At 43.4% G+C, this 72,089-nt stretch overlaps 2 protein-coding genes, 1 long non-coding RNA gene and 1 pseudogene across 3 annotated transcripts; all 4 read left to right on the top strand.

Moving 5' to 3' along the window:
- The first annotated feature begins 747 nt into the window (after window positions 1-747).
- LOC140065870 (chymotrypsin inhibitor pseudogene) lies at window positions 748-3,130 on the top strand (annotated as a pseudogene).
- Window positions 3,131-7,901: 4,771 nt separating this feature from the next.
- Window positions 7,902-11,836, top strand: LOC140065869 (posterior protein-like). Its single transcript, XM_072113429.1, has 2 exons — window positions 7,902-9,282; window positions 11,817-11,836. Exons 1-2 carry the CDS (start codon window positions 7,902-7,904, stop codon window positions 11,834-11,836), a joined length of 1,401 nt encoding a protein of 466 aa, XP_071969530.1.
- Window positions 11,837-36,320: 24,484 nt separating this feature from the next.
- On the top strand, window positions 36,321-37,604 carry LOC140065564 (uncharacterized). The gene is made up of 3 exons (XR_011847953.1): window positions 36,321-36,390; window positions 36,909-36,947; window positions 37,145-37,604. It is a non-coding gene; the product is annotated as an uncharacterized lncRNA (long non-coding RNA).
- A 1,118-nt stretch (window positions 37,605-38,722) lies between these two features.
- LOC140065563 (SCO-spondin-like) lies at window positions 38,723-68,469 on the top strand. Its single transcript, XM_072113155.1, has 5 exons — window positions 38,723-38,842; window positions 64,198-64,252; window positions 64,449-64,484; window positions 66,810-67,164; window positions 68,356-68,469. Exons 1-5 carry the CDS (start codon window positions 38,738-38,740, stop codon window positions 68,357-68,359), a joined length of 555 nt encoding a protein of 184 aa, XP_071969256.1. The 5' UTR covers window positions 38,723-38,737; the 3' UTR covers window positions 68,360-68,469.
- The last annotated feature ends 3,620 nt before the right edge of the window (window positions 68,470-72,089 follow it).

Raw genomic sequence — 72,089 nt, 5'->3', positions numbered from 1 at the left:
ATTATGATGTTCTGCAGCAGTTGAGGTGCTCATTATGATGTTCTGCAGTTGAGGTGCTCATTATGATGTTCTGCAGCAGTTGAGGTGCTCATTATGATGTTCTGCAGCTGCGGTGTGTATTATGATGTTCTGCAGCAGTTGAGTTGTTCAGTATGATGTTCTGCAGCAGTTGATATCCTGCATGTGTCGCTTCCCAGCTCAGGTCCGCCAGAGTTCACCTTCTTCTTCCTGTAAGTCCATGTCTTGCGACACAATTTGAAAGTTAAATCTTGCGCTCAGTCTGAATCAGTGGGATCATCTGATGGCACGACCCCCGATTTATGTCGCATGGAAGCCAGCACAGCTACGCCACAATACAATCGCAAGCGAGACAATCCCAGTGCAGACTCCTATTAAATACCTGTCCAAGGTGCGAAATCAGACAAAAGTGCGATTTGCGACCCTTAGTAAATGATCCCAATGTCCCAAAAATATGGGATCTGAATTTATTTTCTATCTATAACTTAAGAGTACATGCTAGTCTCATTTGATTTATTGAATTCTACCTATTGCAGGGCCTGAAGGGAGGAGCAGGACTCCAGGTTATAGGAATACAATGGGAATGAGTCCGGCTCCTCCCTCCAGGTCCTGTACAATGTATTATTCAGTGATTTAGCTTTGACTGGAGTGTTCCTTTAAATTGGAAATCCACTTCATGACGGCTTGATTTGTTATTGATTCGTTGTCTGTATATGGATTTTGCAGGTATAACCCAAACATGACCGTCTGGAGAATTCTCTTCTTCCTACAGTTTGGGATTCTTGGTGAGTAGGACACATTTAATCATAAAGCCAGGGATTTATGATTTTTTGTATGTAAATTAACTTTATCTTGTGTTTTTTGGCAGTTTGTTTGTCTGCCGTCGTGTACCATGTACCTCCCTTTACAGGTATGTCACGCTGAGCAAAACTACTGTGGACTGTAAGTGTGGATTTTTTCAAAAGTGTCAGAAAGTAGAGAAGGGCACAGTTACAGTAGACTAGATTGTGCAAGAGTTGTCACTTTTGTAAACTAAAAGTATAAAAAAATGTAGAAATAAATATACATGTTCCCCACAGTCTAGGACCAATATTACCACAATACTTAAAGGGAACCTGTCACCAGGAGACCCATTTTTAGCACTCCCCCAGTCCCCACAGAGCATAGTACATACACTGCCAAAGTGTTTTTGTATAAAAAATTGGTTTTACAGAAAAAAAGATATGTTATATTTTACCTTTCATTAGCATCTGCTGTGTGACTAGGCACTTGCCCCCTGGGGGTGGCTGGAAAGGAGCAGTTCCCCCCCCCCACCCTTGGGAAACAGCTCCTCCATGTGACCTTTTCAAATATATGAAAACACCCATCACTTGGCTTAGCGACGCCCCCTGCTCCTCTACAGCCAATCCCGAGTGAGGGGAGTTATTCATATAGTTGAAAAGGTCACATGTTTCCCAAGGGTGGGGGGAAACTGCTCCTTTCCAGCCACTCCCAGAGGATGACTGCCTAGATGCTAATGAAAGGTTCAATATAACATATCTTTTTTTCTGTAAAACCTATGCTCTGTGGGGACTGGGGGAATGCTAAAAATGGGTCTTCTGATGATAGGTTCCCTTTAATAATTAGGGGTGTACATGGATAGGCTGGAGACCAGGGTCTGCTCCAGGTTTCAGGAGGCCCCTGGGCGGCAGAGCCTCAGTAGGCCCCTTTGCAGTAAACCCACGTGGGGGCATTAAAAATTGTTAAAACTAAAACAGTCTCCTGTTCCCTAAAATATTCCCTAGTTTATCATACCAAGTAACCCCATCATGTTTATTTTATATAGCCCCCCCCCCACACACTACTATGGTATCATTAGATACAGTCCTCCCTCACCCCCATCGATTCCTGATGTACAGCCTTATGTGGGCCCTCAGCAGTCCTGAGCCCTGGAAATCACCCGGGTATACCCAGTCCCGGCACCAGCCCTGCTGGAGACCAATAAGAACCAAGCTAACTGACCCACCAAATTACCCCTCAAATCTAGTACCTTTAGTGCCTTTTACTAGTAATTTTTTGTAATTTTCTGCCGTTCTGGTATCACAGGGGATCTGCAAAAGTAACAAACCACCAAAAGTAACAAATCTATTACTCATCTGCAGTCCTCTATGATGTGGCAAGTGACCTCTTCCCTGCTGGTCTACTGTACTGTACTAATCACATCACGAGATATTCTTGCTTGTCTATAGCTTAATAGGTTGAAGATATGATTATGTACATGTTGATGATAGCTGGCAGTCATGGATTCATAAAATGCTCCTCCTCTTTTTTTTGGGTGTGCTAAGGGTGTCCTATGTTTTATTTGTGATTCCTAGCTGTAGTCTGAGTCTTCCTGCTCACAAAATGGTATGTAAGGAATAATGAGGGAGATGTTTCTGTTATATATTCTGGTGTATTTAAAGAGTTTTTCTAAGGCCCAATGGGACAGAGGCAGGGGCAACAAAAGATAATTTATACTTCCCACGTTCATACTGTGTTGTGGTGTCGGCCTTTTTGATGATATTCCAAAAGAAGCTTCTGACCATGATACTTCCAGACCAAGTGGGAATGTTGGCAAACAGATGGCCGCCATAATGTTAGACATGGAAGTTATATCAGGGTAATTATTCGGGTACCCCTGTCCCAAAACTTCAAGGGGCATTACGATATCATCAGAAAACTCCTGTAATGAGTCAATATGACCTTCTGTGGGTTTCCATGAAGCTACTGATGCCTTGATACTGTCAGAAGATGATGACTGGGTCAATATCAGTATCTGGGACTTGGAATAAGAAGATTAAGATGGGAGAAATTTTAGTTAGATGGATCTAGTAACTTTAAACCCTTTTTTATTTTAGCGCAAAAATGCCTAGAGAACCAAGAATGGGATGAATGTGGGACCGCCTGCCCGGCCAACTGTGAGACTATAGGAATGAAAGACATGATATGTACAATGCAGTGTGTGGAGGGATGCTTCTGCTGGGGTCGCTACATCTTCCTTTCTGGGACATCCGGTCCTTGTATCCTCCCTGAGCAATGTCCAAAGAAGAAAGACCCTAAACCTAATAAGAAGCCCATAGGTGTGAAGCACTGAAGATACATCCTATACGTCTACAGGATGATGTAGAAAAATAAAAGGTGTTCTAATAAATGAATGAAATCGTCTCTTTGTATAAAGCATATCACTGCTCATGCAGGGCCTTCTGGTTCACGAATAGAACTTTGAGTACTACAGTGAAGACTGACACATGGTCAGATTAATAAAAGGGAGGTGTGAGGGAGATGTAACTAGATGCTGCGCTGTGACTAGATGCTGCGCTGTGACTAGATGCTGCTCTGTGTAACAGCATAGAGGTGGCAAATGTTTCTTTGGACACCAGAGCCCAGATACTTACTGAATACTGTACATCCCACAGTCCAATGTAATTACACATAAACAATTCATTACTCATTTTATACACCTGGTTGACCCTTAGTGGTAGTGGTACAGACATGTAGCAAATAAACCCTTTAAAACTCTCATTGAGCATCAACCAGTGCCCTTCATTTTGCCGACATCCAATAAAAAACACCCAGCGGTAACATCTACGATCAGTGCTACCACCAATGGCGGATTTTAATCCTTTGATGCTATCTCGCGTTTCTTCCAGTCTCCATATCATATATGGAGGCCGTAAGAAGTGCGAGATAGCGCGAAGCGGCCGTTGCCTTCTTGTGGGCACCCTGCCTTCACTCCCTCCCTTGCATGTCCTGTAAGTAAGCAATTGTTGTTTATGCCACAATAAAGAAAGAAAAAGTGAGTGCCGTTCATTTCCTGTACCTATATATTGGGGTTCATTTACTTACCCGGTCCTGTCACGATCCCGCAGTGCGCTGTCCGACGTGGATTCGGGTTCTGACGGGATTCACTAAGATCGTGCGCCCGATATCCAGCAGGTGTCGCTGCTGCGCCGAGGTCCGCCGGAGTTCACCTTCTTCTTCCCGGTGCATGTGAGTGCTGATCTTGCGACAGATTTCTTTTTTTAAATTCCGCAGTTTTTCCGAATCCGTCGGGTTGTCCGACGGCCAAGCCCCCCGATTTTCGACGCGTGAAAGCCGTCACGATTGCTACGAAATCTGATCGCGTGTGCCAAAATCCCGGCGGAATTTTGCGCAAAGCGGAAAAAGTCGGGAAACCCGACGAAAGTGCGGCTGCGCAGCCCTTAGTAAATGAGCCCCATTATTCCAGATTCTAAATTGAACCCTAAAAAGTAAGTAAATGTTTATTTGCCCCTGGGTTGGTCCATGACTGTGGTTGCACCAGTTTTCATCTTTCTTTGTTGCCTTATGTATCTTTTAACTTTACACAACAATTTATATCTCCTAAAGAAACAAGGTGTAGAAGAAGCTGCATGAGCTGACATGTCAACTGCGTCAATGCACCAGGAAGCTAATTTACATAACGATTACATGACATATTCTCTGAGATGACGTATCGCTAGGAAACAGGAAATGTAAATCTACAAATCTAAAATTACCGGTTATATTTACAGGGCTTCACCATCTAACCCACAACATGTCATAAATAGGTTAGATAGGAAGAACCCTTCCACTTATATTTTGGACTCTATGTGCCCCTTAAAAAATAATATATAAATATATGTTTAGCTATTAACTATAATCATACTGATCAACACATTTTTTCTATGAGTTCTCAATCAGATGCATAATATATGGAGGTTACACTGTAGACACTGGGAATAACAGGAGCTTTTTCTTCTTTACTGTTTTTGGATCTGTCGTATGAGGTGAATTGGACAATTTACATTGATGTTTGTGCATAATTTTTTTACAAATATTTATTCAAATATTATCCTAGTAAAACACTAGGAAGGAATGGATTAACATAGAAGGGCAGATTTCTAATCCTGGGAGTATACCTTAAACAGAGATAGTTGACCCGGGAGGTGATCCAATTTAAATCTTGACATTCTTGAATGGACAGTACCAGTGTTGTGCCTCAAATGGAGGAAGACCATGCAACTTCTATAAGGTCTGAAGATATGGGTCGCAGGGGCACCCGTCTACCAACTCACCTTTCCTGGGTCCAGTGGCAGTCTCCTGGAAAAATGCGACTCACCTTAAATACAGTCCCCAACCCTTTGACCAACCCAGACGGCGTGTTGCAGGAGTTACGGCGCAGAACCAGAAGTCACCGCGTACCTTCCGGAAGTTGCAGACACAAAAAGTCTTCTTGTCACCCTAGGAGTCTATTCAATAATCCACTTGATTACCTCTTAATGTGTGGTATATATATTTTTCGAAGTTCCTCCATTTTAGTAATGCAGTAACGATCGCTACTATGGGCATTTAACCCTAACTCTTGGTGACGTCATTGGTTTACTGCGCATGCGCGACTTGAAGCTGTCAGTTCCGAAAGGCACGTGGTGACTTACGGTTATGCACTGTAACTCCTGCAACACGGAGAGTGTTGCCCGTCCCCTGATTTCTGTTGAATGAAAGCCGGTGTGATTGCGCCAAAATCCGATTGCGAGCGACACAATTGCCTTCTAAATACTTGTCCCAGCGCCGCAATCCCCGATGGAAATACGATCCACGTTGAGTACTGAAACAATGCTGAAAAGTCTCTCTTTTGTCTGGAGGATGGGCAGTGGGGTGGAGCTGGTCATTCTGGCTCCTCCCATCTGACATTAGAAATCTCAGATTGATTACTCATTACTGGTGGAAGCTAGAGAGAAACCTTTTACCATACCAGAATCATTAAAGGAAAGAGATGGGGAAGAAGAGGATGAGGGAAGATTTGGATTTGGGGAAAGTGGTGAAAAATCTACCATAAAGACACTTGAACAAGTTTGGTGAGAACACAAATTACATTTGTAAACATTTGTAGAATTGAAAACACATTTTGGACATTTTGGACATCAAGAAAAAGATGTGTTATACATAAAGAGATATAGAGGGTGTAGTTTAACAGTCAAGGGCAAAAATTTTGGTAAAAATTAGGCAATGCTACAAAATGTAAAAATCTTGCTTAATAGCAAGAAATGGTTTCACAGAATGAAGATGGGCACCAAAAATAATGGGGGATAGTTTTTTTCACATTCTTGAACAAACTAATCCAACTAATAGGAGATGCAAAAACTGCACTAGATGTATCATTCAGCATTATTCCCATAAATACATTGGGGCAGATTTACTTACCCGGTCCATTCGCGATCCAGCGGCGCGTTCTTTGTGCTGGATTCGGGCCCGGACGGGATTTATTAAGGTAGTTCCTCTGCCGTCCACCAGGTGGCGCTGCGCTGAAAAGCATCGGAACGCGCTGGAGATCACCGGCTGGGGCTGAGTGAAGGTAAGTGCAAGCTACGCCACAGTTTTTTTTTTTAAATGCGTCGGTTTTTCCGAATCCATCGGGTTTTCGTTCGGCCACGGCCCCCGATTTCCGTCGTGTGCATGACGGCGCCGATTCGCCACAATCCGATCGCGTGCGCCAAAATCCCGGGGCAATTCAGGGGAAATCGGCGCAAATCGGAAATATTCGGGAAAAACACGTCGGGAAACCGCGAATCGGGCCCTTAGTAAATGACCCCCATTCTGTGTAGTGTATAGTCTCGTCTAACCTTTAACTGTCTCACTGGTAAAATAATACAATGCCAGCCTGGGGTCCCCGGGAGGTAACCTGAAACATCTTAATTGTCCTGTACGCCCTGCAGATAATCTCGGGATCATTGTTATAAGGGTTTTGATGTCCTCCTCCCTCCTCATCATCTATAGGTGAGAAACGGAGACTTGATAGAATGGGACCACAGGTTAGTCAGTCTTATATATGTCTCCAGTGTCGTAATGGGGATTGGGCCCAGAAGATAAAATTATTTTGGGGCACCAACCTTTATCAACCCAACCTGCCTCCTAATAAGGTGGTCTATGGCTGCATCTCTTGGGTTCAGTACTTGGTTGAGCTGGTGGCCGTCAGAGGATCCTCAGGTAATCTGGTGGGCCAGTTTAATACTATAAGTATTCATCTATTACACATCGGTCTGTGAGTGCTTTATTGTCTTTATTTGTGGACTTTGGGGTAGATTTACTTACCCGGTCCAGTCGCGATCCAGCGGCGGTTTCTCCAACGCTGATTCGGGTCCGGACGGGATTCACTAAGGTCTGTGTACCGATATCCACCAGGTGTCGCTGCTGCGCTGAGGTCCGCTGGAGTTCACCGGAGTTCACCTTCTATTTCTCGGTACAGGTAAGTGCGTGTCAAGCGGCACTTTTTTTTTTAAATACCGTGTTTTTTCCGAATCCGTCGGGTTTTCCGACGGCCACGCCCCCGATTTCTGCTGCATGTAACCCAGCGCCGTAACCCAGCACCCAAATCTGGTCGTGTGCACCAAAATCCTGGCGGAATCTAATAGGGTCCCTAATAGGGTCAACCATATTGTTGAATACACCAGTAAAGTTTCTTTGTAGCCCTCGGGAGCCAGGGTCAATATTTTTGGCAGATCGGAGAGGCCAAGCAATCATCACTGTATGCGCACGCCCTCCATGATAAAAACTACCATATCAGTGGATGGGAGGGCGACCCAAGGACATCCACATGGTCATCTTCATCTGCTGGAAGAAGTCACACTACAGGCAGGTTACTCTCATCCCTCAGCTCCCAGGGACTGCAGAGAAATTGTACTGGAGTATATTACAGCTGACACCCTCCCCTGACACCCTAAATATTTTCGATCTCTTGTGTTAACCATTTACATTCCAATGACTGTGGCGTGTAAGGGGAATGTACATGCTCCCACCATGGACTGGACCGTACCACTAATTGGGAGGATCCAGTCCTCCTACTGCAGGGTCTAATCGGTGCCCTGAAGATGGCTGATGTTCCTCAATCATCAGTCCTGCCTCCAACGAAAAAGTATTCCTCTGCTCGCTACCATTCATGTGCAGATGGTTCACTAGAGGAGCAATATAAGGAGCTGATGATGCAATGTAAGGCCCATAATGAGAAGTTAGATAGGAAACTGCTCAGTAAGAGAGGGAAGAAAGAAAGGTTGGGCAATGAAATTATGATGCTGATTAAGATGAAAGAATTGGCTGAGGTAAAGGAAGTAAATTGGTCCATACAAAGGCTCCAATGTAAGGAAAGTATAGACAGAATCAGTGACTCTGTGATTGACATTTCTGCTAAAACAACTAGTGAGATGGATAATCTACAAGCAAAGGTGGATGAGCTGACTTTAAGAAATGAAGATTTGGATAAGCAGCTCGATGAGTGTAGATTGAGTTCTGTTTCTACTGAAACTCATATACATTCCTTAGAAAGGGAGATTCATCAGAGGGACGTGTTAATTACATCACTAAAGGGTCAATTGTCTGAAACAATGGCCCAACTGTGTGAACAAGAAGAGCAGATCCGGTCCCTCCAAGTACAAAACCAGACCTGCCATAAAGCAGCAGATGTCTGCATTGTCACACCCGGGGGTTGGAGTGATGAACACAATCTAATACCTGCAGATAAGTCTCCAACACTCACCATCCAGGATAGACTACATCTGTGTCAGGTCATTGGAGAATGGGATATAAATGAATCACCAATAATTGTATCCAATAAATTTGAAGCTGTGGTGAAGCAATACAACTTGTGTAATAAGGATGCCTGGTCTCTGCTCCAAGCATGGCTTCCTGGGCCTCTGGCCGCACAATTGTCATCTACACACATGGGAGATGATGATAGTGGTGCAGACTTAAGGAGGAAGGAATTACAGCGTATCATGGGAGGGAGAGACATAAGGGGTGAGAATACCCTGAGAAAACATAGGTTCAGGCAAGGTGATGACCCCCTTATCTTCTGTAGCAAGTATCTGACCTTATTTAGGAGTGTTTACAGCTGTCCTGTTATGTCTCAGGATGACTCTGATTTCCTCTATTCAATGGCAAATCAGTGTAATGTGGATTACACCACAAAGGTTGCCCTTAGAAATGCCACATCCCTAGAGAACTTTATTAATATACTCAGGGACTGGTGTCAGGAGTCTAACAATAGGGATGAACCATCAGGATATCTGTCTACAGAGTACAGAGCTAGGTGGACGAGATATGTCCGGTATTGCTATGGATGTGGGAGGCCAGGACATATTAAACGTTTCTGTAATGTAAATAATGCAAACCATGAGACACATTATAATTCATTGTATACAGAAATTGATGCCATTGAGCATGAGACCAACCAGAACAAAGTGATCACAGAGACATGTGAGGAGGCCATGACACCTCCTGGAAGTAGCCACACAGAGACATGTGAGGAGGCCATGACACCTCCTGGAAGTAGCCATACAGAGACATGTGAGGAGGCCATGACACCTCCTGGAAGTGGCCACACGGAGACATGTGAGGAGGCCATGACACCTCCTGGAAGTAGCCATACAGAGACATGTGAGGAGGCCATGACACCTCCTGGAGGTAGCCACACGGAGACATGTGAGGAGGCCATGACACCTCCTGGAAGTAGCCATACAGAGACATGTGAGGAGGCCATGACACCTCCTGGAAGTAGCCATACAGAGACATGTGAGGAGGCCATGACACCTCCTGGGACTAGCCATACAGAGACATGTGAGGAGGCCATGACACCTCCTGGGACTAGCCATACAGAGACATGTGAGGAGGCCATGACACCTCCTGGAAGTAGCCACACGGAGACATGTGAGGAGGCCATGACACCTCCTGGAAGTAGCCACACAGAGACATGTGAGGAGGCCATGACACCTCCTGGAAGTAGCCATACAGAGACATGTGAGGAGGCCATGACACCTCCTGGAAGTAGCCATACAGAGACATGTGAGGAGGCCATGACACCTCCTGGGACTAGCCATACAGAGACATGTGAGGAGGCCATGACACCTCCTGGAAGTAGCCATACAGAGACATGTGAGGAGGCCATGACACCTCCTGGAAGTAGCCACACAGAGACATGTGAGGAGGCCATGACACCTCCTGGAAGTAGCCATACAGAGACATGTGAGGAGGCCATGACACCTCCTGGAAGTAGCCACACGGAGACATGTGAGGAGGCCATGACACCTCCTGGAAGTAGCCATACAGAGACATGTGAGGAGGCCATGACACCTCCTGGAAGTAGCCATACAGAGACATGTGAGGAGGCCATGACACCTCCTGGAAGTAGCCACACGGAGACATGTGAGGAGGCCATGACACCTCCTCGAAGTAGCCATACAGAGACATGTGAGGAGGCCATGACACCTCCTGGAAGTAGCCACACGGAGACATGTGAGGAGGCCATGACACCTCCTGGAAGTAGCCACACAGAGACATGTGAGGAGGCCATGACACCTCCTGGGACTAGCCATACAGAGACATGTGAGGAGGCCATGACACCTCCTGGGACTAGCCATACAGAGACATGTGAGGAGGCCATGACACCTCCTGGAAGTAGCCACACGGAGACATGTGAGGAGACCATGACACCTCCTGGAAGTAGCCACACAGAGACATGTGAGGAGGCCATGACACCTCCTGGAAGTAGCCATACAGAGACATGTGAGGAGGCCATGACACCTCCTGGAAGTAGCCATACAGAGACATGTGAGGAGGCCATGACACCTCCTGGGACTAGCCATACAGAGACATGTGAGGAGGCCATGACACCTCCTGGAAGTAGCCATACAGAGACATGTGAGGAGGCCATGACACCTCCTGGAAGTAGCCACACAGAGACATGTGAGGAGGCCATGACACCTCCTGGAAGTAGCCATACAGAGACATGTGAGGAGGCCATGACACCTCCTGGAAGTAGCCACACGGAGACATGTGAGGAGGCCATGACACCTCCTGGAAGTAGCCATACAGAGACATGTGAGGAGGCCATGACACCTCCTGGAAGTAGCCATACAGAGACATGTGAGGAGGCCATGACACCTCCTGGAAGTAGCCACACGGAGACATGTGAGGAGGCCATGACACCTCCTCGAAGTAGCCATACAGAGACATGTGAGGAGGCCATGACACCTCCTGGAAGTAGCCACACGGAGACATGTGAGGAGGCCATGACACCTCCTGGAAGTAGCCACACGGAGACATGTGAGGAGGCCATGACACCTCCTGGAAGTAGCCACACGGAGACATGTGAGGAGGCCATGACACCTCCTGGAAGTAGCCACACGGAGACATGTGAGGAGGCCATGACACCTCCTGGAAGTAGCCACACGGAGACATGTGAGGAGGCCATGACACCTCCTGGAAGTAGCCACACGGAGACATGTGAGGAGGCCATGACACCTCCTGGAAGTAGCCATACAGAGACATGTGAGGAGAACACATCACATGCAAATAAGATTCCTAATATACACAGGGATAAGAAAGAACAGCCTCCCCCTCATGGCAGGGAGCACAAGGAGGGTGCTAATGTCCCAGGGTACAATCCATGGGCAGGGCTGCCATTCTGGCTATTCTGGAGCTGGTCACAGATCGCCCTCCCCCTGCTAATAAACACGGCACAGTATAACAGCAGCAGCATGGCTTATTAATGTGTGGCTATAGCAATATACATTGTGAATGAATAGATTTGGAATTGTGATAATGGTATGAATTTCTTGGTTTCTAACTATGTTTTCTTTCTCTTGTAGACTGGATTTCTTTTGTCACATGACTCCAGGACAAAGAAATTAACACTTTGTTTTGTTTCTACAGGCTCCATGCTTTGATCTCGTGTTTTACATATCTGTTTTGAGTATTGTTTGTGTGATAACTGTCATTGTGTTTTGTTTTAGGCAACAAGGTGGTTGGCTGAAGAAACAAGTTATTAATATTGACATTTTTGTTTACAGGTCATTAAAAAGTAGGATATGAAAGATATTGTTTGTATAAAGTTTTATGTCTTTACAAATAAAACCACGTGGTGTAATGAGCTCAAAATTTATGAGGGTTAATTGTTTGCAAACAATTAAAGAAATGAAGTAACATCCCATTGTGATGTGTAGGTCCTGTGTGTAATATAATTGTTGTTTTTTTTTTGTGCTATGTCTGTTCTTTATCTTGTCCCATAGATGACCTTACTTAATCATTGACAGAAGAAGGATTGGAAACTGCCTGGTGTCCCACCCTATGATGTGTAGAAGCTGAATTAGCTCTCATTGTTTTATGTTGTCTGTTTTGTGTTCTGTTAAATGTAGTATGTGAACTGTGTCAATACACATTTTTTGTTCCTGATGCTCAGGAATGTTGGATTTGTTGGATTTTTTTTTCCCCCATTTTTTTTTAAATGGAGCATTTTTTTTCTTGATTCAAGTATTATTTTTTTTTTTTTATACAGTGTTTGGTACCATTTTGTGGTACCAAAGGGGCATGGTTTTAGAGAGTAATGCAGTACCAAAGGGGCAGACTATAGTGAATTCACATAAATATTTAATTTTTTTTTTATTTAAGGTTTTTTCTCTGATACATTTGTCTCACTGGCAACTTAATTTTAAGTTTCTCAAACAAACTGCACGCTCCTTTATACCAGTAAAGCATCTAAATGAAGAACATAGGGTATTAAAAGCAGCATTCAGTTTGAATTTTTTTTTAATTTTAATGTTCTCAATCTATGTGTGTGTCTTCAAGGTTGCGTAAAACATATAGTAATTAATGGCTCAGTATACGGTTACTATATTGTATAATGCACAAGTAAGACTACCAATATAAGAGGTTAGATGGACACCTACTCTAAAGGTTGATTAGTGGAATGACTTATAATTATTTTTTTTTTGCTATGTGTTTTATGCACTTGATATACTTTTGGTTAATTTATAAGTCAGGACAATGGGAGACATATATAAGGTGTGATGTGAACATTTCTGTGGAGTATAAATATAAAACCTGGTAAACTTACAGAATTAGATTTGGTAATGGGAAAAAGCTAAATGAAAGTTTATGTTTAAACTAAATATATTTGAAGTCAAGTAAATCTGGAAACCCTTAGATAAACCACCCTGCAAACTTCTACTTGAAATCAATCCTTTGATTTACTATTGGTAATGTTTTATAGTTCTGTTTGGGTTTCCTTTTATGTAATTTCATATCTATAGCTTATGTTGATATCTACGATGTTATTGCCAGCTTGCATTCTGTATGACGTGGGATTTATATTTGCATATTGTAAATATGACAGACAGTTACTAGCATATATGAAGATCTATATTTGTTGGATAAATGGTATAGATGAAAAATGTTATTCAAGAAATGGATATGAGAATGAATGTGAGTGAATGGTGTGATGACCATTGGTGCCCTATTCCTTACCCATACAACCTTCAACTACTTTGTCTTGAGGAAAAGCCAGAAGAAGAAAGATCATTTCCACACCCAAAGAAGATAATGGAGGAGAAATGGATTTTATTTCTGTTCTAAATATGGTCTAATGGTGTGTGGGCCTTTCAGGCCCAAAGGGGCATAATGTTGGAAATATGACATGATGTGGCTTGGGACAGTGTAAGGGTCTTTGTGGACAGAGGAAGAACTAAGCCATAAATGCCTAAATTGCCCCTAATAAAGATTGCAGAGACAGCTGCATGTGATAACAATGGACTGTGCTATTACACCTGGAGGCCATTGCCCCCCTGGAGATTCTACCAGATCCTGTGGGAAACAAAGACTCAAGTTACTTGTCCTGCAAGGTTGTGGGATAAGAATGTATTGATTCTACATCATCATTAGATTGGCCAAGACAGTGGTGGAGGTGGGATGATGGGCAATGTGTGTGAGCTATGTGTGTGTGTATATAAGATGGTATACAGATCTTTAGTTAGAGCACTTCCACCATCTCTCTGTCCCTTAGTTAGTTTACCCTCTATGTATATTCCCCTGTATTGTATCCTTAATAAATCCCCTATAAAGATCCATTGAATATTGTTGTTAATTTAATATTAACTGGCACCCCAAAACCAAGCAGATTTGACAGTATGTATAAACCTAGACCCTGATAATCTAAGCACATTGTTAGCACACAGCATCTCATAGCAAAGATGAATTGTAAATAGAGATGAGCGAACACTAAAATGCTCGGGTACTCGTTATTCGAGACGAACTTTTCCCGATGCTCGAGTGCTCGTCTCGAATAACGAACCCCATTGAAGTCAATGGGAGACTCGAGCATTTTTCAAGGGGACCAAGGCTCTGCACAGGGAAGCTTGGCCAAACACCTGGGAACCTCAGAAAAGGATGGAAACACCACGGAAATGGACAGGAAACAGCAGGGGCAGCATGCATGGATGCCTCTGAGGCTGCTTAAACGCACCATTATGCCAAAATTATGGGCAACAGCATGGCCATGACAGAGTGACAGAATGAAGCTAGATAGTATCTAAAACATGCAATAATTGACCCTGACACTATAGGGGACGGCATGCAGAGGCAGCGGCAGCAGGCTAGAGAGTGTCATGGCGACATACCCTAAATGGACTCAGGCTTCAAACCAATGGGTGGCAGAGAGGAACCAAAGGAGGTGAGCAAGAAGTGCTCAAATAATATCGGTACATGATAAAAGTTTGCCAGTATATTTTGTGGATTACACAGCAGGGTGGCGACAAAGTTAACATGGAAGCCATGAAAACAACCCAAAATTCTGCCTGACACAGCTCGTTTGATAAGGGGACCATGTATGGAGGCAGTGAACTAGTAGTAGATTAAAGGTGCTGCAGTTAAAACTATGTTAGTTGGATCTTGGCATGGAGCTGGCGCTCCGCTGCCAGACGAGCTTTCGCCAATCCAAGCCCCTGTCTCTAGGCTACTCCCCAAACAGCACTTTTGTATAAGATCAAGTGTAGTAGCGTTCTTATAAGTTTAGGATATGCCGGGTGAGGGGAATGTAAACAGATGCGCAAGAAGCGCATGATGCGCATGGAGCTGGCGCTCCGCTGCCAGGCGAGCTTTCGCAAATCCAAGCCCCTGTCTCTAGGCTACTCCCCAAACAGCACTTTTGTATAAGATCAAGTGTAGTAGCGTTCTTATAAGTTTAGGATATGGCGGGTGAGGGGAATGTAAACAGATGCGCAAGAAGCGCTGAAATAATATCCCTAAATGGTAAAAGTTTGCAAGTATATTTTGTGGATTACACAGCAGGGTGGCGACAAAGTTAACAACTTTGATGTGGAATGCCCTGTAATAGCTCTTGGGCGGTGTGCCTTTTATCGCCTAGGCTCAGCAGTTTAAGCACCGCCTGCTGTCGCTTAGCGACGGCACTGCTGCTGTGCCTAGAGCTACCGACTGATGGCGCCATGCCCACGGATGGTAATTCGGAGGAGGAGGAGGTGGAGGAGGGGTGGGAGGAGGTATAGTAGGCCTTTGAGACCTGGACCGAGGTAGGCCCCGCAATTCTCTGCGTCGGCAGTATATGACCAGCCCCAGGGTCAGACTCGGTCCCAGCCTGCACCAAGTTAAGTGTAGTAGCGTTCTTATAAGTTTGGGATATGGCGGGTTAGGGGAATGTAAACAGATGCGCAAGAAGCGCATGATGCGCATGGAGCTGGCGTTCCGCTGCCAGGCGAGCTTTCGCCAATCCAAGCCCCTGTCTCTAGGCTACTCCCCAAACAGCACTTCTAAGAACCTTTTGTATAAGATCAAGTGTAGTAGCGTTCTTATAAGTTTAGGATATGCCGGGTGAGGGGAATGTAAACAGATGCGCAAGAAGCGCTGAAATAATATCCCTAAATGGTAAAAGTTTGCCAGTATATTTTGTGGATAACACAGCAGGGTGGCGACAAAGTTAACAACTTTGATGTGGAATCCATGAAAACAACCCAAATTTCTGCCTGACACACCTCGTTTGATAAAGGGACGATGTATGGAGGCAGCTATATGGACGACTTTTGGAGGTAGCAATGGAGACAACGTGTGGAGGCTGCTATGGAGACAATTTAATTTGGATAGTGCCTGTATGTGGCAGTCCCAAACATTTTTCAAACCAGAGGAGCAGGTAGGTGGCCCTCCAGTAAAATGGAATAGATTGAGTGCCTGTATGTGGCAGTCCCAAAAATTCTTCAAACCAGAGGAGCAGGTAGGTGGCCCTCCAGTAAAATGGAATAGATTGAGTGCCTGTATGTGGCAGTCCCAAAAATTCTTCAAACCAGAGGAGCAGGTAGGTGGCCCTCCAGTAAAATGGAATAGATTGAGTGCCTGTATGTGGCAGTCCCAAAAATTCTTCAAACCAGAGGAGCAGGTAGGTGGCCCTCCAGTAAAATGGAATAGATTGAGTGCCTGTATGTGGCAGTCCCAAAAATTCTTCAAACCAGAGGAGCAGGTAGGTGGCCCTCCAGTAAAATGGAATAGATTGAGTGCCTGTATGTGGCAGTCCCAAAAATTCTTCAAACCAGAGGAGCAGGTAGGTGGCCCTCCAGTAAAATGGAATAGATTGAGTGCCTGTATGTGGCAGTCCCAAAAATTGTTCAAACCAGAGGACCGGGTAGGTGGCCCTCCAGAAAAATGGAATACATTGAGTGCCTGTATGTGGCACTCACAAAAATTGTTTCAAACAGAGGACCGGGTAGGTGGCCCTCCAGAAAAATTAAATGCATGAAGTATAGCAAGAGCCAGTGGGCCCTGTCAAAAAATAGCCATTTTCCTCTGCTTTACTGTACAAAGAGGAGGAGAAGGAGGAAAATGAGGAGGAGGAGGAGGAGTGGATCAATTATTCAGGTTGAGCTTCCTTCACCTGGTGGAGATTGGAAATTCTGAGAAATCCAGCCTTTATTCATTTTAATAAGCGTCAGCCTGTCAGCGCTGTCAGTCGACAGGCGTGTACGCTTATCGGTGATGATGCCACCAGCTGCACTGAAAACCCGCTCGGACAAGACGCTAGCGGCAGGGCAGGCAAGAACCTCCAAGGCGTACAGCGCCAGTTCGTGCCACATGTCCAGCTTTGAAACCCAGTAGTTGTAGGGAGCTGTGTGATCATTTAGGACGATGGTATGGTCAGCTACGTACTCCCTCACCATCTTTCTGTAAAGATCAGCCCTACTCTGCCGAGACTGGGGACAGGTGACAGTGTCTTGCTGGGGTGACATAAAGCTGGCAAAAGCCTTGTAAAGCGTACCCTTGCCAGTGCTGGACAAGCTGCCTGCTCGCCTACTCTCCCTCGCTACTTGTCCCGCAGAACTACGCACTCTGCCGCTAGCGCTGTCAGAAGGGAAATACTGTTTCAGCTTGTGCACCAGGGCCTGCTGGTATTCATGCATTCTCACACTCCTTTCCTCTGCAGGGATGAGAGTGGCAAGATTTTGCTTGTACCGTGGGTCCAGGAGAGTGAACACCCAGTAATCGGTGCTGGAATAAATTCTTTGAACGCGAGGGTCACGGGATAGGCAGCCTAGCATGAAATCTGCCATATGCGCCAGAGTACCAACGCGTAAGAATTCACTCCCCTCACTGGCCTGACTGTCCATTTCCTCCTCCTCCAACTCCTCCAACTCCTCTTCTTCTGCCCATACACGCTGAACAGTGAAGGACTCAACAATGGTCCCCTCTTGTGTCTCGCCAACATTCTCCTCCTCTTCCTCCTCATCCTCCTCCACCTCCACCTCCTCCGATATGCGCTGAGAAACAGACCTCAGGGTGCTTTGGCTATCAACAAGGGAATATTCTTCCCCCGTCTCTTGTGACGAGCGCAAAGCTTCCGACTTCATGCTGACCAGAGAGTTTTTCAACAGGCCAAGCAGCGGGATGGTGAGGCTGATGATGGCGGCATCGCCACTGACCATCTGTGTTGACTCCTCAAAGTTACTCAGCACCTGACAGATATCAGACATCCACGTCCACTCCTCATTGTAGACTTGAGGAAGCTGACTGACCTGACTACCAGTTCTGGTGGAAGTTGACATCTGGCAGTCTACAATCGCTCTGCGCTGCTGGTAAACTCTGGATAACATGGTCAGTGTTGAATTCCACCTCGTGGGCACGTCGCACAACAGTCGGTGAGCGGGCAGTTGGAGGCGGCGCTGCGCTGCCCTGAGAGTGGCAGCATCTGGGCTGGACTTCCTGAAATGCGCACAGATGCGGCGCACCTTCGTGAGCAAATCAGACAGATTGGGGTATGTCTTGAGGAAACGCTGCACTATCAGATTTAACACATGGGCCAGGCATGGCACATGTGTCAGTCTGCCGAGTTGCAGAGCCGCCACCAGGTTACGGCCGTTGTCACACACAACCATTCCCGGCTTGAGGTTCAGCGGTGCCAGCCACAGATCAGTCTGCGCCGTGATGCCCTGTAATAGCTCTTGGGCGGTGTGCCTTTTGTCGCCTAGGCTCAGCAGTTTGAGCACCGCCTGCTGTCGCTTAGCGACGGCACTGCTGCTGTGCCTAGAGCTACCGACTGATGGCGCCGTGCCCACGGATGGTAGTTCGGAGGAGGAGGTGGAGGAGGGGTGGGAGGAGGAGGAGGCATAGTAGGCCTGAAACACCTGGACCGAGGTAGGCCCCGCAATCCTCGGCGTCGGCAGTATATGAGCAGCCCCAGGGTCAGTCTCGGTCCCAGCCTCCACCAAGTTAACCCAATGTGCCGTCAGCGATATATAGTGGCCCTGCCCGGCAGCACTCGTCCACGTGTCCGTGGTCAGGTGGACCTTGTCAGAAACGGCGTTGGTCAGGGCACGGATGATGTTGTCTGACACGTGCTGGTGCAGGGCTGGGACGGCACATCGGGAAAAGTAGTGGCGGCTGGGGACCGAATACCGAGGGGCGGCCGCCGCCATGAGGTTGCGAAAGGCCTCGGTCTCTACTAGCCTATAGGGCAGCATCTCCAGGCTAAGCAATCTGGAGATGTGCACATTAAGGGCTTGGGCGTGCGGGTGGGTTGCACTATATTTGCGTTTCCGCTCCAGCGTCTGGGGTATGGAGAGCTGAACGCTGGTGGATGCTGTGGAGGATCGTGGAGGCGACGATGGGGTTTTTGGGCCAGGGTCCTGGGCAGGGGGCTGACTAGCAGCTGACACAGGGGAAGGAGCAGTGGTGTGCACGGCCGGAGGTGAACGGGCTTGTTGCCACTGAGTGGGGTGCTTAGCATTCATATGCCTGCGCATACTGGTGGTAGTTAAGCTAGTAGTGGTGGAACCCCTGCTGAGCCTGGTTTGGCAAATGTTGCACACCACAGTCCGTCGGTCATCCGGTGTTTCCTTAAAGAACCTCCACACTTCTGAAGATCTAGCCCTCGCCGCAAGAGCCCTCACCACGGGAGCTTCACTAGTTGACAGTGGCGCTGATGCACCAGCTCTGGTCCTGCCTCTCCGTCTGGCCCCACCACTGCCTCTTCCAACCTGTTCAGGTCGAGGACTCTCCTCCGTCTCAGAAGCACTGTGTTCACCCGGCCTCTCAACCCAGCTTGGGTCTGTCACCTCATCATCCTCCGATCCCTCAGTCTGCTCCCCCCTCGGACTTCCTGCCCTGACAACAACTTCCCCACTGTCTGACAACCGTGTCTCCTCATCGTCGGACACCTCTTTACACACTTCCACTACGTCAAGAAGGTCATCATCACCCACAGACTGTGACTGGTGGAAAACCTGGGCATCGGAAAATTGCTCAGCAGCAACCGGACAAGTGGTTTGTGACTGTGGGAAGGGTCCAGAAAACAGTTCCTCAGAGTATGCCGGTTCAAATGGCAAATTTTCCTGGGAGGGGGCAGACTGGGGGGGAGGAGGCTGAGGTGCAGGAGCTGGAGGAGTGGGGATTTCGGTGACATGGGTGGACTGCGTGGAAGACTGACTGGTGGTGGACAAATTGCTCGAAGCATTGTCAGCAATCCACGACATCACCTGTTCGCACTGTTCTGGCCTCAACAGTGCTCTACCACGAGTCCCAGTAACTTCAGACATGAACCTAGGGAGTGTAGCTCTGCGGCGTTCCCCTGCTCCCTCATCAGCAGGTGGTGTCTCACCCCGCCCAGGACCACGGCCTCTGACCCCTGCAGTAGTTGGACGCCCACGTCCCCGCCCTCGTCCTCTACCCCTAGCCCTGGGGTTAAACATTTTTAAAATGAGAGTTATAACTTTTTTTTTTTTTTTACTTTATTTTGTTTTTTTTTGTGTTTTTTTGTGTTTTTTGTTTTTTTTTGTGTTTTTTGCTTTTTTTTGAGTTTTTAGAACCAAACAATCCTATCCTATTGCTATGGCTATTTTCTAGCCAAGTATCAAAGGAAGCACACTACTATGCCAGATGAGATGACACTGAGTTAGTGCCTAATAGAAATCCAACCCCTACTGAATTTTGCCACTTCAGCCTTTGCTATGGATATGTGCGCCACTAAGCGCAGAACACAGCGGTCGCAAGTCTCACTACAAATTGCTCAGAATTGGCAAGTACATGCACTGCAGAAACTAAAGCCACCAGCAGATCAACCAGAAATCAAATATATAGAACGCTACTGTAGGCTTCAAGAAGCTGTTTGTATTCTCCTATGGCTATTTTCTAGCCAAGTATCAAAGGAAGCACACTACTATGCCAGATGAGATGACACTGAGTTAGTGCCTAATAGAAATCCAACCCCTACTGAATTTTCCCACTTCAGCCTTTGCTATGGATATGTGCGCCACTAAGCGCAGAACACAGCGGTCGCAAGTCTCACTACAAATTGCTCAGAATTGGCAAGTACATGCACTGCAGAAACTAAAGCCACCAGCAGATCAACCAGAAATCAAATATATAGAACGCTACTGTAAGCTTCAAGAAGCTGTTTGTATTCTCCTATGGCTATTTTCTAGCCAAGTATCAAAGGAAGCACACTACTATGCCAGATGAGATGACACTGAGTTATTGCCTAATAGAAATCCAACCCCTACTGAATTTTGCCACTTCAGCCTTTGCTATGGATATGTGCGCCACTAAGCGCAGAACACAGCGGTCGCAAGTCTCACTACAAATTGCTCAGAATTGGCAAGTACATGCACTGCAGAAACTAAAGCCACCAGCAGATCAACCAGAAATCAAATATATAGAACGCTACTGTAGGCTTCAAGAAGCTGTTTGTATTCTCCTATGGCTATTTTCTAGCCAAGTATCAAAGGAAGCACACTACTATGCCAGATGAGATGACACTGAGTTAGTGCCTAATAGAAATCCAACCCCTACTGAATTTTCCCACTTCAGCCTTTGCTATGGATATGTGCGCCACTAAGCGCAGAACACAGCGGTCGCAAGTCTCACTACAAATTGCTCAGAATTGGCAAGTACATGCACTGCAGAAACTAAAGCCACCAGCAGATCAACCAGAAATCAAATATATAGAACGCTACTGTAGGCTTCAAGAAGCTGTTTGTATTCTCCTATGGCTATTTTCTAGCCAAGTATCAAAGGAAGCACACTACTATGCCAGATGAGATGACACTGAGTTAGTGCCTAATAGAAATCCAACCCCTACTGAATTTTGCCACTTCAGCCTTTGCTATGGATATGTGCGCCACTAAGCGCAGAACACAGCGGTCGCAAGTCTCACTACAAATTGCTCAGAATTGGCAAGTACATGCACTGCAGAAACTAAAGCCACCAGCAGATCAACCAGAAATCAAATATATAGAACGCTACTGTAGGCTTCAAGAAGCTGTTTGTATTCTCCTATGGCTATTTTCTAGCCAAGTATCAAAGGAAGCACACTACTATGCCAGATGAGATGACACTGAGTTATTGCCTAATAGAAATCCAACCCCTACTGAATTTTCCCACTTCGGTCTTTGCTATGGATATGTGTGCCACTAAGAGCTAAACACAACGGTAGCAAGTCCCCCTGCTAATTCCTCACAAAATGGTAAAAGATGCAAATTAAAATAAAAAAAGTATAACGTTATTGTAGCCCTAAGAAGGGCTGTTGGGTTCTTTGAGAATCACTCCTGCCTAACAGTAAGCTAATAGAACACCCTAACGCTTTCCCTGACCAGCAGCAGCTCTCTCCCTAGCGGCATCCAGACACAGAATGATCCGAGCAGCGCGGCCAGCGGCTAGTCTATCCCAGGGTCACCTGATCTGGCCAGCCAACCACTGCTATCGACGTGTAAGGGTACCACGTCATGCTGGGTGGAGTGCAGAGTCTCCTGGCTTGTGATTGGCTCTGTTTCTGGCCGCCAAAAAGCAAAACGGCGGGAGCTGCCATTTTCTCGAGCGGGCGAAGTATTCGTCCGAGTAACGAGCAGTTTCGAGTACCCTAATGCTCGACCGAGCATCAAGCTCGGACGAGCATGTTCGCTCATCTCTAATTGTAAAGTGTCTGCTTAGAGAGTGCCCGCTCACACTCTGGAATCTTACATTGACCATCAGTGATGGGAGCTAAAAGAGCAACAAAACCGAGTAAAATTGTAAAGTAAAGGGTTACAATGATCTTTATTGTGTAAATATCACTAAGGAATTAAAATCTTAAAATTGTCTTTCGTGGGCAAACCCCTTTAATGAGGATGCTCCACAATGGTCTTCTACATCTCCTTCAAAGCCCTCCCATCTCTTGGATGTCTACTACTACTACTAGGAACGTATCAGTATGACTTGGCTAGAAACTCTACCAACATTGGTAGAAATATTAATAAGATTTTCTGTAAATATCTATTATTATTATTGGTAGTATTTTTTTTCCATATTTGTACTCTAACATTTTTTCTATTTTCTTCCACCCTTTATAGACTGTGGTGACCCACACAAAGTTTATCGCTATATGCATTTCTGCTACAACAATTGTGACAACCCTTAACAGCACAAAAGAGGCGTGCATAGAGGACTGTATAGATGGTTATGTCCTCCAGTCTAGAACTTCCGACATCTGCATCCCTGTCTCATGTTGCAATGTACCGTAATTTGCCCTCCAAATATGCATTTTGATCCTTGTGTCACCTCATACCGACAAACCTGCTTCACCTTAGACAAAGAGCCAAGTCCAATCGATATCTGCCTGCCACATTGCATGTGTAATTCTGGATACGTCTTGTCCGATGGTTACAGACTGCTCAACATAGAGAATTCAGTCATAAAGCGAGGGATGATATAGTATTAGTGGAGGTGGCATTATAATATAGGAGGAATGAGAGGTAGGTAATAGTGAAGAGTGGATCCCTTAAATGCCGACTTTGACTGCGCCACTTAAAGGGTTAACACCTGTGATTGATGCACCGATCATGGACATTAGAGGACATCTACCACCAGGAAGAAGGATTGTACAACAAGCACACTGACATACTGGTGTGTGCCAATTGTGGTTGGATCTGCTCTTCTTTTAGCTTCTTATGAACTTGTTTTTTTTTAAAGGGTTTTAAATTATGCAAATGAGCCCGAGGGGCTCCAAGCTTCATAGTTGTTAATTGAGCCTGGTGCCCCTAAGGTGCATTTGCATAATTTATAAAGCTTTTTTTTTAACCATAAAGAAGTGAAAAAAGAGCAGATACTGCTAGAGGGGCACACACCAGCATGTCAGTGTGCTTGGTTTACATTCCCCCATCCTGGTGGTAGATGTCCCTTAATGTCCACAATCGGTGCACCTGTCAAAGCCACGCAAATCCTGAAACTGTTGGTAAGTCTGCCGAAAGTGCGATCCGCAACCCTTAGTAAATAATTCACAACATAAGGCTAGCCTCTTAGGAGTTTGTCTTTTGGTCTCCCAGTCTGACTATTTCCTTTTCAAGGATGTAGTGTTTTTTTTCAGCCCTTCGCTCTGATTATCACACAGACAGGGGATGCAAGCAGGGGAGGGGAAGATTAAGGATTAGGGTAGGGTATTCCACACATAGCACACATCACACCATATTTCCGAATATGGTGGCTACTCGTTGGCTACTCGTCTGCGGTCTCTAGTGCTGGTTGGCTTTTCCTTTTCCTCCCTTTGAAGCACATACTCCATCTAGTTCCTCTGTTTATGCAGCCAGTCTGGCTCGCTATGTATGGTGGCTATATCTCACTCCCTATGTTAAAACCTAAGATCTTAGATCATACATAGCGAGCCAGACTAGCTGCATAAACAGAGGAACTAGATGGAGGACGTGCTTAGCAGAGCGTCACACTGACGCCAATAAATTTAGAATATTTACTCTTCATCTAACAGAGGAAATGTTTCCCGTTTGGAGTATATTGTTAAAGCAAAGGTTAGTCTGCCCTCTAGAGGAGGAGGCAGGAAACAAAAGCTCCTCCTCAGATTTTTAATTTGAATACAAGTTATCCAATCAGATTAAATAACAGAAATACAAATTTAACTTTTTTTTATATTGAGCTTAGTGATGTCAAATATGTCAGTGTATTTATGTATTTACTGATAATCGAGTTTATATGTTGTAGGTTTTGCCATCTTCTTATGCTGGCTTGTTCATTTTACTATAATTCAATACTATTATTGTTCTGTTATTGACCATAGTAACAGGATGGTGATAGGACATCATGATATTCTGTTAATGTTAATATTGATATTATGGTAATGTTGATGATTATGACCCCAAAAGTCAGTGGCTTGGATTTATCACTAGTGGAGAGGTGCACTGGATTAATGAAGACCGGAGCATGGTCTTCAATACGGATTCTGGGGCACCTTGAATTGGGACTTCCAACATATATGTGGAGGCCGGTGCAAATCAGCATCGGAACGTCCTTTAGGTGCATAGTTTTGTGTAACATCTGCACTTTTTGAGCACCGACACAAAACTGTTCACCTAAAGGTGCGCTCCGGGGCGGCATAAACACTTTACAAATACATGTGCAACTTGTTTCCCCTGAAAACGTTCATGAAGACTTTAATAAATCTAGGCCTTTATCTCCAAAAACAAGAATAACCTATAACAATTGTTGAGGCTTCTGAAGCATGTTTAAAGGTCCCCTAGTCTGGTTCCATAGGTGACACATCATGTGGAAGATTTCTGACTTGACAGATGTCCAGGAGGCGGCCATTAACACACTCCACAAGGAGGAAAAGACACAAAAGGCCATTGCTTAAAAAGCTGCTGTTCACAAAGTGCAATATCAATTTATATTAATGAGAAAGGCCATTAAAAAATTGGGGGGAGAGTCATAAGGAGTGGACTTCTGCTGGAGTCTGTGTTTCAAGAGCCTCTGCACACAGACATATATGGGCTACATGTGTCTCATTCTATGTGCCAAACTTGTATGTGCTGTGAATTGAATAGCAAATAGTGTATAGCATCTAGGGACCAAAATAGACCACGAATAGGAACTTACTTCCGAAATGTGTATATATGTGGAAATATACTATATCAAATCTATAAAGCTGAGTGTATGTATGTATATATGTATGTCAGCTAAAGGAATCTGTACCGTCTCAGGGAATGTCATATACTCGGTTTTGAGACAAAATTTTCAACTAGCGGCAGTTAGAAATTGAGCTGTGATTGGTTGCTATTTTGCCACAGGTCATTAATATGAGCTCTGAGCTTTGATTGGTTACTATAGGCAATTAGTATAATACAGTTTACGTCTGAGGTAAGATTTGAAGTAATATGTGAGGTAATATGATAACAACCATATACAGGAGTCATTGTCTGCTGTGCAATAAGCAACTAATCACAGCTCAACTTTTATTTTGCCACAGGTCATTAGTTTGAGCTCTGAGCTTTGATAGGCTACTTTATGCAATGAGAATAATACAGCTTATTTGTGAGGTAAGATGGATAGGGATAGAGACAGGCACAGAGAGACAGGCGGGGAGAGTGAGTGACAGAGAGACAGGCGGGGAGAGTGAGTGACAGAGAGACAGACGGGGAGAGTGAGTGACAGAGAGACAGATGGGGAGACTGAGTGACAGATGGGGAGAGTAACTGAGAGACTGACAGGGAGTGTGAGCAGTGGCGTAACTAGGAGAAGCAGGGCCCCATAGCAGGTTTCTGCATGGGGCCCCCCTTCTCACTAAAGAAATATACATATTTTTATACTCACACATGCAAGTTATAATCACACATTTATACACACACATAGAGCATATATACATCACATATATGTTATATACATGTTATGCTGTATAATGTGCAGAATAATATGTATATAATGGTGCACATCCTGTACTCTTTAGTATGTCAGGTAAGATGACGGGGCCCCCTGCCACTGTGGGGCCCATAGCGGCTGCTATGGCTGCTACCACTGTAGTTACGCCCCTGAGTGTGAGTGACAGAGAGACAGACTGGCAGCGTGGGTGAGTGACAGAGAGACAGCCAGTGAGTGTGAGTGAGAGACAGACAGAGAGAATAACTGAACGACAGACAGGGAGAGTGAGTGACAGAGAGACAGGCTCACCATCGTGTTTATAATCACCAAACTTTGCAGAGGCGCTCCGTGTCACTCAGGGAACGTCATAGACCTGGTTTTGAGTCCAAACTTTCACACCGTGCTTTCCAAATATTAAATAATCTTGTTAACCCATTCTATTTTGTTAAAGTTAAGAGCAGTTATTCACTATCCCGGGCTACAGCTAGTTCTAAATATTAGTAAAGACCAGACTCTGTCCTGTGTATAAGAAGACCTGCAAAATACAGATTCCATAACTATCCATAGATCTGCATACAACTCCTCGACAAAGATGCTGGTGTCGCTTTATCAATCATAAAAAAAATCAATCATTAAAAAACGTCTCCACCTTTAATCTCACATTCAGTCTGTGTCCATTAGATCTTATTGGAAATTTTTATGAAGAACCCAAATTAGTGTTCTTCATAAATGACTAATTCATGCTGGCGACTAATGCTGCCACCAATTGCCGATCTCAAAGGGGTTTGCCCATGAAAGAAAATTCTCAAATCTCAATCCCCTTGCGATGTAAACACAATAAAGATAATTTTTAACCCTTTACTTTACAATTTTACTCAGTCCAATTGCTGTTTTATTTCCTATCACTCCGACGGAGGACTATTTGGGCAAGCGAAAGCCCCATATTTGTGGTACTAACGCACCCTCCTTACCATTGCATCATTTCATTCTACCTTTTCATGTAGCAAAAAGTAAGAAACAAGAATGTAAGTGTTCAGTTCTAGAGATAATATCTCAGGCTCTAACTCTCATTGTGTTGTCTAATCGCGTAGCTGCACCTGTGAATATCATGGCAGAGCTTTCCGAAACCTCCTAAAAAGTTTCTGATTGGTTCTTAGTCTTAAGACGTGAGGTATAAGGTCTGGAGTGCACAGACAAATAATGTAAAACTCCTGAGGAAGACTCTTTGAAAGGTAATATGTGCTCAATATTTTTTTCTAAATAATGCTAATAATAATAATAATAGTGATAATAATAATAGTGATAATAAAAATAACAATAATGCTAATAATAATGCTAATAATAATAATAATAATGCTAATAATAATAATAATAATAATAATATTGCTAATTATAATAAGAAGAATAAGAATAAGAATGCTAATAATAATAATAGTGATAATAAAAATAACAATAATGCTAATAATAATAATAATAATTATAAGAAGAATAAGAATGCTAATAATAATAGTTATAATAATAATAGTAATAATAAAAATAACAATAATGCTAATAATAATGATAATAATAATAATAATAATAATAATAATAATAATAATAATAATATTGCTAATTATAATAAGAAGAATAAGAATAAGAATGCTAATAATAATAATAGTGATAATAAAAATAACAATAATGCTAATAATAATAATAATAATTATAAGAAGAATAAGAATGCTAATAATAATAGTTATAATAATAATAGTAATAATAAAAATAACAATAATGCTAATAATAATAATAATAATAATAATAATAATAATAATAATATTGCTAATTATAATAAGAAGAATAAGAATAATAATGCCAATAATAATATAGTAATAAGAATAATAAGAATAATAAAAATATACTAATTTCTCACATATCTTTCTTTTCTATTTTTAAGTAATATTTGACATATTCAGCAGTGATGGCTGCGATGAAGACTCTTTTATTTATTTCAGGTATTCGTATTGAATACAAATGCAACACAATAAATTATATGAAATATTTTTTATTTTTTGCAATGACTTCTTTAAAAAAATATTTTGCACCCAATGAGATTTTAACTTATATTTACTTCTTATTTTAACTTAGTTTTTTCCTTCGCCTTTTCTTATACTGTGCCGTATCCAGGTGAGTAAAGTCTTATCTGACATATGTTCATTTTTAAAGGGTTTTGCGTCTGTTTTTTGTTACCAGTCACCGGAATTAAAGTTCAAATTAAAGTAACTGCTGATTCTGTAATTCTATAAAACCTTCATTACTATTTGTGTTAAGGTTTTTCATGTTTTTCTAGTAGACATTGGGGGGAGGACTCATCATACTATACACCAGTCGGGGGAGGGTTGCACCGTCGGACATTTCTATACCAGGTTGGTTTTGTGGGTACACATCCCCCATTATCATAGAGCTTATGTGAGATGACGGCTACTTTTCTGAGTTTTTCTTATTTTATCTGCCTAATGAGGGTCATCTAAGTTTCTGCATTTATTTGTATGTATGGAATGGATGAATGTAATTTCCCAAGTAGCCGTGTATGTCTGTCCATCCATAGTACTGGGGTCGGGAAGTAAGAGTTCTCCTTATGTATGGATGTGGAGACTTATAAACGCTCCACTAGGGGATTCTGGAAAGATATGCAAATATGTTTCCCATGGGAAAAGGAAAACCCTCCCTTTGAGCTCCCGTGAAAGGCAGCTCCTGCATCATGTCATAAGGCCTCTTGTAGGTCGTGCTTGATGTCAGGGGAGTTAAAAGAGGCAGGGTTTTCCTTTTCCCATCTTGGAAAATGTATTTGCATATTTTCTCAGAATCACCCATAGTACTGTGTGGTTTGCGATATGTGTGTATGATGTGTCACCTACTCCTTCATCCATTGTGGTCCCCCAGGTCCCCCTGCCTGTATGATGTTTCATAGTGGTGGGACTTTAATGTGCCCTGACCCACCCTGCTCCGATGTGGGATTCCTCTCTATTGGACTTTCATGGCAGGCACCATCCTGTCTCTGGTAGATGCTGAATGTTGGTGAAACTCAATCAATGGAACTCAGTTCTCTGGTTTACGGCTGGTGGGTGTAACCAAGTTTTTGGGTGTAGGTGAGGTTAGTGGATTCTACAACAGGGGACATCCCTTGGCTTGGTGTCTCTAGTATCAATGCCAACACAAGCCTCTGCTGTTACACAGACTTAGAAAGATTTATCAGTCCTGATGATGATGCACTTTCGTGTGACTTTGCACATTTTTGTCACACGCGAACGTTTTTGGCACAGCTGCTCTGCTTCCAGGCAGCACTGATTTGGGGCCATGCCGTTGGACGATCCGACTGATTCGGGCTGAGTGCGGGGTTTAACTTTCAAATTGCGCCGGAAGACAATGCACTTCCATGCACCGGGAAGAAGAAGGTGAACTCCGGCGGACCTGAGCGGGGAAGCGACACATGCAGGATATCGGGGGCATGATCTTAGGTAATCGCCGCACAATGCATAATACACGGACAATGCACTTTCAGTGAACTTACCGGGTACGTAAATGTGCCACTGTATCTTGTACATCTAGATAGATAATGGGGCACATTTACTTACCTGGTCCGTTCGCGATCCAGCGGCGCGTTCTCTGCGCTGGATTCGGGTCCGGCCGGGATTCATCAATGCAGTTCCTCCGCCGTCCACCAGGTGGCGCTGCTGCGCTGAAGTCCGCTGGAATGCCTCGAAATACACCGGCCTACCCAGGATGAAGGTGAGTGAAATTTTCGCGACACAATTTTTTTTTTAAATGCGGCGGTTTTTCCAAATACGTCGGGTTTTCGTTCGGCCACGCCCCCCGATTTCCGTCGCGCGCATGCCGGCGCCGATGCGCCAAATTCCGATCGCGTGCGCCAAAAACCCGGGGCAATTCAGGTACAATCGGTGCAAAACGGAAATATTCGGGTAACACGTCGGGTAAACGCGAATCGGGCCCTTAGTAAATGACCCCCAATGAGTTCAAAGGTGATATAGAGGGGGATAGGATCAGATTCGATACTTGTGCTAGAAAAAGCCATCTTACTGCCTATTATCTGTATCTGTGAGTGATCACTATCCTACATGATCAGTATCCATATGGTGAAGGGTTTCAGTAGTTGTCAAACAGAAAAGCCTCTGATTGTATGTCCTAATTTTCTGCCGTAACCATAATAAAAGTTACGTTTTTTTCCTATTTCCAAGAAGGTAATATGTCACCCTCTTATTGTTTTTAGCTTGCCCTGAACGAGCTGAATGGTCTGATTGTTCTGGCTGTTCATCTTACTGTCAAAAAAAGAACGTGGCTTGTACCCTAGGGTGTACTAAAGGATGTAAGTGTGCACAACCGGGATATGTCATTGGTCCTGGTTATAGGTGCATCCTGAAGGAACACTGTCCAAAATGGTAAGTCAGCAGTGGATCTACACGTCAGCCGCTCGTGCATCATAATATATAGCAGGATGATAAAGATAGTAGTTTAGTTTAAGTTGTAGTTTTAGTTTAATACAAATTATTTAAGGATAAAATAGTTCAGAGTTTAGCATGTTTTAGCCACCTACCATCACATTTACCTTAAAGGGAACCTGTCACCACATTTGCACATATACAGCCAGTGACAGGTTCCTACAGAGCCCTAGTAACTACCTGACTACCTTCTTTTAGCTAAAAACTGTTTTAATAACATCCACATAATTCCCCTTTTATCTTATATTACCTGGCATCATTGGGGTGTGTCCTGCTCAGCCAGCCCCTACCATCTACTCCTCCCCATGCCTTATGGCTTCATACTGGACACAGTTCATGTCATGTGACCAGATTGACATAATCTCAGGTCCTTTAGCTTCTTAACAATAGCAAACTGTACCCCATGCATGTATCTGTCCACATGAAATCACAGCAGCCTCCATGGACAGGGGCGTAACTCCAGGGGTAGAAGCCATAGCAGACGCTATGAGGCCCACAGTGTAAGTGAGCCCTGTCATCCGACATGACCCTAAAGAATGAAGAATATGCACCATTATTCACATATGTCGCTGCACGTTGTGGTATATATATATTCTTTATGTGTGTGTATCTGTGATGTGTATATGCTGTATGTGTATATGGTGTATTGTGTGTATAAATACAGTATCTTATGTGTGTATGTAAGCTGTATGTTTGTATATGGCACTGTAGGTGTGTATATGTGAGGTGTGTATGTGTATGTGTATTTGTGTGTAACAGTGTATAAATGTGTATGAGTGATGAACTGCGTACAAACAAAACGGCAAGGATGGGCGCAGTCTATACAGGGCGCTTCGGAAACATTGCTGTCACTTATTATTGATATTTTCATCATCATTTGGAACGCTGCTCATGTTCTTGCAAACATAAACCATAAAAGCTTTAGTTATAAATGATGTCTGATGTCAATTGGGCTCAATTTAGGTTACAGATACAGCACCGGCCTTCCTGAAGGGAACTTTGCCTTGTTGTGGCAAAACTACCACTCCTAATGAATGCAGACTGAGGGCTTTTGCTCATAAAGGTGGTCCCCTACTTATAGGCACCTGACTTACAGACGACCCCCAGTTACAGACGGACCCCTCTGCAAGTGACCTCTGGTGAAGTGTCTGGATGTTACTATAGTCCCAGACTGCAATGATCAGCTGTAAGGTGTCTGTAATGAAGCTTTATTGATAATCCTTGGTCTTATTACAGCAAACAATTTTGAAACTCCAGTTGTCATTGGGGGAGAAATTTTTTTTTGTCTGGATCTACAAAATATACAGTTACAAATTCAACTTAAGAACAAACCTATGAAACCTAACTTGTACGTAACCCGGGGGCTGCATGTAGTGACAGCTTGGAGATCACATCTAGAGATGAGCAGATCGGGTGCATATCACGTGACCCCAACATATTGCTGGATTGGCAGTCAAGCAGCCAATCCAACAAATTGACACCCCTAGCTACAAGCCATGACTGTGATTGGTTAGGGGGCACCCTGAACCTAAACTTAAGTTTTGAACCCACTCATTTTTGATCACATCTTAGATTTCTTCTTAATTTCACCACCAGTTTTCATGAATACTGCTACATATAAATGTCTTGTGTAACATTGTAAAAATGTATCTATTCACAGGTTGTAAAGAGACATCGTACGTAGGAAGCAAGAAACCTCTAAACAAGGGATCTCCATGATGATTTACTCTTAGAGCTATGGATGAATAAAATAAAAACGTACCATTGGAGGCTTGTTTTATTTGACCGAATTTGCCAAATCTTTTGATGGTCTTACCGAGTATCTGTTTTTTAACTAGCAAATCCTAGGAGCTACTTTGTATCAAATACTTAGATACTGTACATATTTATCTGAATACTTTCTAACAGTTAAGGGATAAATTGATAAAACATAGTTGTGGACTGCACCTAGGGGTGCACCAGCCATGTCGCCATATGAGCCACACACCTCAGACAGCACAACCTGCAGCAAGATATGGGCAGCATCAGGGGTGTAGTCACCTGCTATAAAGCAGGCCCTAACACTTAGGCTACATTCACACTAATGTGAGCCCAGGAGGTACATGTCGGGGCACGGGAGAGGAGGAGGGGGTAAGCACTGCTCGCCCCCGCCCCTCTCCAATGAGATACATGGCGCACAGTGCCATAAAAAGGGGAAAGATAGAACATGTCCTATCTTTTCTCCACTTATGGAGCGGTACGGTCCCGCAGGTTTGCCGTACCATACTGCTCCATACTGTTCCGTGCACCGGCCTATGGGGGGATATATATGGCGGCCGTATATATGTCCCCCAAAGGTTGTGTAATGACATAAAATGTGAATGTACCCTTAAACATAGTGTCTCATCACACCCAATGTGAATAAGGGTGTAAGACACTGCATTGAGTACAACAAACTGATATATTTCTACTGCTTGAGATGGAGTCCGGCACCATTCTATAGCTCGCCTCAGGAAGCGTAGATTTTAGGTTCACCCCTTACCACACCCCTATTTACCTCCACCCCACTCCATTAAAAAGGTAAGGGTAGATTGAGGGCATTAGCCATACAGGACAGTGATGGCGTATAGCCAGGAATTGCACCTATCCCCCCCCCCCCACCCTTACACCACTTCCAGAAACCGCCAACAGATTTATCAAGAGGCTTGAGCCTCGGATAGATGCCACACCTGTCTGGCACAGGGGAGCAGGGGTAACATCATATCCCGGAGCAACATCCCCCCACCATGGTGTCCTCTATAGATAAAGTGGAGAAATCGTGTCTGATTGACAGGAAAAACAAATGTTTCCGAACAGCAACAACCAACTAACCAGTCCAATAATGTTCCTCAGATTGTTCTTTAGTAGGGACGTTTTCAACCACAACAAGCACCAAACTTCTTCATGGATTGTATCTGGTTTGTTGCTTGCACTTAAAGGGAACCCGTGATCAGTCTGGGCATTTTTACCTGAAGACAGGTTCCAATAACATATGGCGAACCTTTTATAGAGCGAGTGCCCAAAAGACAACAAAAAACAACTTATTTATTTCAAAGTGCCAATGCAGCAATTTAAGCAATAACTTATTGCTTACTGCTTTGTCAAAGCTTTCATCGTATTGGCATCCTGAAGACATCAATACAGTAGAAAGGAGAAATTCATACTATTAATGTAGTCTCCCTCCAGGGTCCCCTGTACAAGAAGAATTGCAGGGCCCGTGGCAGGAGATCAAATTATAATCCAGCTCTGTCCACATCTTCTCACTCCTCCTGCAGTCCCAGGCAGACAAGGATGTGTTGCTTTAAAATAGTCCTCAATGTCCTATGTGGCCCGGGACTACAGGAGGAGGCCATGTGTCCTGTCTTATGAACTCTATGCTGAGGACCTGGGTGCCCACAGAGAGGGCTCTGAGTGCCACCTCTGGCACACGTGCCATAGGTTCGCCATCACTGGCATATGGCATGCTCATTGCAAAAATATAAAAAAAAATGGAATAGTCTGCACCAGCTAAGAAAAAGCAAACACATCAACAATTAATTAATATTACAATTAATGTTATAACAACATGTTATAGTATTTTATAGTAAAATACAGGTTTTTTTAATATATTGTTGATGCTTTTACTTTTGCTGAGCTGGCGCAGACTATTCCATATTTTCCAGAACTTGAAAGGGGACCAAGCATCGCTTCAGTGTCCTTCTCATCCAGCACAGCCATATTTGGGATTTGTGGTGATGTGGATGAGCTTTATGCAAAATAGTTTTTTATTTTCAATTTCAAAAATGCTTTTGTCAGCAGTTTGAATAAATCCAGTGCTTTTTAATCAAATACTTTACAATAGATGGCATGGGGAGCAGGGGAGAAGCTGAGGGAGGGTCATGAGTTAGGAGGGGATGAGAAGGAGATTAATCTGAACTACCTCTTCCCTGGGACTCACCGCACACTGCTGGCAGGGAGCCAGATCATAGGAAATAATCAATTAAAAGCATTGGGATTATTTATAATGCTGACAAAGGCTGGAAATGAAATGCCTGGGGCTATTGGAGACTGTACTCAGGTAAAAATGACCTCTCTGATGACAAGTTCCCTTTAAATAGAGATAAACTTTCAAGCAAAGATAGTTTATATGAGAAGCAATATTTTTATAAAACTTTTTTTAATATTCTAAGTTACATATTAACAAGGTTTTAGAGAAATGGTTTCCTACAACCACTCCTTATTATGGAGGTTGGATACTCCATTGTCTCCATTGTTTTTTATGGGATCACATCGCCCTTTATCACGGGGTAGAGTTATTTAGTTGCTTACTTATACGACTTGGCTGACACCTTTGTCACATGGGTGACTGTCTATGTACTGCCAGGAGATGGATGCGCAGATTTTGGCCTTGTTTATTTTAGTTGGTTGGACATTGATCTCAGTCCAATCAGTAAAGAACAGAGACTGCGATGTGGCCTCATATGTGGATATCACCGTTTTCGTGCAGAATACAGATTCCATATCTACCATAGATCTGTATACAGCTCCTGCAAGACAACGCTCATGGTGCATTGCTCATTATTATTTCACAGAACAATCACAGAGGAAATGTCCATCCACAAGATCCAATAGCGTATGGCAAACCCATGAAATTAGACTCTATTGCCAAGTGATTGACCTCAAAAGCATGTCCAAAGAGAACTATATCAAGCTGGACTTCTTAGGTTAACTTTTACCTACCCCGTATATTGTGGTCTCTCATCTCCTTCTCATATTGTTGCCCCCTCTCTTCTCCCCCTGATCTAGTGACCTTTCATCTCCCCCTTATATTGTGTTCTCTCATTTCCTCCTCATAATGTGGTCCCTCATCTCCCCTTCATATAGTAGCCTCCTCTCATCTCCCCCTAATATTTTGGGATTCCCTCATATTGTGACCTCTGATATTCCCCTTATATTGTAACCTCTCACCCCCCCCCAAATGTGGCCCCTCATCTCCCTCTAATATTGTGGCCCCTCATCTCCCTCTCATATGGTGTCCTCTCAACCCCCCTTCATATTGGGGTCCTCATCTCCCCCTAAAATTGTAACCTCTCATCTCCCCCTAATAGTGTGGCCTCTCATCTCCCCCTCATATTGCGGCTTCTAATCCCTTCCTAGTATTGTGTCCCCTTTCATCTCTCCCGTGTATTGAAGCCCCCTCTCATATATACAAATTGTGGTCCCCCTTTTATAACCCCCATAATGTGGGCCCTCTCTCATACCACTATAATGTGGGCCCCTGATGCATGCCTGATATATTCAATAATATTCTAATATTCTATAATTATAATAATAAGAGATATCTGGAATCACTTCTCACATCTGGTGCTAGAATCAGCTTGTTGGGGATGGAGGATGTGTCCTCCTGCTGTCAAAATGGTTTCAGGACCTTTGGAGGACCTTCAGTTCTTGTGTACATGTGTATTTAGAGCAAGAACAAATGTACAAAAATTTAATGAGTGAAGGTTCTTCTCAGTATCAAATCTGGTGGGTGGCCATGGCCCCATAGAAACCTTGGGCCCCGGGCTACCACCCAAACCATCTATAATATAATCCACTACTAATGGACATTGTAAAGCCCCAGAGATTCAGTTCTGCTATAAACTCTTCACCACCTGCTGTTTATATTCTTCATTTTAACGCAGTAAGGAACAGAACATAGATTTTCTGTATTAGCCAATAGATCTCAGACTATAACTGCTCCTATTGTTCTATTGTGTAACTGAGCGGCTGCTCCCATGGAAATCCTGGCAGAAGTTTCCTAAACTTCCTCAAAAGTCTCTGATTGGTCCCTGGTCTGAAGACCCGAGGTATAAAGTCTCCAGGGCACAGACAGCTGATGAGGAAGACTCCATCATTCCAGGAGCGATGGAAGCCATGAAGACTCTCATACTGTTTTCAGGTACAGGTAGTCCCCGGGTTACATACAAGATAGGGTCTGTAGGTTTGTTCTTAAGTTGAGTTTGTATGTAAGTCGGAACTGTATATTTTATCATTGTAATCCCAGCCAGAACTTTTTTGGTCTCTGTGACAATTGGATTTTAAAAATGTTGGGTTGTCATAAGAATCAATATTAAGACTAAAGCTTCATTGCAGACACCTGTGATAACTGTTACAGCTGATTATTGTAGTCTAGGACTAAAGTACAATAAATTACCAATATCCAGAGGTCCGTTTGTAACTAGGGGTCGTATGTAAGTCGGGTGTTCTTAAGTAGGGGACCGCCTGTATTAGTTTTGTGTGATTATTTATGAATACTTTTTTTGTTAAATAAGATATTTATTATTTGGATTATGAACAGAATTATGATTATTATTATTAGTAATAGCAGAATTAACAATAATTTTCAAATATTATTTTTTTTATTGTTGAACACACATGACGTATGACAATGCATAAGCTCTTTGTATTTTCTCTTAGTTATGACCTTTGACTTTTCAGTCTCTATACGATATAACGGTGAGTACATTGAAATCATACATTTATTCTATTTTTTATATTCAGCACATTTATCTTTAAAGGTTTCTAAAAAATTTTTTTTGCTATCACTTGCACTTGTATTGATGTAGGAATTATAGTCTCTCCATTGCCTCCACATTACATATAAGTATAGAAGTAATAATTAATTAGTAATAATAATTCCTTTATTTATATAGGGCGCACAGATTACGTAGCGCTGCACAGAAGTTGCCAAATTAGTCCCTGTCCCCAATGGGGCTCACAATCTAAACAACCTACCAGTATGTTTTGGAGTGTGGGAGGAAACTGGAGGACCCGGAGGAAACCCACAAAAACATGGAGAGAACATACAAACTCTTTGCAGATGTTGACCATTCGACTTGAACCCAGGTCCCCAGCGCTGCAAGGCTGTAGTGCCTCAGTAGCCCCGATCCCCTGATGATGCCGATGCTCCAGCGAAACATGTCGGGGGAATTCATGTGTGTGTTTTAAGGGTCTTGTTTGAGGTTAACTACTGGTGTAAATCACTGCAGAGATCCACTAATAGAATACACTGTCTTGAGGAGAGATTTACTCTCCCGAAAAGTACATTGTTATATGGAACAGTAGCAGTCCCAACAAGCAATTTTTAACAATGTTTTGGAGAGAAATTAAGTAATGGAGATTTTATTAGTCAAACATTAATAAAGGTTAAGTTTTAGGCCTGACCAGTGAGGTTTTTTTCTGTCTTAGGAGAGTTTGTAAATAAGCAAGGCTATAGTGCTAACCACTGAGCCACTATGCTGCCCATTCCATATTGTGTCACCTTTATCATTTCCATTTTACAGACAAATTTTGCCCTGAAGTAGATGATGATTTATCATGTGTTCGCTGCTCGGACTATTGTCCATTTAAGAATCTGCAGTGTACCGACTCTTGTGCTTATGGATGTAAATGTGTGAAGCCGGGATATGTCATTGGTCCTGGTTTTAAATGCATCCTGAGGGAAAATTGTCCAAAATGGTAAGTGAGCACCGGATTGACACATCAGCTACTCATGTATCATAATATAGCTCTGCCACAGGCTGATAAATAGCTCATTCCACTTAAAGGGTTTGTCCACTTCCAGCAAATAATTGATACGGTTTATGTAAGTAAAAGTTATCCAATTTTCCAATATATTTTCTAAAGTAATTCCTCACGGTTTTCTAGATCTCTGCTTGCTGTCCTGCTGTAGAAAGCTTCAATTTTTACTTTTAGTGGATAGAAATCTGTCCCTGGTCATGTGATGTCACACAGGTGCACGGCTCGTTATTTCACACAGCTCTGATTACTCTCTGCCATACTAACGAGCCGTGCACCTGTGTGACATCACATGACCAGGGGCAGATTTCTATCCACTTAAGCTTTATACAGAATGAAAGCAAGCAGAGATCTAGAAAACCATGTGGATTTGATTTCAGTGCATACAAACGGAGGTGTAAGGGTCAAAAGCTGGACACACCGGAGGTCGGCAAAGGGCCATGTCACACTGCGTACACAAAAAATAAAGTTATTCAAACATAAAACGGACATTATGGGCATCACATACTATATGTTCTCAATATAAAGACTGATTAAATAACTTCCTAACAGCATAGCAGCCGGAATCAGAGAGAGTCGGGTCTGTATAAGACACATCCGACCCATCCGGGTTACATACCGGCCCATAATCGTCATTGGTTTCTGCAGATCACATGGAGCTGGTTATTGCTACACCGTAGTCCTCCGATCACCTGATCCTACGTGGAAGCTGTAATGCAGAGCCGGTTATGTCACCGGATCCCTACGGGACGTATGTTACCCTGCCGAGTAGGACCTGTTACACAAGACTTGATGAAGGGACTGTAGTTCAAAATGGCCCTTTGCCAACCAGAGTAAGATTTACTTTGCTTACACTCTTTTTCTTTCTTTCTATTTTTCTTGTTTGTTTTATGTTCTGATGTCTATTCTTTATTGTTCATTCCTTCTTTTCTTTTTCATTCTTTGCTTCTTTCTAATTTAAAGTCATTAAACTAAGATATGTGCTCCAGAGTTTTGCCTTGATTTTAACTGCCCTACCTGCTGTGCAATATTTGATATCAGTCCAACCTGCTGTGCTATCATAACTGTCCTACATGCTGTGCACTATGATACCTGTCCTACATGCTGTGCACTATGATATCTGTCCTACATGCTGTGCACTATGATACCTGTCCTACATGCTGTGCACTATGATACCTGTCCTACATGCTGTGCACTATGATACCTGTCCTACATGCTGTGCACTATGATATCTGTCCTACATGCTGTGCACTATGATACCTGTCCTACATGCTGTGTACTAGGATACCTGTCCTACATGCTGTGCACTATGATACCTGTCCTACATGCTGTGCACTATGATACCTGTCCTACATGCTGTGCACTATGATCCCTGTCCTACATGCTGTGCACTATGATACCTGTCCTACATGCTGTGCCCTATGATCCCTGTCCTACATGCTGTGCACTATGATACCTGTCCTACATGCTGTGCACTATGATACCTGTCCTACATGCTGTGCACTATGATACCTGTCCTACATGCTGTGCACTATGATACCTGTCCTACATGCTGTGCACTATGATACCTGTCCTCCATGCTGTGCACTATGATACCTGTCCTACATGCTGTGCACTATGATACCTGTCCTACATGCTGTGCAGTATGATACCTGTCCTACATGCTGTGCACTATGATACCAGTCCTACGTGCTGTGCACTATGATACCTGTCCTACATGCTGTGCACTATGATACCTGTCCTACATGCTGTGCACTATGGTACCTGTCCTACATGCTGTGCACTATGATACCTGTCCTGCATGCTGTGCACTATGATACCTGTCCTACATGCTGTGCAGTATGATTCCTGTACTACATGCTGTGCACTATGATACCTGTCCTACATGATATGTACTATGATACCTGTCCTACATGCTGTGCACTATGATACCTGTCCTACATGCTGTGCACTATGATACCTGTCCTACATGCTGTGCAGTATGATACCTGTACTACATGCTGTGCACTATGATACCTGTCCTACATGATATGTACTATGATACCTGTCCTACATGCTGTGCACTATGATACCTGTCCTACATGCTGTGCACTATGATACCTGTCCTACATGCTGTGCACTATGATACCTGTCCTACATGCTGTGCGCTATGATACCTGTCCTACATGCTGTGCACTATGATACCTGTCCTACAGGCTGTGCACTATGATACCTGTCCTACATGCTGTGCACTATGATACCTGTCCTACATGCTGTGCGCTATGATACCTGCCCTACAGGCTGTGCACTATGATACCTGTCCTACATGCTGTGCACTATGATACCTGTCCTACATGCTGTGCACTATGATACCTGTCCTACATGCTGTGCACTTTGTACCTGTCCTACATGCTGTGCACTATGATACCTGTCCTACATGCTGTGCACTATGATACCTGTCCTACATGCTGTGCACTATGATCCCTGTCCTACATGCTGTGCACTATGATACCTGTCCTACATGCTGTGCACTATGATACCTGTCCTACATGCTGTGCACTATGATACCAGTCCTACATGCTGTGCACTATGATACCTGTCCTACATGCTGTGCACTATGATACCTGTCCTACATGCTGTGCACTATGATACCTGTCCTACATGCTGTGCACTATGATACCTGTCCTACATGCTGTGCACTATGATACCTGTCCTACATGCTGTGCGCTATGATACCTGTCTTACATGCTGTGCACTATGATACTTGTCCTACATGCTGTGCACTATGACACCTGTCCTATATGCTGTGCACTATGATACCTGTCCTACATGCTGTGCACTATGATACCTGTCCTACATGCTGTGCACTATGATACCTGTCCTACATGCTGTGCACTATGATACTTGTCCTACATGCTGTGCACTATGACACCTGTCCTATATGCTGTGCACTATGATACCTGTCCTACATGCTGTGCACTATGATACCTGTCCTACATGCTGTGCACTATGATACCTGTCCTACATGCTGTGCACTTTGTACCTGTCCTACATGCTGTGCACTATGATACCTGTCCTACATGCTGTGCACTATGATACCTGTCCTACATGCTGTGCACTATGATCCCTGTCCTACATGCTGTGCACTATGATACCTGTCCTACATGCTGTGCACTATGATACCTGTCCTACATGCTGTGCACTATGATACATGTCCTACATGCAGTGCACTATGATACATGTCCTACATGCTGTGCACTATGATACCAGTCCTACATGCTGTGCACTATGATACCTGTCCTACATGCTGTGCACTATGATACCTGTCCTACATGCTGTGCACTATGATACCTGTCCTACATGCTGTGCACTATGATACCTGTCCTACATGCTGTGCACTATGATACCTGTCCTCCATGCTGTGCACTATGATACCTGTCCTACATGCTGTGCACTATGATACCTGTCCTACATGCTGTGCAGTATGATACCTGTCCTACATGCTGTGCACTATGATACCAGTCCTACGTGCTGTGCACTATGATACCTGTCCTACATGCTGTGCACTATGATACCTGTCCTACATGCTGTGCACTATGGTACCTGTCCTACATGCTGTGCACTATGATACCTGTCCTGCATGCTGTGCACTATGATACCTGTCCTACATGCTGTGCAGTATGATACCTGTACTACATGCTGTGCACTATGATACCTGTCCTACATGCTGTGCACTATGATACCTGTCCTACATGCTGTGCACTATGATACCTGTCCTACATGCTGTGCACTATGATACCTGTCCTACATGCTGTGCAGTATGATACCTGTACTACATGCTGTGCACTATGATACCTGTCCTACATGATATGTACTATGATACCTGTCCTACATGCTGTGCACTATGATACCTGTCCTACATGCTGTGCACTATGATACCTGTCCTACATGCTGTGCACTATGATACCTGTCCTACATGCTGTGCGCTATGATACCTGTCCTACATGCTGTGCACTATGATACCTGTCCTACAGGCTGTGCACTATGATACCTGTCCTACATGCTGTGCACTATGATACCTGTCCTACATGCTGTGCGCTATGATACCTGCCCTACAGGCTGTGCACTATGATACCTGTCCTACATGCTGTGCACTATGATACCTGTCCTACATGCTGTGCACTATGATACCTGTCCTACATGCTGTGCACTATGATACCTGTCCTACATGCTGTGCACTTTGTACCTGTCCTACATGCTGTGCACTATGATACCTGTCCTACATGCTGTGCACTATGATACCTGTCCTACATGCTGTGCACTATGATCCCTGTCCTACATGCTGTGCACTATGATACCTGTCCTACATGCTGTGCACTATGATACCTGTCCTACATGCTGTGCACTATGATACCAGTCCTACATGCTGTGCACTATGATACCTGTCCTACATGCTGTGCGCTATGATACCTGTCTTACATGCTGTGCACTATGATACTTGTCCTACATGCTGTGCACTATGACACCTGTCCTATATGCTGTGCACTATGATACCTGTCCTACATGCTGTGCACTATGATACCTGTCCTACATGCTGTGCACTATGATACCTGTCCTACATGCTGTGCACTATGATACTTGTCCTACATGCTGTGCACTATGACACCTGTCCTATATGCTGTGCACTATGATACCTGCCCTACATGCTGTGCACTATGATACCTGTCCTACATGCTGTGCACTATGATACCTGTCCTACATGCTGTGCACTTTGTACCTGTCCTACATGCTGTGCACTATGATACCTGTCCTACATGCTGTGCACTATGATACCTGTCCTACATGCTGTGCACTATGATCCCTGTCCTACATGCTGTGCACTATGATACCTGTCCTACATGCTGTGCACTATGATACCTGTCCTACATGCTGTGCACTATGATACCAGTCCTACATGCTGTGCACTATGATACCTGTCCTACATGCTGTGCGCTATGATACCTGTCCTACATGCTGTGCACTATGATACTTGTCCTACATGCTGTGCACTATGACACCTGTCCTATATGCTGTGCACTATGATACCTGTCCTACATGCTGTGCACTATGATACCTGTCCTACATGCTGTGCACTATGATACCTGTCCTACATGCTGTGCACTATGATACTTGTCCTACATGCTGTGCACTATGATACCTGTCCTACATGCTGTGCACTATGATACCTGTCCTACATGCTGTGCACTATGATGCCTGTCCTACATGCTGTGCACTATGATACCTGTCCTACATGCTGTGCGCTATGATACCTGTCCTACATGCTGTGCACTATGATACCTGTCCTACATGCTGTGCACTATGATACCTGTCTTACATGCTGTGCGCTATGATACCTGTCCTACATGCTGTGCACTATGATACCTGTCTTACATGCTGTGCACTATGATACTTGTCCTACATGCTGTGCACTATGACACCTGTCCTATATGCTGTGCACTATGATACCTGTCCTACATGCTGTGCACTATGATACCTGTCCTACATGCTGTGCACTATGATACCTGTCCTACATGCTGTGCACTATGATACATGTCCTACATGCTGTGCACTATGATACCTGTCCTACATGCTGTGCACTATGATACCTGTCCTACATGCTGTGCACTATGATACTTGTCCTACATGCTGTGCACTATGATACCTGTCCTACATGCTGTGCACTATGATACCTGTCCTACATGCTGTGCACTATGATACCTGTCCTACATGCTGTGCACTATGATACCTGTCCTACATGCTGTGCGCTATGATACCTGTCCTACATGCTGTGCACTATGATACCTGTCCTACATGCTGTGCACTATGATACTTGTCCTACATGCTGTGCACTATGATACCTGTCCTACTTGCTTTGCACTATGATACCTGTCCTACATGCTGTGCACTATACTTGTCCTACATGCTGTGCACTATGATACTTGTCCTACATGCTGTGCACTATGATACCTGTCCTACATGCTGTGCGCTATGATACCTGTCCTACATGCTGTGCACTATGATACTTGCCCTACATGCTGTGCACTATGATCCCTGTCCTACATGCTGTGCACTATGATACCTGTCCTACATGCTGTGCACTATGATACCTGTCCTACATGCTGTGCACTATGATACCAGTCCTACATGCTGTGCACTATGATACCTGTCCTACATGCTGTGCACTATGATACCTGTCCTACATGCTGTGCACTATGATACCTGTCCTACATGCTGTGCACTAAATAACCATTGTGATTACAACCCTCAGATTTTTGGAAACTGATTTGTAACATGGATATAATGTATAGTCAGTGTGCAGCTTGTATAATAGTGTACACATTAATGGCCAAAGCATTGGCAAAGGGACTACACCACTAATTGACAATAGCCAAATTATCCCCAATCAGCCATTTCCCCTTCCTGGGTGGGTGGCTAGTCATGAGCAGACCCGTCAAGATTCGAGTTCGGCAAAATCGGCAGAAGTATTTATAACTGTGGCAACTTTGTTATCGCTACACATGACCCATCAATGCTACAAGGTCTGGTGTGAAGGTGAAGCAGATGGGTTACATTTGTTTTTATCACTCTTGCACTCTCTCCTACTGGTCATTAGAAGTTTAGCATTGGCTCCTCTCTAATGTTTGCTCTACATAAAAATGACCTAAGCTATAGGAAGATTCCCAACAACCTGAAAGGTGACTAAGACCATGCATTGGTTTAATAAGACAGATTCCACTAAGAACAGGACTCATCATGGTCGACCAAAGCAGTTGAGTGTCCCCTCTGAGCATCATATCCAGAGATGTATGAGAGCTGCCAGTATTGCTGCAGAGGTTATAGGGGTAGGACTATTCGGGGTGGAACCATGAATGCCAAGGCATACCTCCCAACATTTGGGAAAAGGAAAGAGGGACAAAATGGCGGCACGCGTAGTGTGCCGCGGCGATCCCCCTAAGCCACACCCCCAATCACTCCCTGGCCACGCCCCAAATTTTAACCATATTAAAAATAATAAAAATCATAATTTAAAAAAAAAAAATAAATTATCCTCATTGGGATTTGAACCCAGAACCTGCAGTGTCCATGTACAATAATAACACAGTGCCCCAACCCACTGAGCTATAACCTCTGTGATTAACAAGTGGAGAATTTTGGTAACTAAGAACTATATACTGCCTTGGTATATAGGGAGGGATCTTCTCAGATTATTGTAATTATTGAGATTATTATTATTATTATTATTATTATTGAGATGATTATTATTATTTTTACCATTATTAATAATCATCTCCATAATAATAAAATTTATAATAATAATAATAATAGTCTGAATAATTACAATAATAATCTCTGAGAAGATCCCTCTCTATATATCAGTGCATTAGTCTGTGTCACAGTGTAAATGGCAGATAACACTTCTTAGTTACCAGAAATCCTCAGCTCTGTATCACTGGGCTTATAGCTCAGTTAGTTAAGCTCCTGTCTGCAGTGCACAGGGTCCCAGGTTCGAATCTCAGCCTGGGCAAAACTTTATTTAATTTAATTATATAAAGAGCTTTTGTCTGGGGAAGCCCTGGAGACCATATATGGACAGATAGAGATCTGACCTGATGAAGTGGTCCCTGCTCTCCGGCTGAGCCGACACTTCTCTGAAAAGGATTCCCTGCCCGATGTCTGCTCTGGGGAACCCTAGGAGATGCAGTGACCATATATGGACAGATCTGAAGCTGATGACGTGCTCCCTGCTCTGCGCTAAGCCCGACACTTCTCTGAAAAGGATTCCCTCCCGATGTCTGCTCTGGGGAACCCTAGGAGATGTAGCGACCATATATGGACAGATCTGAAGCTGATGACGTGCTCCCTGCTCTGCGCTAAGCCCGACACTTCTCTGAAAAGGATTCCCTCCCGATGTCTGTAGAAGCCATTCTGTACTGTGAGTTCAGACTTTCAAAGTATTTACTATGCGGACACAGCGCCGGGACAAAGCGGGACCTGGGGGGAAAATTCGTGACAATATCATAGCTGCCCGGGACGCGGGGCAGGGGTATGAAAAGCGGGAAAGTCCCGGCAAAATCGGGACGGTTGGGAGCTATGCCAAGGTGTGCTGTGACACACTGATGAAAAGCACAACCTCCCTTATTTAGAGTCTGGGCTGGAGGGCAGTATCCAATAAGGTAATGACCCCAAAACTCACCTCCACGGAAACTGAGGGTAAAGGAGCTGGACTGGACATGTCTCCAGACCAAAACCTTAGAGGCAGGAAGTAAGAGTTCTCTTTACAGAGACTTCGCTAATTAAGGCCACCTTGCCACCAAGGTTGAAGGGTAAGCAAAGGGGAGACAATGGACATGGAGACCTGACTTGTCCTGACAAAGGGAAGGCATTCCAGATTAGCAGGGCACGAGAAGAAGGATAGCCGCATCCCAGGCAGTGGGCAGGTGATGGGAAGCTAACTTGACCTATTAGATAATGCCTGTTCAAGATACCAAGTTGCTGAGCTAAAACACTCATTTATTCATGGCTAGAGTGGTGATTTAACCTAGTTCTTTCTTATTAGGAAGCAAGACCCAGTTTTTAAACAGTGGGAGGGAGTTTCTGGGCCCAACCAGGTTTGCATTACGATTCTGTGGGCAGCCGCTGATATACAGAAAATCTAATGCTTCCAAATGTGGCGGATCATAGGGGTGGTCAACCGGCTTCATTACTTGGTCAGTATAGATCCAAGACTTGGCCCGGAAGAAGCCAATACTAAAGCCAAAACCTTGGGTTGGGCTGAACATGTCACTTGTTGCTTGACAAGACCAACCCCTTTTTTATTATTTCTAAAGTATTAATTTGATTTTTGCTTAAACAACATCTTCAAAACCTGCCGATGTCTTCATCTTCTAACTTGAACACAAACAAGTTTTTTCCATTGCTATCAGCACTCACTGCTGTCTATTGTCTTTGCATTCCCTTGTCTTCCATGGGGTCATGTTGTCCTGTATAATTTGTAAATAGATTTATTTAATTGGTTGCTTTAGACTTGCTCCAATGACTTGGCCGCCATGTTTGTCACTTGGCTGCCGGTTTATTGTCCCAGGACGGCCCAGAGATGTTTATATGCAGATAATAGGTAACTACATCTTTGTGATTGAAGGCCACATCGGTCTCAAGCTCAATAGAAGAAAATAAAGGTCAAGTTCTGAAGATTTCCACAGTGTTTCAGAATTGAGAATCCGTCATACATTACATCAGCGCTAGAAATAACTGTATTTTGTGATCTTAGACCAATTGGTTGTATATCAGGATCTGTCATCAAGGCCCAAACATACTGAAAACCCACAGCTGCTGATACCTGATGGATTCGGAAAAACCGCCGCATTAAAAAAAAAGTGTCGCGGGACACGCGCTTACCTTCACCAAGTATAGGCTCATGCACTCCGGCGGGTCTCGGCAGACTTCAGCGCAGCAGCGCCACCTGGTGGACGTCGGAGGAACTGCCTTAGTGAATCGCCAGAAGACCCAAATCCACCGCAGAGAACGCGCCGCTGGATCGCGAATGGACCGGGTAAGTAAATCTGCCCCATTGGGTCACATTTACTTACCCGGTCCCTCAGAGTTCCCGAAAGTGCATTGTCTGTGTATAATGCCCTGTTCCGCAATTCATTTAGATCGATATCCTGCATGTGTCACTTCCCCGCTCAGGTCCCTGGAGTTCTTCCTGGTGCATGTAAGTGCATTGGATGCGACCCAATTTTAAAGTTAAAACCCGAGCTTAGTCCGAATCAGTCCGACGCACCCCGCCCCCCCCCATTTCTGTCACATGAAAGCCGGGGTGCTGCTGCGGCAAAATCTGATCGCGTGCGTCAAAATACGCTTTTAAATACCTGTCCCAGTGGCGCAATCCCCGAAAATGTCGCAAAACCCGACGGAAATGCAATCCACGGACCCTTCATGAATAAGCCCCAACGTGCACATACACAGGCGTTACCAATGTACACATTAGTTTCTATACCACAAGAACACACTAGGTGGCAGTGTTGGCATAGATCTGAAGGGAGAGATTTATCAGAAGCTTTGAGAGCAGAACATTTCTAGTTGCTCATGCCAACCAATCAGAGCTCAGCTTTTGTTTTATAGACAGCTGTCAGAAAATAAAAGTTGGGCTCTGATTGGTTGCCACGGGTAGCTAGAATAATTCTGTTCTCAGACACTTTTGATGAATCTCCCCAGAGGAATATATTATAATGCCAAGAAATGTCTCAAAATTATTTCAATTTACCAGTTAAAAACTTGTTACATGAGGGAAAAATGAATAAATGTATCACAGTTCATTTAGAGAAGTTCATTAATCACTGTGTAGATGGATACATAAACAAATGAATGAGTATAGTAAAATACATTATTTATTGTATTATATAATTTATACTTTTGGGGTAAAAACTTTACTTATCAACTTTTATTTCAATATCACATGAATGGAATGTGATAGGGGCAGGTGAGGGGGGAGGTGCAGGGGGCGGTGAAGAGGGAGGTGCAGTGGGAGGTGCAGGTGCAGGAGGAGGTGCAGGGGGAGGTACAGGGGCTGGGGGAGATGCAGGAGCAGGTGCAGGGGGAAGTGCAGGGGGAGGTAACTCCTACTCCTTCAGTGCACAGGTGCAGTATGAGCACAGGTGCCGCTCTGTGGACTGTAGAGGGTGCAGTTCATACATGCGCTATCCGTGAGGCTGCTGTCCACAGGTGGTGCTGAATGTTTAGGTCTCTTCTGACTATTGAGCTGATGATAAGGAGGAGGGAGAGATGTAAAATGAATCTGGATCAGAGAAAGTCCTATTACATAATGATATGGGACGTATAATGAAATTAACTTGATAGGCAGCAAGGGACCTGTATCTTTATTTTGATCTTCTTTTTCTTTCTCTACTTTTTGCTGGTTTTTTTTTAAAGAAATTGGGACTTTCCCGGTGCTTTTTTGTGACTATTCCACGGTCTTAAGACATCTGCCGGTGGGTGTGTCTGTTCAGTGTTCCTAAATGTATCTTTCCAAGACAGATGTTTTTTTTGTTTTGTAACTTTTTGTAGAGCAAATTAGAGACTTTTCAGGTGCAAAATTAAGCACAACTGACCTCATGCGTTGATCCATACACGCACCTAGGAAGTTGCAAAAAATCCCAAATCCTGCAAATCAGAGACATAAAAAAAAAAACAGAAATTTATCAGAATGCCAAATTTAGAAAGATACAGAAGGCTGCTTCAGCCAGATTTAAAAAGTTGCAAAAAAATGATACATACCCCCCACTGTGTCTATGTTTGGCTAAGATATGCGATGTAATTACAATTTTTTCGTTTTTTTTAATTTTCATCTTTGAATCTCTTTGTGGTTTAGCCGCACTTTCCCGTGAGAGTGTGTTGGCTCTTTTTGAGGCTTCTTCTAGCAGTTTAGGAGGCTAGCCTTTTTGTTTGAAGTGTTCTGTAAGAACTTTTGATTGGTCCCTAAAATCTTCCACTCTTGCACAGCTTTTGCATACTCCATGGGATCGGTTACAGGTTATATTGGTAAGACGAGGTTGATAGTCTGCACTTTTGAAATGGATGGAACTATTGGTATCAACTTTTTTGAAATGGGTTTTCTCCATTGGTTTGACCAGGACCAGGTCTAGATTTCAATTTAATACCAATTATCCAGGAAGGTTTATGAAAAAGCAAGGACTGCTACAAACACTAACTATATATACCTATATACAGGCCTTGTACAAAAAAGTACACAAAGTATATGCAAAAATACCATTGTATGAAATGCAAAGAATTTTATTAGACAAAATAACACACATATAATCACTGCAATAAAAACAACCCATAAAATCAATCACTGGTGACCAAAAAGTACATAGCCAATCCTGAACAGATAAATAGGATACCGTACCTAGATTTCAATTCAATTTCTTTCTCAGAGATAGTAGGGGAGAAAGACATGTTGCGATCGTTTTGGATTAGATGTTGCACAAAGTTTTCTGCCTCCGTTTTGCTTCCATCTACTGTAAGGAACAGATCATCAATGTATCTTATCTTTGATAATACTCGATGGAGTTTTTGAAGGGGGTTCCTTCCTTGATGTAGATGGCTTCAAAGGCGCCCATTTATGGGTTTACATAAGTTGGTATAAAGCGTGTTCCCATCTCTGTAGGCCGTAGTTGTTTGTAATATTTCCCTTCAAAGGTGAAAACATTGTGGCTTAGAATAAAGCGTGGAGACGCAAACATTTTTTCTAAAAAAGATAATATTAGTCTGTTATACCCGGGCTCTGCTGGAGAAGCGGAAACCATCATATTGTAGTGCACATTGGCGTCCAGCAACAAAAAAAATTCAACAAAGTCATGATTGTCGTGGCACATCCACAATAGAATCAAAGATCTTTATTTCCCATGTGTTAAAAAAAACAATTCACAGTTAGAGATGAGCGAGCACTAAAATGCTCGGGTGCTCGTTATTCGAGACGAACTTTTCCAGATGCTCGAGTGCTCGTCTCGAATAACAAACCCCATTGAAGTCAATGGGAGACCCGAGCATTTTTTTAATAAAACTGAACAGTAAAAGAACAGTGCAAAAAAAAAAATTTTCAGATGTTTGCAGATGTTTTACTTGTAAGAACACATTGAAATAACACTATTCTTCACTTTGCAGGTGTGCGCGCGTGTCTCCCGCTAAGTTAGGAGATGTGCACGAACATCTGGAATGTGAAGAATATTGTTCTTTCAATGTGTTCTGCACTTAAATGCTCCTGTATTCACTGTTTTTAATGTTTTAATTCTATTCTTCACATTGCAGGTGTGCGCACGTGTCTCCCGATAGGTTCGGAGATACGCGCGCACAGCTGCAAAGTGAAGAATAGAATTAAAACATTAAAAACAGTGAATACAGGAGCATTTAAGTGCAGAACACATTGAAAGAACAATATTCTTCACATTCCAGATGTTCGTGCACATCTCCGAACTTAGCGGGAGACATGCGCGAACACCTGGAAAGTGAAGAATAGTGTTATTTCAATGTGTTCTTACAAGTAAAACATCTGCAAACATGTGTAATATTTTTTTTTTTACAATAAAAATACTTTTATTCAATTTATTTTATTAATTTACTGCTCGATCTCGAGCCGGCGAGATACTCGTCCGAGTAACGAGCCGGTCCGAGTATGCTAATACTCGACCGAGCAGTATACTCGGACGAGTATACTCGCTCATCTCTATTCACAGTGTTTTCCACCTACATTGTTTTCCATGCATGGAAAATAGAAAACTTACATTTTATTGTGGATGTGCCACGACAATCTTGAGGTGGTTGAATTTATATGAAATTATTCTTGGCTGTCGGTTAAAGTGGAAGAAGTAACTGCTTCTCGGATATGTTGATATTGAATGTTGGAGTAGAGTTCACTTACATCTGAGGTGAAAAAATGGTAAGTGGGTTTCCATTTAATAAGTGGTAATTTCCTGTATTAAGGTAGGATGGCAGCGATTGGACGTATTCTTGAAGGATTATGTCCACATAGTTGGGTAAATTGGAAGAAAAAGAGTAAATCCCGGAGATGATGGGGCCTCCTGGGGGATCTTGTAGACTTTTATGACTCATTGGCAGATGGCAAAAAGAGACCACTTGAGGATCGTCAGATTCAATATTCTCTGGCCGGAAGCTGATTTGACTGATTTTTTTTCTTTTGATGGGTGTTTTTTTTTTAATTGTACAATTTTTTTATCCAATATAATTTTGTATTCTACTTTAAGGTAATCACTTCTGTCTTGTAGCACTGTAACATCTCGTCAACTTTGTAGGCTGACCACATGACCAAGTTTTGAATTTTCTTCAGGTTGTTTAGGGTTTCTTTATCTTTTTGGGTAAGGTTTTTGTTTTTTAAAGTTTGGTGGCATAATACTTCAAAAGTCATTTGGGACTAGTTCCAAAAAAGTTTCTAGAAAGTTGTCTCTATAATTGGATTTATTACCATTGTTTCTGGACTTTTTTCCTCCTCTTCGACCACGTTTCCTCCCTTTCTTTTGGGTATTGCTGATGTTTTTGTTTGGTTCCTGTGTGCTGTGGGGTAGGGAATAAAAGAAGTTTCACATTTTACAGGGTTGAGGTTTAGTTCTAAAGCAGACAATTAATTGGTGGAGGCTTGTGTGGTACACTTGAGAATACCATTGTTTGGGGATGTTGGGTTGGATAGATCCCCTTCTTCATGAATAGTGAAGAAGAAGTCATTAACCCCTTAACGACTTGGCCTTTTTTAGTTTTTTCACTTCCATTTTTCACACCCCACCTTCAAAAATCTATAACTTTTTTATTTTTCCACATAAAGAGCTCTGTTATGGCTTATTTTCTGCGTAACAAATTGCACTTCGTAGTGACGGTATTTAATGTTCCATGGCGCGTACTGGGAAGCGGGAAAAAAATTCCAAATGCAGTGAAAATGGTGAAAAAACACATTTGCGACGTTTTCTTGCGGGCTTGGATTTTACAGCTTTCACTGTGTGCCCCAAATGACAGGTCTACTCTATTCTTTGGGTTGCTACGATCACAGGGATACCACATTTGTACAGGTTTTATAATGTTTTCATACATTTAAAAAAATTAAAACCTCCTGTACAAAAATTTTTTTTTTGATTTTGTCATCTTCTGGCGCTAATAACTTTTTCATACTTTGGTGTACGAAGCTGTGGGTGGTGTCATTTTTTGCGACTTTTGATGGCGTTTTCATTGCTATCATTGTTAGGACTGTGCTACCTTTTGATCACTTTTTATTAATTTTTTTATATTTTCCAAAATGGCAAAAAAATGTCATTTTTGACTTTGGACGCTATTTTCCGTTACGGGGTTAAACGCAGTGAAAAACCGTTATTATATTTTGATAGATCGGACATTTTCGGACGCGGTGATACCTAATGTGTTTATGATTTTTACTGTTTATTAATATTAATATCAGTTCTAGGGAAAGGGGGGTGATTTGAATTTTTAGGTTTTTTTAATATAATTTTTTTTTTTTAAACTTTTTTTTACTTTTACTTTAACTATTTTTCAGACTCCCTAGGGTACTTTAACCCTAGGTTGTCTGATCGATCCTACCATATACTGCCATACTGCAATATGGCAGTATATGGGGATTTTACTCCTCATTCATTACAATGTGCTGATAGCACATTGTAATGAATAGGTTAAAACGAGACAGCTTCGGGCCTTCGTGAGGCCCGATGCTGTCATGGCAACGGATCACGGCAGCATTGCCGGAGGTGATCGCGGTGAAAGCACCCGCGATCGGTGCTAGCACCGATCGCGGGTGTTACCGGTAAGCCTTTGCTGCAATATGCAGCAAAGACTTACCGGCTATGGAGAGGGCTCGGCCCGCGAGCCCTCTCCATGCACCGGGACCCGGCGCGCGCCGTACTAGTACGGCGCGCGTCGGGAAGGGGTTAAGATGGGGAGTTGGGAAATTATTGGAAATCCAGCACAGCGTCTCTCTTTAACAGGGGCGTAACTAGAAGAGGACGGGCCCCATAGCACACTTCTGAATGGGACTTCCTTTCCACTTAAAAATCTACGTATTACACTAGTATGTACACACACATATATCTATATACATAGACAGTATAAGATACACATACACAGTTCTTCACTCATACACACACCCAAACATATATGGGGAGGTTTATCACTGTCTGTGGGGAGGTAAAACTGTTCTAGTTGCCCATGGAAGCCAATCAGAGCTCAGATTTAATAAACAGCTGTAGGAAAATAAATCTGTTGTGCAGAGTTATCGGATAAACCTTTTAAACAATTGGAATGATCTCCCTGCTCACAAGAGCTTACAATCTATGGGAAAACAGGTTAGTATAGGAACTGGCTGTTATTTGCCCAAATATGTGTTAATCCTCTATGTACAGTATAAGAGATGTGCTGCATTGCTGGGGGTCGGATAAATAGGACTTGCAACACCCACAAGCATGAGGGTCTGACAACTGGGTGCAGCATCAATCTGGAGCTTGAGGGTCCCCCTCGCAATCTACACCCCATTTCTAAAAACTTTATAATTTTTTTTTTAATAATTTACCATATTCAGTTAAATTTTATTATATTTTTTATGTATTTTCCAAATTTAAATAATGATAATTCTATATGCAGATCATTAAGTCTTCTAAGTAACATAGTAGCAAAGTCTGAGCTCAGTCTGCCAGGAAATACTGTAAGTCTTGGCCTCACTCTAGTGTTTTGTGTTCCATTGTCTTATGTAGGATCGTGTTATGTGTCACTTTACACACAGTTGTGATTGTTCTTGTTTGTAGAATATGTGTTTTGCTTGGTATAATGGCTTGGCTGCCGTCCACGTCTCTTGGATGACATTTTGCTGGCTCCGGTCTACCAGGAGATGTTAGCATGAATCTGTACACATAGCATTGCCATGGCTAAGGGCATTGGCCTCAGTCCAATAAGTAAGAACGATTGTCATGCGGCCTCATTTATAACGAGTGATGAAGCTTATATTTAAAGACTTGCTCTATATAGAAGCCGGAGACTAAATTAACCATAGATAAGCGTCCAACTTCTCTGAATATGCTGCCGAATCATTACTTATTACCATCATATATATTGCTGCATAGATACCTACAGCTCATGTTATCCCTGAAGATCCAAAGGGGATTTGAATGAAACCCTTAAGCCTCACCATCCAAACCACAACATATTGGGGGTCATTTACTAAGGGCCCGATTCACGTTTTCCCGACGTGTTACCCGAATATTTCCGATTTGCGCCGATTTTTCCTGAATTGCCCCGGGATTTTGGCGCACGCGATCGGATTGTGTTGCATCGGCGCCGGCATACACGCGACGGAAATCGGGGGCGTGGCCGAACGAAAACCCGACGGATTCGGAAAAACCACCGCATATTTTAAAAAAAAAAGTGTCGCTCCACACGCGCTTACCTTCACTCGGCCCGGCTTGTTGAACTCTAGTGCATTCCGCGCAGCAGTGACACCTGGTGGACGTCGGAGGAACTACCTTAGTGAATCGCCGGAAGACCCGAATCCACCGCAGAGAACTCGCCGCTGGATCGCGAATGGACCGGGTAAGTAAATCTGCCCCAGTAACTTTTAGATGTCTTGATACTGTACAGAGGGCCAGCGTGAGGGGACGGCAAACTGGGCATTTGCCTGGGGCCCCCTGTCCCAAAGAGACTCCCTGCATGTGGACTTTTGTGGGCAGAGGATTTTTTGCCACTTTAATACCCCTCGGTTAAATGCCTGGTTGAAGATGCTTATCATCTTCCTCTATAATTTGTGTATTTCCTATCTATATATCTGTCTATTTATCTATCTATCTCCTATCTATTATCAATCCATCTTTCAATCATTCCTCTCTCTCTTCTACTCTATCTATCTTTCATATCTATCTTCTATCATCTATCTATCTATGATATACTTTACATTTCTACATCTATAAATCTATCATCTATCTAGAAATCTCTATCATCTCTCCTATTTATCTTCTATCATCTATCTCCTGTAACATTGTGTCTAGCTCTGTCCACATGTGTCACTGATACCTATATCCGTGGAGTCACCATTCTTCTAAATAAGTAATTTATTATTGACTTCTGTTACAAAGGATCAAGCCATGGAGGTGGGGGAAGTCCAGGATACTGAAAAGCTACCCCGCCTCTTAACTGGCACTACTACTAAGCCCCCTGCAGGAATGTGGGAACTGAGAGAGACTTTGGACGGTTCACCATATCCCAGAACAACGTTTTTAGTGATATATTCCTCTACAGCGGCCTTCTTAGACCAAGAGAACCAAAGAGCAGCCATTTTGGATCAAGCAGCCATTTTAGTATTAGCTAGGGGTCATGCCGGGGGTCAAGCACTGTCCAACTAATGTCATGATTCAAACTTCATTTTTATGTAACCTGTTTTGCTCACCTGCCAGCTTCTCCTTGACATTTAATGAGAGGTAAGTCTGTCCTTCACTCTTGTCCTATATTTTTTGGCCTAGCACCTGCTTGTCTTATGTTTTGGCTTGAGAAGACGGCCTCTGAGAAGAAATAGTTAACCTTTTCAGAGAATGTCCTGGTAAAATTCATTATGGCCAATAGCATTGCAGTATTCTATCTCCTTGTTACGCCCCCCAATGCTGATGATTCTGTATTTGATATATGCGGCTGAGTGTTAATAAACTGGGAAGATTATACATTCACTAAGAGACTGGTGTGTCTCGGATTGGTGCTCTTGTCCCGGTGCCGGGCAGCCATGAAAGAGTTAATTTGAAAGTCACCTTTATAATGGAGGGTTTGAGCCCCAGATAAAAATCTCTATCAACGGTGAACAGAACAGGAGTAATCAGAGCTGTGCACCTGTGTGACATCACATGATCATGGACAGGTTTCTATCCACAGCAAACAGAGATAAAAAAAAACCATGAGGAATCGATGCAGAAAGTATATTGAAAAATTGTATAACTTTTCATTACACAAACAATATCAATTATCATTGATGTGCTGAAAGTGGACATACCATTTAAATATAATTTATTGTAGTTTCCTCCATATGCAGTGTGGAGCAGCTGAACCTTTCTGTCATAACCGTGTAACCCATGGCTGTCATCCAACCTTCACTTGCAACATAAGACAGAATCTGCATGTTGTGTCTGAGAACAAAAATTCTGAACCTGTTGAGTAATATATGACGTAACTGAGCTGCTCCGCCCATAAAATGTTGTATCTTATATCTGCCCACAATCAACGAGACAAGTTTCTAAAAGTAACTCAAACATTTCTGATTGGTTCCTTGTCTGAGGACCTGAGCTATAAAACGTGCAGGGAACAGACAGACCATGTGAATCTCCGGAGGAATAATTAATGGCAGGTAGGGAGTCTCCATGTTATACGGGTGTGTTATTATACTGGGTTATATAACATTATGCAGGGCTGTGAAGCACCTGGTATTTTTATTGGGTGTTAGTATTTTTAGGATATTGAATATCACAAAAAATTGTATAAATTCTTATACAATTCAATAATTTTTTATAATTATAACATATGAATTTATTTTTTTTTCTACCCATAATTAACTGTATTTTATCTTAGTTATCACATTAATCGTTTTTGATGCCTACGAATCAGGAAGATGAGTGAAGTTAAAGAACATCTTCACTTCTAAGGGTGTATCCCATGGCCGGTTGTGATCCAAGATTTCCTGGACTTGTACCTGTGTGAGATGCCTCATAGTGACGAACGGCGTGATCCCGAGCTGGACCACCGGTCTATCAGATTGGACTCCAACGCTACTATGGTGCACCCCCAAGTTGGGCTCAAACTAACAGTAATATGGATGACTAAATTCCTTTTCCCTCTGCATAGTACCTGGTTGGCTTGGTTTGGTTTCGAACAGATTGCCTTGGAATGGTTACCACAAGGGACTTTTCCCATTGTAGACCATACACACCTCAACCCTGATGACACAACTAGTGCAGGCCAATCAAAGCTCATCAGTATGGACATATGAATCAACTACAACTATTTAAAAGAGTCCGTCGTAAAGGGGCTCCAGGACATGCTTACAGTTGGACCACACCAGTGGATATGCCACCGTGGCTTTGGAGTATAAGGGTGCAAGTCTCACATGGCCTGGGTCAAAACACATTGGGGCTTATTTACTAAGGTCCTGCGGCTGCTTTTCTGTCAGGTTTTCTGACGTTTTCAGGCATTGCGTTGTGGATTGTGTCGCACGCACAAATCGTGGGACGGGCCGTAGGATGGTCCGATGGATTCAAACTACACGCAGGATTTAACAAATCAAATTGTGTCGCAAGACATGCATTCACATACACCTGGAATAAGAAGGTGAACTACGGCGGACCTGAGCCAGGAAGCGACAGATGCAGAATATCAGGCGCATGATCTTGATGATTCGCGACAGACTTCATCCTCGTCGGACAATGCACCTCAGGGATCTTCACATTGGGGCAGATTTACTTACCCGGTGCATTTGCGATCCAGCGGCGCGTTCTCTGCGGTGGATTCGGGTCTTCCGGAGATTCACTAAGGCAGTTCCTCCGACGTCCACCAGGTGTCGCTGCTGCGCTGACTGCACTGGAGTTCACCGAGCCGGGCCGACTGAAGGTAAACGCGTGTCCAGCCACATTTTATTATTTTTTTTAAATGCGGCGGTTTCTCCGAATCCGTCGGGTTTTCGTTCGGCCACGCCCCCCGATTTCCGTCGTGTGCATGCCAGTGCCAGTGCGCCACAATCCGATCGGGTGCGCCAAAAACCCGGGGCAATTCAGGGAAAATCTATGCAAATCGGAAATATTCGGGTAACACGTAGGGAAAACGCGAATCGGGCCCTTAGTAAATGACCCCCAATATGTGTGAAGAACACATTGCAGATGAATGGAAACATCTGCAATGTGTTCTTCCCACATATTGTTCTTCACATACTATTGTGAAGAACACTGTTCTGCACGCGTGTCTTCGGATGAGTTTGCAGATGTTTGGAACATCTGCAATGTGTTCTTCACTGTGTTCTTCACTGTGTTCTTCACTTAAATGATCCTGTGTTCACTGTTTTCATTGTATTCTTCACTGTTCTTCACTGTCTTTTCTTAATTAAATATCTATCTATCTATATATATATATCTAAGCAATAAATGACAATGGGTCGCTGCCTCCTATATAAGATAATTTTCAGCAAAATAGAGTACAGTTAAAACTTAAATTTTATTTATCAACAATTTTAAAAGAACTTATATCGCCCGCATTTAAATAGTGAACACACGTATAGGGTATTTTGACATAGAAATGTGTTGTGCTGTGGGATTATTACCTGCACTCTTATTTCATACAGTGCAACTACAAACAACACCCTACATACCCGAAATCACTGTGGTCGTGGATCAACAACATAGGCTAGATTTTACCGGTTTGTAGTCATGTATTTACACTCCCACAGATAGTGGATCTGAATTCAGACCATAGGTTGGGTCATCCATCTTTCAAAGGGTACGGGCACACGCAGATGTGATGCTGCTCTCCCTATGTCCCCTTATCGCACCATGGGTGCGATAGACCAATTCCTAGTGTGAGTCGGCAACGGGGTGGCACTCCATGCGTTGCAACAAAATAGGATTCGAGCACTCCTAATGATCCCTCTGATTAAACAAGTTATGTGGAAACGCGTCAGGGAATGGAGATGCAACTGACCTGTTAGGGAAAGTTCTTTGGGACCGTCCTCGTTAGGGCGGGAGCTATAAGGGGACATAGGGAAAGCAGCATCATATCTGTGTCTGCCCGTACCCTTTAAAAGATGGATGACCATATCTATGGTCTGAATTCAGATCCACTATCTGTGGGAGTGTAAATACATGACTACAAAACCGGAAAGATCTACCGTATGTTTTTAAGCATTTTGAGACATTTTTGAGACTTTTTGAAAAACTTTTTGGACAGTTCTGTATCTGTTTTTTGGAGCTCCTCTGCCCATGAGATTCATTAAAGTGGCTTTGCCCTTTAAGAAAAGTTTTTATGGTCTACTTTCTACTTTCAACAAGTCCCAAAAAAGTTTCAAAATTTATAAAATGTCCCAGCACATACATCAGCAGTGGACTGGAGTGACTAAGTAACTTTTTATGGGGCTGTTATGACTCTGGCTTTGCTTTGTGCTGGGACTAGCAGTAGTTCTAGGTTTACGCCAGATTAATTAAGAGGTGTATATAGTCCTATGAGAGTTTTTAGAAGTGAAAAGTCCCAAAAAAACTCAGTGGGGCAGATTTACTTACCCGGCCCATTCGCGATTCAGCGGCGCGTTCTCTGCACAGGATTCGGGTCCGGACGGGATTTATGAAGGTAGTTCCTCCGCCGTCCACCAGGTGGCGCTTCTGCGCTGAAAATCATCTGAACGCGCCGGAATACACCGAGCTGGACCAGGTGAAGGTAAGCGTTTCCCAAGTGACACATTTTCGTTTTTTAAATGCGGCGGTTTTTCCGAATACGTTGGGTTTTCGTTCAGCCACGCCCCCCGATTTCCGTCGCGCACATGCCGGCGCCGATGCGCCACAATCCGATCGCGTGCGCCAAAATCCCGGGGCAATTCAGGTACAATCGGCGCAAGTCGGAAATATTCGGGTAACACGTCGGGAAAACGCGAATCGGGCCCTTAGCAAATGACCCCCAATGTGATTATTTTGATACTTTTTACACCAGAAAAGACCAGTAAAACCAATGATAAATAACCTCCAAGGTGGCTGTTTCCAATTGAAAGTTTGCTATGTGTCCCAATTAATACAAGTTACTCCCTGGAGCCCATTGATTTATTATTTATTGTCTCACTGTAAGATGAATCCATAATTTGCTCTATATATTACACTTTTCAAACACCTTCTGGTGTTCTTCTATAACACACTTGTTATGCATTGGTCTTTGTAGCAAGGTTTTCAAAATAATTTTTTATGGCTACTGTGTCACCTTGGATTGGTTGTTTAATCTGTTGAGTCCTTCCCATGAGCAGAAAGCTCTACAGAAAGGAGGACAGCTACTACAAGGGCAATATATTGTGGTGGGACTGCTTCAGATATGGAGGCATAAGGTGGGGGTGCTATATCATGAAAAGCATCAGGTTCTGTGGGCTTCAGAAAGTGGACATAAGGCAGATACTACATTGAGGGAGGAGGCATAGGTTAGGGGCTAGAAAAATAAGGGCATTCTGTATCAATTCCATGTGTGGTGAAATTGATGCAAAATACAAATACACCATGAGGGGATTTATGACTATATTCTTAAGCACTTTATGTCTATGGTTTTCACAGTTGGGTCCAAAAGGCACATATCTTCATTCTTTGGATCTGAAGGATCACGAAGATGCAAAATGTAAAATGTTTTTGTATAACCTTTGCTTTAACCTCTGTCTGTAGAGTGTGACCGAGGATGCACTGATTCTATCTTTGTGTTTTACTCTGACTTGTAGTGTGAATAATGGTTTATGTTTGGTAGCGTTTCTCCAGATGATCAGTGGTTAACCTGGAATCCATATCCTATAAACTGTGAACCAAGATAGTTCGTCACATAGTTCACACTGGACAAAGCTAACTTGTAATCTGTCCGCTCATGTCTGATATCTCCTGACTAGGGATGAGCGAGCACTAAAATGCTCGAGTGCTCGATTCGTATAACGAGCCCCATTGAAGTCAATGTGAGACTCGAGCATTTTTCAAGGGGACCAAGGATCTGCACAGGGAAGCTTGGCCAAAAACCTGGAAACCTCAGAAAATGATGGAAACACCACGGAAATGGACAGGAAACAGCAGGGGCAGCATGCATGGATGCCTCTGAGGCTGCTTAATCGCACCATTATGCCAAAATTATGGACAACAGCATGGCGATCACAGAGTGACCAAGTGAGGCTGCTATGGAGACAATTACATTTGTATAGTGCCTGTATGTGGCAGTCCAAAAAAGTTTTCAAAACAGAGGACCGTGTTCTGTTGGGTTCTTGTTGAATCACTCCTGCCTAACACTATTCTAATAGAACACCCTAACGCTTTCCCTGACCAGCAGCAGCTCTCTCCCTAGCGGCATCCAGACACAGAATGATCCGAGCAGCGCGGGCAGTGGCTAGTCTATTCCAGGGTCACCTGATCTGGCCAGCCAACCACTGCTATCGACGTGTAAGGGTACCACGTCATGCTGGGTGGAGTGCAGAGTCTCCTGGCTTGTGATTGGCTCTGTTTCTGGCCGCCAAAAATCACAACGGCGGGAGATGCCATTTTCTCGAGCTGGCGAAATACTCGTCCGAGCAACGAGCAGTTTTGAGTACCCTAATGCTCGAACGAGCATCAAGCTCAGACGAGTATGTTCGCTCATCTCTACTCCTGACCCTTTGGCTTTTGTCCTGGTTCCTTTTTAGTCTATCGATTTGTTAAGTTGTTTGTTCTCTTTATTGTGATGTAACTCTGGCGACCATTTTTATCTGATTTTATTGTTTTATCCAATATGTTTTGAACTTTGGTGCAAGGAGAGAATGTCTTCTAGTAGTCTATCACCTGCCTAGGGGTGTCCAGGCAATGGGAAGGGACCGTAGCTAAGGGGATTAGACCTAAGGCCTGATGCAGAATTGTTCTAATTGCCCATGGCAATCAATAAGAGCTCAGCTTTCATTTCCCCAGAAATTTTTATTAAATTAAAGCAAAGCTTTGATTGGTTTCTATTCACAATTAGAACAGTTCTGCTCTCAGACATTTCTGATAAATCACGCCCTCTTTGTCTATTTATTTAGTCTATTCCCAGACCCTGTGTTTCAGTTTTGTTATTTCATACTCATATTTTATCTGCCCCTCTCAATCAGGCCGTGATAAGCCGCCAGAGGTAACTAGGCAACTAATTATTATATGATATTCACTTGCACTATATAAAAATATTCCACTGTATGACCCCTCTTTGGGCCTAATAGAGCCACAACATACAGTTACATTGCGATGGCTACAAAGCTTAAACAACCCGATAAAATCGAACAACATTAAACATTAAAGAAAAAATCAACCAGTTGTAAAAACACAAAAACACCTGGAAAATTCATCTCCACTCCTCTTCATCTTGATCGCGTTACTGTCCTCCACTAGTCTTGAAAAAAAACAATTTAAATAGCATCCTGGAGACATATCTATGATTATTATTATGGGATTTCCATTTCGGATCGGTGCCAATACACTTTATGTGATTGAGGGTGTGAGGCTTAATGATTTTAGGACAGGTTATCATGTGGGCGTATTGAAAGTTATTATAGGTTATTTATATGGGACACAATAAAAATTCCAAAAATAACCACACATCTATACAAAGCTCCTCTACAAAATTGCTATGAAGCCTCACTCTTTGCAATGAACTATTAGCCCCGTCATCATTCTATCTTCTGAATGGGACCCCCTTCACCAGGCTGTCTTCTTATCCCAGGGGGGTTGAGGGCACATATCTGCGGCAGTAACCGCAGACCTCATGGGGGGCTTAAATAACAGAAATCTAAAGAAGAGGGATGCCTAGTACTGCCATCCCATCCCCGACATTTCTTATATGAGTTTCCAACACACGTGTTATGTTGAAAAATTTCACTGTAATATACATATTATGATGTATAATGTGTAGCATAATATGAATATAATGATGCATATTCACTATCCTTTAGTGTGTCAGGTTAAATGCCGGGGCCCTTGACACTATGGGCCCCGTAGCAGTCGCTATTGCTGTTACTGCTGTAATTAATTCTGACAAAGAACCTTGAGAATTCTTGACCGTGAGGCTCGTTGCTTCAGTTTTGCAAAATACTTATCATAGTATCCAGAAAACAATTTATAAAATGTATTGTTTTGGAGATGTTCTGATACGGTACCAGTTAACTCACCATCACATTTGGGCTCAATCTTACCAAGATCAAACCAACGGATAGATACAATGGGGAAGATTTGTAATATGTGGCCCTCTATGTGCCGGTCCATGAAGAAAGCCCCCTCCCCCCCATGCCACAGTGGCTAGATCATGAGGCTTATACATTATGGCGGTGCTGACTTGAGGACAAAACTACACCAGGTCTGGCGGCGCATAGTTTTGACTAAAATATTATTATTATTATTATTATTATTAAAAAATTCTGCAAAGATTCAGCTGTGAATATTTGCCGATTATTAGAAAGTCCAGAGGCACAGGACAGGAATGCCCCATGCAATCCCCTCCAAGTTCAAGTAAGGGTGGCAAAGTCACATTTTTAGTGCTTCTTGGCCAAAAAACAAGTACTGTACTGATAAATCTGCCCTATTATCTCTACAGACCTCCAAGTAAGAAAATAGAATGTGCATATTCTAAATAAGAAAAATATCTGACGCACCCTATAATTATACATGAAACGTAATCTATTATTTAATTGGGCTGTAACGCCCATGGAAATCTATGACATTTGGCCAGGTGACAATTCTAGAGATGCTATAAATTTTCTGATTGGCTCCTGGACTGAAGTCCTGAGGTATAAAATCTGCAAGGAATAGACAGTCCGTCATCATCTCCTGAGGAATACACCTTGACAGGTAGAAAGTGTCTCCATTCGATCCATATATTCCATTGCCTTGTTCAATGCTAAATCCTAATTTCTCACTCCATCTTTTCTAATTTTTAGGATTTTACCTTTTCAGCAGTGATGGCTGCCTTGAGGATTCTGATATTGTTTTCAGGTATTATTGTTATATTTTAATTAGATTTAACATTCACAATTTTTGTTAAAGTGCATCCTAAGACATTTTTTTATATAATATTTTTGCAATCTTTTAATAATATTAGGTATTAACTTTTTTATATTTGTATTTTTGAGAATTACTGACCCTGCCACAATGTAACTTTTATTTTTCAATTTGTCTTGTCTTTTTTAAGCTGTTGCCTTGGCCTTTTCAAATCCTCCAAAGAGAGGTAAGTGAAGCCTAAAAACAAACTTACACTCACACTTACTGTAGAGGTTGTTTTGCTTGATGCTGTTTCGGGTCCATTATCTACGGTGCCCACAAAGTACCGTGCAACACTTTGATCACCTCTGATGTCTCAGAATTTTAGCTTTCCCTTACGGTATCATCAACCTTTTTGTGTCAGAAGTAACAGAAAGACTCTACATAGTTAACTAACTGAGGCTATAGAGAAATATGCAGCAGAAAGGGTTACAGTGTTCTCCTTTTACTCCATTCACACTTCCTTCAGAAAAGACATCACTAGATATAGCTAGAGCTTAAACAATTCTCAATGAGTAAAGCTGTTATGGATACATTATTACACAGTATAGCTGTCTACGAAACATACATTAGACTTCTACCTTATTTAGAGCAATACTGCCATATCTACGGTTCCATTATATTGGTGTCCACCTTTACAGAACTGAGCTACTTTAATTAAGCTGCCTTATTATCAAAGATTTACCATTGAAATTGATTTTCTAAAACATATTAAGAATTTTGGGGGTGATGGGGAAAACCATATTTTTAGGCAAATTTAATAGGACCGTGTTAAAGAACTTGGCTGCTTCTCTTGCATTAATGGGTTACTTAAGCTCCTAAAAAGTATTGGGGGCATGGGGAAAAATTGCAAGCAAAACTTTTGACCCATGAGTCTTGCCAATTATAGTCGACAAACCAAGGTCTGACTACACAGGTGATGAGCGAACCCGAACCACAATGTTCAGGTCTGTAGGGTGTCCCAGAATAAGTTTTAAGGTTCAGATTTGAACTAACCCAAACTTCTACGGGTCAATTGGTGCTTGGGTAATCGCTCTGGTCCGTGGCCCATGTAAACAAACAGGGCACATTCCGCTTCCAAAAGGGATATACAACGCTAGGAATAGGGCAGTATCTGGTGCAGTATAAAACTGGTGAGTACTACTTTCCACCTCTTATTTGCTGCACCGAAATTTCTGTTTTTTGTCCAGTCAAGCCCCCTTGTATTTGGAATAATTAACCTTTTAGGATGCAGTCCTTTTCTGTTAATTTTTCGTTACCTACCTTCAAAAATCTATAAGTTTACATTTTTTTGTGTACAGAGCTGTGTGAGGGCATATTTTCTGCATAACACATTTTCATTTGTAGTGACAGTATTTATTATTCCATGCCGTGTACTGGAAAGCAGGAAAAAAATTAGGTGAAATTGATGAAAAAACACATTTGTGCCATTTTCTTGTGGGCTCACTTTTTACGTCTTTCACTGAGCGCCCCAAATATGTCTTCTTTATTCTTTGGCTTGGTACGAACATGGAAATGCCAAATTTTCCCAGGTTTAATGTGTTTCAATGCATTTTAATACATGTTTTGCAGATTAGCTGAACAGTTGTGTTTTGGAAATGTATGCCAGACTTTCTGTTATAGGGTTCAATGCCAGGAAAAAACTTTATTATATTTTGATAGATCAAACATTTGGGGTTGTGGCCTGATTATTTATGATTTTATTTGTTTCTTTATCTTTCTATCAGTTCTAGGGAAATGGGGGGATTTGAACTTTTAAGCTTTATTTATATATTATTTTTACTTTTATATTTTTTTAGCCACTTTTCAGATCCCCTAGCTTACTTTAACCCTATGTTGTCTGATTGACCATGCATACCATGTACAGTATGGCAGGATTTGTGGATTTTACACATCATCTGCCACAATGTGCCACTGGCACATTGTTACAGATATTCTGTAAATACACAGACTCAAGTCTTATAAAGAACTGAGGCTGTCATGATGACAGATAGTCGCTTCCTGAAGATGTTACAGAGAGCGACAATCTAAAACAAGATAGTAGCGCCTACGCGCAGCCGGCTTTTAACAGCTCCACGATGTACAGATATGTCATGGTGCATTAAAAGGGTAAACTGTTTTTTGTAGCCAAACTAATAATAGTTAGGAATTGGATGAGCTTGGGAAGATCTGACAAATTAGTTCACAAAGTATGAATAGATATACTTTATAAGATATGTCAGTATGAAAAGAAGACGGACAGAGATAGTGGGAGCCCCCCCCCCCCATTTTCCTTAATCCTTACCAGGTAGAAGGGGGTGGGGGGGTAAGGGTTTTCAAAACCAATTGAATTGTATAATGGACAACATAAAATTGTTTTGTTAAAATAAATTAAAAAAAAATAAAAAAAATAGTATGTGTATTTTTATTATTTGCAAATTAAAATTCAATTTTAAAAAAAAAAACATTGGGCCTTTATAACAAGGTTTTCATATGTTTTATTGGCTCATTATCACCCCGTTTCTCTCCACAGATAAATGCCCTAGAGATAAGGAATGGTCAGATTGCATACGCTGCACAGACAGATGCGGAAATAAGGATGCATTTTGTGCTCAATCTTGTACCGAAGGATGTAAATGTAAAGAGCCCGGATACCTCCTTGATCGTGATAACAAATGTGTCCCTAAGCAAAAATGCCCATCGCCCCCTCCTCCAAATAATTCTTGTCCTAAAGGAGCTGTATTGGACAACTGCGCCGGATGTTCTGCCTACTGTAAAACTAAAAAGCCTTGTGGCTACAGTTGTACTCAAGGATGTAGATGTACCCAGAAAGGATATGTCATCGGTCCCGCTAATACCTGCATCCCAGAGGGAAAATGCCCAAGATGGTAAGAAAACACCAAATCTACATCTACAAATGTAATAATATAAGGAAACAGAAGACATTTTACCTTTCTGTTCCTTTTAACTTTTAAGCCTTCCCCTCTCTTTCTTGTTTTTATATTTTTCAGTTTTTATGTCCTTTCTATTATGTTCATTATCTTTTTTTTATCTTCTTTTCTCTGGCTCTCTTTTGTCTCTTTTTCATCCTCTTCCAAATTCTATAAGCACGGCATATTACTAAGATATTTGGATTCTTGTTTATTCTGCAACGATATCCGTCCTACATGCTGTGCACTATGATGTTTGTTGAGTCATATGGTAACTAGGTTTAGGAAATTGGGGGTCATTTACTAAGGGCCCGATTCGCGTTTTCCCGACGTGTTACCCGAATATTTCCGATTTGCGCCGATTTTCCCTGTATTGTCCCGGGATTTTTGGCGCACGCGATCGGATTTTGGCGCATCGGCGCATTTAAAAAACAAAAAGTGTTGCGGAGCTTGCACTTACCTTCACCAGGAATAGGCCGGTGTACTTGAGTGCATTTCAGCGGACTTCAGCGCAGCAGCGCCACCTGGTGGACGTCGGAGGAACTACCTTAGTGAATCCCGGCCGGACCCGAATCCACCGCAGAGAACGCGCCGCTGGATCGCGACAGGACCAGGTAAGTAAATCTGCACCATTTTGTTCAGGGTTCAATAGGGTAGAAAATTTTCCTCAGCTGATAGCAGGACTGTGCCAAGGAAAATTCCACTTGAAAAAGGGGTATTATGGAATCCTCAAAACACGTTTCGGTTCTGTTTTTCTATGCAATAAAATTAATTTTACAAGCTACCGTACTTGGATTTTGCCCTCAGTGGTGTCGCTCCCATCCCTTACACCAATATTACTCAAACTTCAGCCGGTTTAGCACCAGAAACTAGAGGTAATAAGACGTTGGCTGCACCCATACGGATCCCTAAAATACACTTATGAGAGTTGTGCCCGAAATACGTGTACAGCTATACCTGCTTTTGAGGCTCATTACACACGGCACAAGTCTCTGTGTGTAGCCAAGCCAAGTAATATATGTTGTTCTGTAACAATATGTCGCCTATAGTTGTTAAGCAAATTGGGGATATACAGATTATTACAAAAACTGCCTAAAATATCAGTCAAAAATTTTTTAAGATTTGTATTTGTGTATTTTTTCCCAACAGGTGAATTCATAAGACAAAGCAAAAAGCCTCTGATCAAGAGAAGACAAAGTCTTGGAACCTTAAGATGTCTTAAATGAGAAAAAATATGCATAATAAAATTAACATTACACCTGATTTTTAGCACTTGTGATTATTCATAAGTAGAAAGCATCAAGTCTATGTTTCATAGGAAGATAATCCTTTGGTTCACAATTTGTGACGATTGGTAGCTCAAAGTTTTAGTTATAGTTTTTTTAGTTTTAGTTAGGTTTAGAGATGAGCGAACATACTCGTCTGAGCTTGATGCTCGTTCGAGCATTAGCGTACTAGAAACTGCTCGCTGCTCGGACGAATACTTCGCCCGCTCGAGAAAATGGCATCTCCCGCCGTTTTGCTTTTTGGCGGCCAGAAACAGAGCCAATCACAAGCCAGGAGACTCTGCACTCCACCCAGCATGACGTGGTACCCTTACACTTCGATAGCAGTGGTTGGCTGGCCAGATCAGGTGACCCTGGGATAGACTAGCCGCTGCCCGCGCTGCTCGGATCATTCTGTGTCTGGATGCCGCTAGGGAGAGAGCTGCTGCTGCTGCAGGGATAGCGTTAGGCTGTTCTATTAGAATAGTGTTAGGCAGGAGTGATTCTACAAGAACCCAACAGCCCTTCTTAGGGCTACAATAACGTTATACTTTTTTTTTTTAATTTGCTTGTGGCTGGGCTTGCTGGCACTAGTAGTGCAGCTAGTACCATATTGTGAGGAATTTGCAGGGGGACTTGCTACCGTTGTGTTTAGCTCTTAGTGACACACATATCCACCTCAAACACCGAAGTGGGAAAATTTATTAGGGGTTTGAGTAGAATTAGGCAGAGTCTGCTGATTTTTTTTTTTTTAGCTTTATTTCATTTTATAGCTCAAACTCATCTTGCAAAGCAGTGTGCTCTCATTGTAGGCTACAAAATAGCCATAGGAGAACCCCAACGGCTTACTTAGGCCTACAATAGCGTTATATTTCCCCTTTTTTTGTTTGCTTGTGGCTGGGCTTGCTGGCACTAGTAGTGCAGCTAGTACCATACTGTGAGGAATTTGCTGGGAGACCTGCGACCGTTGTGTTTAGCTTTTAGTGACACACATATCCACCTCAAACACCGAAGTGGGACAATTTATTAGGGGTTTGAGTAGAATAAGGCAGAGTCTGCTGATTTTTTTTTTTTTACCTTTATTTCATTTTATAGCTCAAACTCATCTTGCAAAGCACAAAATCCAGTTGTGTGCTGTCAGTGTAGGTTAGAAACTAGCCATAGCAATAGGATAGCATCATTTTGTTAAAAAAAATAAAAAACTAAAAAAAAATAAACACAAATTTTTTTTTTTTTTCAAGTTTACACTTTAATTTGGAAAATGTTTAACACGAGGGCTAGGGGTAGAGGACGAGGGCGTGGACGTGGGTCCAACTACTGCAGGGGTCAGAGGCCGTGGTCCTGGGCGGGGTGAGACACCACCTGCTGATGGGGGAGGAGGGGAACGCCGCAGAGGTGCACTCCCTAGGTTCATCATGTCTCAAGTTACTGGGACTCGTGGTAGAGCACTGTTGAGGCCAGAACAGTGCGAAGAGGTGATGTCGTGGATTGCGGACAATGCTTCTAGCCATTTGTCCACCAGTCAGTCTTCCACGCAGTCCACCCATGTCACCGAAATCGGCACTCCTCCAGCTCCTCCACCTCAGCCTCCTTCCCCCCAGTCTGCCCCCTCCCACCAAAATTTGGCATTTGAACCGGCATACTCTGAGGAACTGTTTTCTGGACCCTTCCCACAGTAACAAACCACTTGTCCTGCTGCTGCTGAGCTATTTTCCGATGCCCAGGTTTTCCACCAGTCGCAGTCTGTGGGTGATGATGACCTTCTTGACGTAGTGGAAGAAGTGTGTAAGAGGTGTCGGACGATGAGGAGACACAGTTGTCGGACAGTGGTAAAGTTGTTGTCAGGGCAGGAAGTCCGAGGGGGGAGCAGACTGAGGGATCGGAGGATGATGAGGTGACAGACCCAAGTTGGGTTGATAGGCCGGGTGAACACAGTGCTTCTGAGACGGAGGCGAGTCCTATAGCAGAACAGGTTGGAAGAGGCAGTGGTGGGGCCAGACGGAGAGGCAGGGCCAGAGCTGGTGCATCAGCCAAATGTTGCCCGTAGTCAAGCTCCCGTGGCGAGGGATAGATTTTCAGAAGTCTGAAGGTTCTTTAAAGAAACACCGGATGACCGACCGACTGTGGTGTGCAACCTTTGCCAAACCAGGATCAGCAGGGGTTCCACCACTACTAGCTTAACTACCACCAGTATGCGCAGGCATCTGAATGCTAAACACCCCACTCAATGGCACCAAGCCCGTTCACCTCCGGCCGGGCACACCACTGCTCCTTCCCCTGTGTCATCTGCTAGTCAGCCCCCTGCCCAGGACCCCGGCCCAAACACCTCCCATGCGAAAACCCCATCTTCGCCTCCACGATCCTAGCCCAAGCCTTCAACGTCCACATCTCCAAGTTGCTTAGCCTGGAGATGCTGCCCTATAGGCTGGTAGAGACCAAGGCCTTTCGAAACCTCATTGCGGCGGCCGCCCCTCGGTATTCGGTCTTCAGCCGCCACTACTTTTCCCGATGTGCCGTCCCAGCCCTGCACAAGCACGTGTCAGAGAACATCCTCCGTGCCCTGACCAGCGCCGTTTCTGACAAGGTCCACCTGACCACGGACACGTGGACGAGTGCTGCCGGGCAGGGCCACTATATATCGCTGACGGCACATTGGGTTAACTTGGTGGAGGCTGGGACCGAGTCTGACCCTGGGGCTGGTCATATACTGCCGACGCCGAGGATTGCGGGGCCTACCTCGGTCCAGGTCTCAAAGGCCTACTATGCCTCCTCCTCCACCCACCCCTCCTCCACCTCCTCCTCTGAATTACCATCCGTGGGCATGGCGCCATCAGTCGGTAGCTCTAGGCACAGCAGCAGTGCCATCGCTAAGCGACAGCAGGCGGTGCTCAAACTGCTGAGCCTAGGCGATAAAAGGCACACCGCCCAAGAGTTATTACAGGGCATCACTGCGCAGACTGATCTGTGGCTGGCACCGCTGAACCTGAAGCCAGGCATGGTTGTGTGTGACAACGGCCGTAACCTGGTGGCAGCTCTGCAACTCGGCAGACTGACTCATGTGCCATGCCTGGCCCATGTGTTAAATCTCATAGTTCAGCATTTCCTCAAGACATACCCCAATCTGTCTGATTTGCTCACGAAGGTGCGCCGCATCTGTGCGCATTTCAGGAAGTCCAGCACAGATGCTGCCACTCTCAGGGCAGCGCAGCGCCGCCTCCAACTGCCCGCTCACCGACTGTTGTGCGACGTGCCCACGAGGTGGAATTCAACACTGACCATGTTATCCAGAGTTTACCAGCAGCGCAGAGCGATTGTAGACTGCCAGATGTCAACTTCCACCAGAACTGGTAGTCAGGTCAGTCAGCTTCCTCAAGTCTACAATGAGGAGTGGACGTGGATGTCTGATATCTGTCAGGTGCTGAGTAACTTTGAGGAGTCAACACAGATGGTCAGTGGTGATGCCACCATCATCAGCCTCACCATCCCGCTGCTTGGCCTGTTGAAAAACTCTCTGGTCAGCATGAAGTCGGAAGCTTTGCGCTCGTCACAAGAGACGGGGGAAGAAGATTCCCTTGTTGATAGCCAAAGCACCCTTAGGTCTGTTTCTCAGCGCATATT

The sequence above is a fragment of the Engystomops pustulosus genome, chromosome 6 (genome assembly GCF_040894005.1).
Source record: "Engystomops pustulosus chromosome 6, aEngPut4.maternal, whole genome shotgun sequence".
Taxonomy (NCBI): domain Eukaryota; kingdom Metazoa; phylum Chordata; class Amphibia; order Anura; family Leptodactylidae; genus Engystomops; species Engystomops pustulosus.
The sequence above is the reverse complement of the archived record's forward strand: the minus strand, read 5'-3'. Positions and strand labels throughout refer to the sequence as shown.

What these genes read in the sequence shown, in the direction of transcription:
- LOC140065563 (XM_072113155.1), top strand. Translation starts at nt 38,738, where the DNA reads ATGTCACCGGATCCCTACGGGACGTATGTTACCCTGCCGAGTAGGACC. An exon ending in ATGGCCCTTTGCCAACCAGA is followed by an intron (nt 38,843 to 64,197) that starts GTAAGATTTACT and finishes TCTAATTTTTAG; the next exon opens with GATTTTACCTTTTCAGCAGT. An exon ending in GATTCTGATATTGTTTTCAG is followed by an intron (nt 64,253 to 64,448) that starts GTATTATTGTTA and finishes GTCTTTTTTAAG; the next exon opens with CTGTTGCCTTGGCCTTTTCA.
- LOC140065869 (XM_072113429.1), top strand. Translation starts at nt 7,902, where the DNA reads ATGGCTGATGTTCCTCAATCATCAGTCCTGCCTCCAACGAAAAAGTAT. An exon ending in CAAAGTGATCACAGAGACAT is followed by an intron (nt 9,283 to 11,816) that starts GTGAGGAGGCCA and finishes GTTTTGTTTTAG; the next exon opens with GCAACAAGGTGGTTGGCTGA.